Genomic DNA, 70,484 nt, shown 5'->3' with positions numbered 1-70,484 from the left:
CAGGCTGCCCAAGCACCTCCAGCCCTGGAGCACTGGGTGGGAGGGCATTGCGCGTCCCCCCACCCCCCAGTCCTGGAGCACTGGACGGATGGCGCCCCCGCCACAAGCCCAGAGCACCAGGTGGGCAGCACACAGCCTCCCCCGCCCACCCCCCAGCACTGGGCGATGCAGCTCCAGCACCCCCAGCCCCAGAGCACTGGCCACCACAGCCCCAGCACCGGGGCTCCCCCCAGTGCCGTGCAGCCCCAGCCACAAGTCACCCCAAGTCCCAGCCACCCTAGTCACAGCCCCGTCAAGCTCCCTGGAAAAGGAGCAGCCTGCCTGGGCTGAGATCAAGGAGGAAGGGCAAGCAGGAGGGGGCCTTGGGCTGGAGCATGAGTGGGGCCACAAGCGGGGCTGTTTGGGGAAGCACAGCCTTCCCCAGTCTATTATACCTGCCGCCTATGGTGTGGAGGAAAGTTCAGGGGGGCACGGCAGGGCCCGGACCAGCCCCTAGGGCTGTAGGGAGGGAGCACCACCCAGCCCTTCCCTGCCCCCAGCTCTGCTCTGGTCCCACTCATGGACCTGTACCTGGCCCCGTCCCCAGCCTCAGCATGGCTCCACTCCCAGCCTCGGCCCCTGGCCATGGCCCCACTCCCAGCCTCAGGCCCACCCCCAGCTGTGGCCCCAGTCTTGGCCCCCTTACCCCTGTCTGTGTCCCCCCGCCCCAAACCACAGCCCCACTCCTGGCCCCGGCTCCTGGGGGCAGACAGGGTAAGGGGAGTGTGCGACCCTCAATAGTTTGGGGACTGCTGGTATAGGCAAATGCAAGGTAATGCACATTGAAAGCAATCATCTGAACTCCAACAAATTATTAGGTTTTAAATGAACCATAACCACTTAGGGAAAAAGACCTAGACATTATTGTATAGTTGAAGATCTCTGCTCACCAGGTAGCAGTAGTTAAAAAGCCAACAAAATGTTAGCTATTCCCATGTCGCTATTCCCATGTCGCTATGTAAATTAGTGAGAAGACCTCATCTGGAACACTGTGTTCATCTCCGGTTACCCTCTCTATAAAAAGTCATAGTAAAACAGAGGGGATTCAGATATGAGTGATGAAAACGATGTGAGGCCTTGAAAGATTTCTGTGTGAAAAGAGACAGTGTTTGTTTTGTTCAGAGACAAGAGAAATAAGAAGGGACATACTAGAGGTAAACAAAATTCTAACTGGGTGAGAAAGTCAGTCAGGATGAATTTATCATAGCACAGAACAAAGAGATGATCAGTAAAATTGAAAGCCTGCAATTTCAAAATGGATAAAAGGGAACAGTTTTTACACCTTGCATAATGAGCCCCTGGAACTCACTGCCCCAGGATAATGTGGAGGCCAAGAGCTTAGCAAGATTCAAAAAGGTATTGGGCATTTACATACACTGGAACAATTTACTAAGGGTCGTGGTGGATTCTCCATCACTGGCAATTTTTAAATCAAGATTGGATGTTTTTCTAAAAGATCTGCTTCAGGAAGTATCTTGGGAAGTTCTATGGCCTGCGTTATACAGGAGGTCAGACTAGATGATCACAGTGGTCCCTTCTGGCCTTGGAATCTATGAATCTATTTGGGAATTGAGAACATCCACAATTACATTAGGTCAGATTATGAAAAAGAAAAAGTACAACCACAATAGTTTGGAAGGGACATAAACCCTCATCCTTTAAGGCACAAGAGGACCTCAGACTGACAGGAGTTAAGAGAAAACTTCCTCCGTGGGCAGGTTATTCTATAATTGTCCACTAGAGGATATTTTGCCCCTTCCTCTGAGGTATCTGGCACTTGGCCACTGTCAGAGACAGGGCACTTGGCTAGCAGGTCCACTGGGCTGATCCAGCCTGGCAGTTCCTATATTCCCAGTACATACTGCATACGACCAGGGCAGAGCTGGCAGGCTACCCAATGTAGCCTCTTTGCCCTGCACACACAGCCCCAACCCAAAGCAGGGCTGTCAGGCTTAGATGAGAGAAGACAGATGGACATAGACAGAGCAATGGACTGACTCACCCTTTGGTTCCGCAGGACCAAAGCCAGGATGGAGGCCACAAGCAGGAGGAAGAGGACAAGGATAAGGCCAAAAGAGACCTGCCCATCCAGAATGGTATGAGGACCAGAGAGCTGGGCACCTGTAAGGGGAAATCACAGTTAGAAAGGAGGGTGAAACGGGGGATGGGGGGGGTGGGACTGGTTCGGGGTGTGGATAAGGTTTGAAAAATGTTGGCTGGTCAAGTGGGTCAAGTGGAGCAAAAGTCTTGGGGCACAGGGAGATGGAAGTGGGGTGGGGTGGGGTGGAGGAAATGGGGCACAGGGGAGACGGTACCTGTAATATACAGCTCATATTCCACAGCTCCCAGCCTCCCTTCTGAGCTATGGACACTGCACTCCCAGGTGCCAATATCCTCCTGGGACACACGGGTCAGTTCCAGGGTGGAACCCAGATAGTAGCGCTGGACCCCTGGGCTCCTGAGAGTGGCCTCAAATGAGCTCCTATTGCTGAGGCCTGAGTTCAGCTGCCTCCACTGAAAGTGCTCGTGCCCCCTGGGGTGGGTGAGGCTGCAGATAAGCAGCAGACGAGAGCCTTCAGCGACTGGCCCTTTGATGCTTGGGGTGACTGTGGGGGAGGGAAACAGAAATACCCTCAGCAAAAAAAGGAGAGCCTCTTCCTGCCTCACCCCTTCAGCACCTCCTTTCTCTCTGTCACGTTCCTCCTTTTTCACTCTCTCTCTCTCTCTCTCACACCTTCTCTCATTGACTCCCTGGCTTCCCCCTTCTCTCTCTCTCTCTTTCATTTTGCTACTTTAAGGCAGATTTCTAAAAGAAAAATACTGGAACCACCATGAGAAACCTCCCTATGGCACAGCATCCTGTGGAAAGAGAGACTCCACTCCTGTGCAGCTAAATGCCTGAGCTGAGACACAGGGTCTTCCCGCATAGGGAGGCTGGACAGGCTGAGAACATCCCAAACTCACCACATTGGTGTACAAGGAGATTTTCTCCAAGCCAGTGAAAGCCACTGGAGGGAAAGAGTCCCCTTGGCATCCTCTGGGCTTCCCTTGCTCACCTGTCATCACTGCCAAGGTCACATCCCTAGTGATGGTCGTGCCATGGATAGAGACAGCACAGCAGTATTGCCCTGCATCCCCTGGTCCCACCTCAGGGAGATGGAGGGTGAAGCTCCCATTGCTCCCATTCCTGGAGATGCCCCGTATTTCCAGATCCCCTCCTGCAAGACGGCTCCAGTGGGCTGACACCCCTAGAATGCCGGAGGCACTAGGGTCTCGGTTCAGGAGGCAGGGAAGGTTGGTGGCAGATCCTACTGCAGCATAGACTACAGGAGAGGCTGGGCCAGCAAAACCTGGAGGAAACAAAGAGTGTAGGGCAACATTAGATTGTATGAGGTCCACAGAACTGCAACAGAAAGGGAGGTTACCACCCCCTGTGGGGAGGGGATGCTGGGACAGAGGGAAACCATGACTGGGAAAGCAGGGAGGGAAGCAAAGAGATCCAAGGAGGCTACTCATGATAGGGCAGGAGTTGGAGAGGAGGAGGCTATTGTGAGAGGCCAGAGATCTCTGGGAGCTGAGAGGGTGAGTTGGAAGCCAGAGTTACCTAGAATTTGAAGGTTGAGTGTGGCAGAAACTTTCTCATCATTTGAGTATGTGAGTTCGCAGCGCCAGGGCCCTGAATCACTCACAGTTGGCCTAGAGATGGATAGAGCCCCATAGCGGGAACGGAACCTGCCGGAGACGGGGACCAGGCTGCCCTTATGGAACCAGCGCATCCCCACAAGCTTAGCCGGATGACTGGAGTTACAGAGTAGCAAGAGAGGCTCCGTTTCCACCAGCAGACCTGGGGGATTGACAGTCACTGTGGAGAAGAAGGGAAAAGAGAAGTTAATGTCACAGGGGAGCCCTAAAACCATTCCCGCTTTGGAGCTCCCAGCCCCTCTCTGCAGGGCATTGAAGTGACAATCAACCTGTCCTTGATCTCCCCATTTTCCTTGTGTTTATTACCTAGAGATTTCCCTCTCTGCAGCTCTCATCCCATGGGATGAAGACAGGGGAGTTGACTAATCTCAAGAGGCTGCTTCTCATTTTCTAACCTGCTGTTCCAGTCCTGGGCTCCCCTGCCAGAACTTTTTGTCCTAACTGACAATACCCTGCTGTTCTAGGGATCCCTGTTGGGCTCCAACTTCTCGTACCTGTCACCATGCCCAGCTCCAGCTGGCAGCACCGAGTCTCCTTGCCATATCTCACCAGTGCCTCGTAATGGCCTGCATCATCATTCAGTAGTGGCTCAATCCAGAGGGAGAAGTCCCCCTGGCGGAAGCTGGTTTCCCTGACTGAGGCTCGGGGCATCATGGATCGGGCTGTCTTCAGGAGACCACTGTACTCCACCTCCAGCACCATGTGGGGCTCTTTGTGGGAGCTGGGGATATGGGCAGGGGGAATGAGTTAGTGCTAGGAGAGGGAGAGGATGGGGAAAGGAGCAGAGAAAGAGCAGGGAAGAAAGGCAGCGAGAGGGAGAAAGACCACATCAGGGGAGAGAGGATGGGAATCAAAGACTGTGGAAGAGGAGAAGAAAGAATGAGGGAAAGGTGAAGAAATAGGAAAGGAATCAAAAAGCACAGCACCACCACCCCCTCACAGCCTGAATTACCTTTCCCCATGCCGCTCCCAGCGGACGGCTGTCTTCTCATACAGCTGCTTCCAGCTGCTCTGCAGCTCCTGAGGACTCAGGTGACAGGGGAGCACAACCAGGTCCCCCACTTTGGCCCACACCCTCTGCTCCCCCCTCTGCTCCTTTGCTGCTCCAGGGGAAGTACTGCTGGCTGCAACAAGACAGAGAACTGAGCAGGGGGGAGGTTTAGAAATGGGGGTGGAGACATTTTTTTCCTGTCCTGAGAGGACCCTGCCAAGGAGGATGGAAGAGGCCTGGGGAGCAATATCGGGATAAGGGGAACACTGAAGGGTCAGGAAAGCAAGATCTGCCAAGAGTTCAGCTTTGAATTGCTAAAATCCTGTGGACCAAGTAAATCCCAAATGTCCCCAGTGCAACTACCCTCCACCACCAAAAATACTCAGCCCCCCTTACCATTGGTCACCAGCAGCATGAGGGCGAGAGACAGTGGCATGAATGCCAATGTCATGGTGGCATCAAGGAGACAAAGGGGATGTGTCTCCACACTCAGTTCACCACCAGAATGGATCCAAAGCTTCAAGGGACGAGTGAGAACAAGGCATGGACTGGACAAAGGAGGGGGCAGGTGACTGGGTCGTCAGGTTCTCTCGTTCACTTGCTCTCTCGCTCTCTATCTCTCTCGTTCTGATCAAAGCCTTTCCCTAGATGCCCTTATAATGCGGGTGGGCAGCTAATTTCCTCACAGCGCTGAGAAGATGCGTCACAGCCAAGAAACCAGCATCAGACTGAGGCACGTGCAGAAAGAGATGGAGACAGAGGAAGAAGGAGTCAGAGATCGTGTTCTAAGCATCTTTTAGTGGAAATTCTCTCTCTGGGTTTCTGTTGTTTTCTTCACAGTTTCGCTTCTACCCAGACAGCGGAAAATTTGTAGAAGACACTTCCCAGCAAGTGCCCTTCATGTTTTTCTTTCATCTCTTACCTTTTTTGGTTTGATCTTTCCGCCTCTCACTGTTTCTGTCAATTAATTGTTTTAGTCTTTTCAGAATGCCTTGTTCCTCTTTCCATTTTTTCTTTTACTTTCTCAAATATAGGCTCTCTTTTTCTGTATTTCCAATTCACAGGGGGACACTAAATGAGGAGCTGCAAACAACTGGAAGGACAGGAAAATAACCCAAAGGGACTAAGAAAGACTAGAGATGGCACAGGTGCTGGAACTAGGGGTGCTGGGGATGCTGCCACACCCCCTGGCTTGAAGTGGTTCCCATCATATACAGGGTTTACAGTTTGATTCAATGGCTACACGAATTGTTCCAGCTCCCGTGGGAGGTAGGGCCGGGAAATAAAGTGAGTTTCAGCCAGGACAAATGTAGTAGTAGATCCAAAACCCAGGACCACACTGGAGGGGAGATGGCCAGGAGGAGCTGAGGGAGGAGGCTGCATATTGGCTGCAGAAAAGATTGCTGTGCTTTTGCGGTTGCATGGCAAGACACTGCATCCTAGGGCGGGAATGATCTCTCTCTGTCTAGTTTTGGGGAGACCCAACTTCAGGTCCTGTGACATGGGGGCTTCTCCCAGCTCCCATGTAGGTGATGAGAAGTTCAGGGAGAACAGAACTGAACTTTGCATAGTGAGATTCATAGATTCCCATCCCTGTCACACGTGGGACCCCCTTGTCACCTCAGAGAATCCCTCCTTTTGTGGCTCACACTTTCCAGCACCCACTGGTTTTGGCTCTATCTGACTTAATCATGCATTTGTCCTCTCTGGTGACTTCTGACTGTGCTCCCTTCTGTGCACACATCCCCTACTAACCAGAGTGGGCGGGGCCTCTCCCTGGGGTCAGGGAGCACAGGGTGACTCAGGGGCACAATTCTCCTCTGGCTCTAGACTGTTCTCAATGGTAGCAGATGACAGAATGAGGAGTAATGGTCTCAAGTTGCAGTGGGGGAGGTTTAGATTGGATATTAGGAAAAACTTTTTCACTAAGAGGGTGGTGAAACACTGGAATGCGTTACCTAGGGAGGTGGTAGAATCTCCTTCCTTAGAGGTTTTTAAGGTCAGGCTTGACAAAGCCCTGGCTGGGATGATTTAACTGGGAATTGGTCCTGCTTCGAGCAGGGGGTTGGACTAGATGACCTTCTGGGGTCCCTTCCAACCCTGATATTCTATGATTTTATGATTCTATGATTCCTCTGCTGGAGGATCTCTTTCTCTCTCTGTTTTTTGTCAGCGGAGTGATCAGGAGGGAGGAATTGGGAAACAGAGAAGTGGGTAACAGAGAGAGGAAAGGAGAGGAGGAGAGGTTGGAGAATACATTACAGTTAAAGCGCAAGGTGTTTTTCCTCCTGTTCAGCAAAAACAGTGCCTGGTGTCCGGTCTTAGCAGAGGGTATAGACTTTCCATTCCACTGAGTCAGCATCAAAGGGATGGCATGAGCGCGTGGGTGAAGGAGAAACAGAGCAAGAGAATGAAAGAGAGAGGGGTCTGCGGCATAGCGAGGAGACATGTGGGGCTTCACTCTCAGTAGGGCTGCCTGAGGGAAAATGGCACCCTGAGCAAACTTGTATTTTGGCACATACACACACACACCCTTGTTCCCATGGGCACAGTGCCCCCGCACACTGCCCCTGGCCACTGTGGGCTTTTGAGGCTCCCCGCTCCCTCCTGCGCTCCTAACCCCTACACTGTACCCCCTCCTGTGCTCCTAACCATTGCATCCCCAATCCTGCACCCACGTGGGGAAACTGACCTGGATGCATGGAGCGCCTGGCATTGCCGCTCACTCACCCCTTCAAACACTGCTCCTCTGCGCACCCTTCGGGGGTTCTGGGGGGGGGGGCAAAGTCAGGGCTCCCTGCATCCAGGTCACTTTCCCCACCCGGGCTGCATAACAGGAGGGCAGGAAAGCAGCAGCTCCTGATGTTCTCCTCACAGCACAGCACAGCTGGGGAAAGTGACCTGGATGCAGGGAGTGCTTGGTGTTGCTCCGCTCTCGCTCCCTCCCCTCCCCACACACATACACACACACACACACACACATAGCCCCATTGCGGGGATGGTGACCGTGAGCAGTATCTGTACATCACCACTGTCCCTCCTTCCTCTGCAGGGAGGGAGCAGGGAGAAATCTGGGAGCCTCCCCACATGGGACACAGCACTTCTGTGCCAGCCGGGAGCAGTTTCTGACTCTAGATCGGCAGTGTGCCTCTCTGTGCTGCCATGCAGTGCCCCTTTAACCATGGCATCCCTGGGTGGTCGCCCAGATGGCCCACCCCTAAGACTGGTCCTGACTCTCAGGCCACATCTGCCCCACCCCTCTCCCTGGCCCCACTCCAGAGATACACACAGAACCCTGCTCTCCATCTCCATCCATCTGCTCCTCCTCAATCTCCTAACCTCACTCCCCCTGCATCATCCCCACTCAATCCTTAATATTGGCCCAAGTGTTAACCACACTCACAGCATTGGAACGGTTGTCTTCAAATGAAAAAGCTCATCTCCTAGTGTGACAGGTTCGGTCACAGAGCCCCCTTGGGAGTGTCACCTGATGTGCTAAAATGATCTCTGAGTTCATTTTCCCTGCCAGCTTGGGACTCCAGAACCCTGCCTTGTTGAGCCAGAGTCACAAGCCTGCTGCAACACAGATCCAGGGTCTGAACCACACCCTCAAAGCTGCAGGCTTTAACTGAAAACCACTCAGCAGGTACTCCTGTCTCCAGCACCCAGATACCCAGCTTCCAGTGGGATCCAAACCCCAAATAAATCTGTTTTATTCTGTATAAAGCTTATACAGGGTAAATTTATAAATTGTCCGCCCTCTATAACACTGATAGAGAGATATGCACAGCTGTTTGCTCCCCCAGGTATCAATTACTTACTCTAGGTTTACTAATAAACAAAAGTGATTTAATTAAAAATAAAAAGTAGGATTTAAGTGGTTTCAAGTAATAACAGACAGAAGAGAGTGGACTAGACTAGATGATACATCTGACGGAAGGGAACAGAAGGAGACTCTGCCGATTGGAAGGCATGAGATGCACTGTCCTAGGGATGGGGGTTCCACGACCACCGTTCCCAAGAAAAGGAGGCAGGTGGTGGTGGTCGGGGACTCCCACCTCAGAGGGACTGAGTCATCTATCTGCCGCCCCGACTGGGAAAACCGAGAAGTCTGCTGCTTGCCAGGAGCTAGGATTCATGATGTGACGGAGAGACTGCTGAGACTCATCAAGCCCTCAGATCACTACTCCTTCCTGCTTCTCCACGTGGGCACCCATGATACTGGCAAGAATGACCTTGAGCAGATCACTGCAGACTACGTGTTTCTGGGAAGAAGGATAGAGGAGTTTGAGGTGCAAGTGGTGTTCTTGTCCATCCTCTCTGTGGAAGGAAAAGGCCCAGGTAGAGACCGTTGAATTGTGGAAGTCAACGAATGGCTACGCAGGTGATGTCGGAGAGAAGGCTTTGGATTCTTTGACCATGGGATGGTGTTCCAAGAAGGAGGAGTGCTAGACAGAGACGGGCTCCACCTAACGAAGAGCGGGAAGAGCATCTTGGCAAGCAGGCTGGCTAACCTAGTGAGGAGGCCTTTAAACTAGGTTCACCGGGAGGAAGGAGACCAAAACGCTGAAGTAAGTGGGGAAGTGGGATACTGGGAAGAAGCACAAGCAGGAGAGCATGAGAGGGGCGGGCTTTTGCCTCATACTGAGAAAGAGGGACCATCAGTGAGTTATCTTAAGTGCCTATACACAAATGCAAGAAGCCTGGGAAACAAGCAGGGAGAACTGGAAGTCCTGGCACAGTCAAGGAATTATGATGTGATTGGAACAACAGAGACTTGGTGGGGTAACTCACATGACTGGAGTACTATCATGGATAGATATAAACTGTTCAGGAAGGACAGGCAGGGCAGAAAAGGTGGGGGAGTTGCATTGTATGTAAAAGAGCAGTGTGACTGCTCAGAGCTCCGGTATGAAACTGCAGAAAATCCTGAAAGTCTCTGGATTAAGTTTGGAAGTGTGAGAAAAAAGGGTGATGTCTTGGTGGGAGTCTGCTATAGACCACCAGATCAGGGGGATGGGGTGGACGAGGCTTTCTTCCGGCAACTTGCAGAAGTTACTAGATCACACACCCCGGTTCTCATGGGAGACTTCAATCACCCTGATATCTGCTGGGAGAGCAATACAGTGGTGCACAGACAATCCAGGAAGGTTTTGGAAAGTGTAGGGGACAACTTCCTGGTGCAAGTGCTGGAAGAAACCAATGAGGGGCAGAGCTCTTCTTGACCTGCTGCTCACAAACTGGGAAGAATTAATAGGGGAAGCAAAGGTGGATGGGAACCTGGGAGGCAGTGACCAGGAGATGATCAAGTTCAGGATCCTGACACAAGGAAGAAAGGAGAGCAGCAGAATATGGACCCTGGACTTCAGAAAAGGAGACTTGGACTCCCTCAGGGAACTGATGGGCAGGATCCCCTGAGAGAATAACATGAGGGGGAAAGGAGTCCAGGAGAGCTGGCTGTATTTTAAAGAATCCTTATTGAGGTTACAGGGACAAACCATCCTGATGTGTAGAAAGAATAGTAAATATGGCAGGCGACCAGCTTGGCTTCACAGTGAAATCCTTGCTGATCTTAAACACAAAAAAGAAGCTTACAAGAAGTGGAAGATTGGACAAATGACCAGGGAGGAGTACAAAAATATTGCTCAGGCATGCAGGAGTGAAATCAGGAAGGCCAAACCACACCTGGAGTTACAGTTAGCAATAGATGTTAAGAGTAACAAGAAGGGTTTCTTCAGGTACGTTAGCAACAAGAAGAAGTTCAAGGAAAGTGTGGGCCCCTCACTGAATGAGGGAGGCAACCTAGTGACAGAGGATGTGGAAAAAGCTAATGTACTCAATGCTTTTTTTGCCTCTGTCTTCACGAACAAGGTCAGCTCCCAGACTACTGCACTGGGCAGCACAGCATGGGGAGGAGGTAACCAGCCCGCTGTGGAGAAAGAAGTGGTTCAGGACTATTTAGAAAAGCGGGATGAGCACAAGTCCATGGGGCTGGATGTGCTGCATCCGAGACTGCTAAAGGAGTTGACGGATGTGATTGCAGAGCCATTGGCCATTGTCTTTGAAACCTCATGGCGATTGAGGGAGGTCCTGGATGACTGGAAAAAGGCTAATGTAGTGCCCATCTTTAAAAAAGGGAAGGAGGAGGATCCAGGGAACTACAGGCCAGTCAGCCTCACCTCAGTCCCTGGAAAAATCATAGAGCAGGTCCTCAAGGAATCAATTCTAAAGCACTTAGAGGAAAGGAAAGTGATCAGGAACAGTCAGCATGGATTCACCAAGGGCAAGTCATACCTGGCTAATCTAATTGCCTTCTATGACAAGATAACTGGCTCTGTGGATGAGGGGAAAGCAGTGGACATGTTATTCCTTGACTTTAGCAAAGCTTTTGACATGGTCTCTCTTGCCAGCAAATTAAAGAAGTATGGGCTGGATGAATGGACTATAAGGTGGACAGAAAGCTGGCTAGATCATCGGGCTCAAAGGGTAGTGATCAATGGCTCCATGTCTAGTTGGTAGCTGGTATCAAGCAGAGTGCCCCAAGGGTTGGTCCTGGGGCTGGTTTTGTTCAATATCTTCATTAATGATCTGGAGGATGGCATGGACTGCACCCTCAGCAAGTTTTCAGATGACACTAAACTGGGAGGAGTGGTAGATACGCTGGAGGATAAGGATAGGATACAGAGGGCCCTAGACAAATTAGAGGATTGGGCCAAAAGAAATCTGATGAGGTTCAACAAGGACAAGTGTAGAGTCCTGCACTTAGGACAGAAGAATCCCATGCACCACTACAGACTAGGAATCGAATGGCTAGGCAGCAGTTCTTCAGAAAAGGACCTAGGGGTTACAGTGGACGAGATGCTGGATATGAGTCAACAGTGTGCCCTTGTTGCTAAGAAGGCCAATGGCATTTTGGGCTGTATAAGCAAGAGAATTGCCAGCAGATCGAGGGACGTGATCATTCCACTCTATTCGACATTGGTGAGGCCTCATCTGGAGTACTGTGTCCAGTTTTGGGCCCCACACTACAAGAAGGATGTGAAAAAATTGGAAAGCATCCAGCGGAGGACAACAAAAATGTTTAGGGGACTGGAACACATGACTTATGAGGAGAGGCAGAGGGAACTGGGATTGTTTAGTCTGCGGAAGAGAAGAATGAGGGGGGATTGGATAGCTGCTTTGAACTACCTGAAAGGGGGTTCCAAAGAGGATGGATCTTGACTGTTCTCAGTGGTAGCAGATGACAGAACGAGGAGTAATGGTCTCAAGTTGCAGTGGGGAAGGTTCAGGTTGGATATTAGGAAAAACTTTTTCACTCGGAGGGTGGTGAAGCACTGGAATACGTTACCTAGGGAAGTGGTGGAATCTCCTTCCTTTGAAGTTTTTAAGGTCAGGCTTGACAAAGCCCTGGCAGGGATGATTTAATTGGGGATTGGTCCTGCTTTGAGCAGGGGGTTGGACTAGATGACCTCCTGAGGTCCTTTCCAACCCTGATATTCTATGATTCTATGAGAACAAAGTAAGTTACCAAGCAAAATAAAACAAAACACGCAAGTCTAAGCCTAATACATTTAAGAAACTGAATACAGGTAAATCTCACCCTCAGAGATGTTCCAATGAGCTTCTTTCACAGACTAGATCCTTCCTAGTCTGTGCCCAATCCTTTCCCTTGTTCCAGCTCAGGTGGTAACTCAGGGATTTCTCATGACTGGCAGCCCCCTTTGTTCTGTTCCACCTCCTTTTATAGGTTTGGCACAAGGCAGGAATCTTTTGCCTCTCTATTTCTAAATGGAAAAGCACCAGGTTTAAGATGGATTCCAGTTCAGGTGACATGATTACATGTCACTGTAAGACCTCCTTCTTCATAGCCTAGTAGCTGGAAGACATGTACATAGGAAGACTTGCAGGTAAACAAACCCATTCACAGTTCATTGATTCTGAAGCACCCTTAATGGCTTCCACTTGACATGTTTACATCAGTAAAACAAGTTTATATCTTATTCTCCTAACTCCAGACATAGAAATAATACATGCAAACAAATAGGATGAACACACTCAGTAGATCCTAAGCTTTGTAATGATACCTTATAAGAGACCTTTTGTATAAAGCATATTCCAGTTACATTATGTTTACACTCATAAGCATATTTCCATAAACATATGGAGTGCAATGTCACATCTAACTCTTAAAAACGGATACAGCTAAATTCTGGCCTATCTGCCACTGCCTGGGAAAGTAACCTAAAGCTCAAGCTTGGAGAGCTGAGGGGCTGAGGACAATGCCTCTCATGCACAAGGGGATGTTGATGGTAGAGGGGTTATTGTGGTGAGAGGGCATGTTCTGAAATGATAGCTTTTAAGGCACTGTTTTACTCAGCGTGAGGCTCTATCTTTAGAAGTGAAGTCTCTGACGTTTCTCTGTAATGACCCATTTTAAATGCTGACTCCATTGAATGGCATCTTCGTCATCTCCCAGCACAAAACCCCACCAGCACAAATAGCAGTGACTGGAGTGAGGTCACCACTGAGACACATTGGTGGAGCTGCATGTGTGGCTAGGCTAGGGCAGCAATAGCAGAAGGGGCTGAAGGTGAGGACTGAGGGGCATTGGCAGAGCTGGGGAAGGCAGTGGAAACTAGGATTAGAATACAGGAGGGGCTGAAGTTCGGAAGCTCAATATTGATACATTTGGCTTGGGCATTAGCTGCCTTTGATCAGGTTCTAGGCTTTACTGACCATTTCAGTGAATTCCCTTTATTGCCTTTTTGGGTTTGTTTTTGTTTCTTTTTAATTATGTAGTATATATGCAAGTTCAGTTCCTGGCACTCCCCATCTCTGCTCTTACTAGTGCCACAATGAAGTCTGGACCTTTGCAGAATGCCTCTTGTGAGGGTCACCCCTTTCTTTCTACCTTGCAGCGGGGGGCAATGCCCTGTATTGTAAAACCTGCAGCCCGTTTCCCAAAGAATTGTCAGCAACCCGCTTTCTTAGGCTTCAAAGGTAATTTCTGACCCAACTAGACAAGTCTAATTAGAATTAAACAATAGAACTTTGGTTAAGGCAGTCTTAAAATTTACAGTTAAAAATCAGGAAAAAAGTGACTTTAAATAGTTTCTTTTAAATATAAACTGGAAAATTAAATGCAGAAAACTTTGAAAATTAAAAAAAAACCATTAACTATGCGATCCTCTCTAGATTCTTAAGGCCAATAGGAACCATTAGATTATCTAGTCTGACCTACTGTATATCACAGGACATAGAATTTAACCCAGCTTCTCCTGTATTGTGCTCAACAACCTTACAAAATCCCTTTGAGATACTGCAGGTAGATGATTCTCAAAGAACCATCGTTACTGCACAAGCTAACTTCTTTTCTGAAGTCCAGGGTCCATATTTTGCTACTCTCCTTTCTTCATTTTGTGAGGATCCTGAATTCGACCATCTCATGGTCACTGCTGCCCAAGTTGCCACTCACTTCTACTTCCCCTACCAATTCTTCCCTCTTTGTAAGCAGCAGGTCAAGAGGAGAATGGCCCCTGGTTGGTTCCTCCAGTAGTTGCACCAGGAATTTGTCCCCAGCACTCTCCAAAAACTTCCTGGATTGTCTGTGCATTGCTCTATTGCTCTCCCAGCAGATATCAGGGTGATTGAAGTCCCCCATTAGAACCAGGGCCTGTGTTCTGGAAGGTTCAGTTAATTGTCTGAAGAAAACCTGGTCTACCTCATCCTCCTGGTCTGGTGATCTATAACACACGCCCACCATGACACCACCCTTGTTGCTCTTGCTTCTAAACTTAACCCAAAGACTCTCAACAGGCTTTTCTCCAGTTTCATACTGGAGCTCTGAGCAATAATACCACTCTCTTACATACAGTGTAACTCATCCATCTTTCCTCCCCTGCCTGTCCTTCCTGATCAGTTTATATCCATCCATGACAGTGCTCCAGTCATGTGAGCTACCCCACCAAGTCTCTGTTATTCAATCACATCATAGTTCTTTGACAGTGCCAGGACTTCCAATTCTTCCTGCTTGTTTCCCAGGCTTCTTACATTCGTGTACATGCACCTAAGATAACTAGCCGATTGCCCTACTTTCTCAGTATGAATCAGGAGCCCCCCCCCCCCTTTTTTCACCATCCTCCTTGTTTTTCCTCCCAGTATCCCACTTCCCCACTTACCTCAGGGCTTAGGTTACCCTCCCCCAGTGAACCTAGTTTAAAGTTGAAGTGAAGTGTGCAGCTGCTGTTACTCAAAACTGGGCCAGCTAGTAAGCTTAGGGAGGACTAATGACCCACCAGAGTTTGGCAGAAAGCAGCATGTTTATTATTCTGATAGCTAAGCTCAAAAGAAAAGGCGGGGTCACACTCACACTTGCATACTCACGCTCCCAGGACAGGCACGGCACTGGAGATGTCAGGATCCTTCAAGGTAAGTGTCTCACAGTGCAGCAATGGATGGTGCAATGAAGGTAAGTCTTCCTGAGGTACTATGGAATGCAATGTGGGGAACCACTGACCAGACAGTCCAGGCAAAGGGCCTTCATGGGAGGTACAAGCTTGTGAGTGCGCTCCTGAGCACATGGCCCCTTCCCCTTTTATGGACCTGCTCCTCATGGCCTGCAACTAGAGATGACTTGGCCGCGTCTGGTTGGTCACACTCCACGTCTGGTTGGTCACACTCCACCTCCAGCAGTGTCCATGCATTGGGTGTGTGATCGCTGCCTAATTAGAGTTCCAGACACCTTGTCTACCTGGGAGCTCTTCTGATCCTCCAGTTGTTTAAGCAGCCCATTCATCCCACAAGTATTCCAGGAGGGAGTGGGAGAGGGAAAGCCACTTCACAGGTATTCAAAGAGGGAGAGGAGACAAAAGGCGGGGGGGAGAGGGGGAGGGAATGTAACAGACCTTTTGAGTATACAGGTTATACATAGCATACAAATCACTGCTGCTCCTACAACACTCCACCCCTTGATCTATGATCTCTGATCATTACAGTAGTTGTTGTCATTGTAGGGCACAGGTGATCTGTTGCAAAGAAACCAAATAATCATAACCAGGTGAATATAACTAAACCATTAAACTGACTAAACACCAGATATAACATAAACACAAATGCAAACAATCATAATAATAATAATTGGGAATACAATGAAACCATCACCATTACAATAATTGGGTACATTGACAAACAAGTTTGATGCTGCAATAGCCATCAAACAATAAAAGTCACTGAGGTCAAGATTTGTAGGTGTACCATAGCTGTCATGCAAGGTTAAACTGATTTGGACTTAAACTAACATTTAGTTGCTAAAATGTTGCAGAATCCCCTATTACTAACAGTTGGGGTTCGGGGGTAAGGGGGAGAGGAACAAATCCAACACCTGAAAGATGGGGCCCTACAATCACGGGCCAAGATCTTACAGGTTATGGGGGCCCATGAACTACCCTTCAGGGCTTGGGGAAGTAGAACCAGGGTGCATAGAGGAAAGTGTGGAATTAACAATACAAGAAAATGTAACTAACAATATAAACGTATCAATAACAAAAATCAACAACAAAATGATTAGAGAACCTAACAAAAAATAAACCTGGTGCACTGGGGACAAAAGTCTTTTGGACAGAGGTATATGTGATTGGTAATTTGGTTGGAGAGGGGAGAAATAGAGAGAGGAAAAGGCATTTACTCTGTCTAGTGTAGTATCCCCTTTCTTTCTGGACCCAGCGCTAGCACAGGACACCCACCAGAGACAGAAACAGAACATGCAACACAGACTTTCTCGCGACACTATAACCATGGTATTTCTACAACTCTTCAGCTGGTACGAGCTCTCCAGATGTTCTGGTTCAGAGGCTGAAAGACAGAAGCTTAGAAACAAATTAGCACAGTGCTCCCACCACGGCAGACCCTGCTTGTTTGAGTTGTCCGCTGTGTACCCATTTTCCGTCCAGGGTTTTTGCTAACTCTATTGCGTGCGCAAGAGCCAAGTTGGTCTCTGCCACAGTGTGTCCAGTACTTGGGGCTGCCCCGCCCCCTGCAGGCACAGGCCCATAGTTTCAGACCACCCTTCAGACCGCTGCAACACGGTGTCTGGGGTCCGGCCATCCGGAATCCAGATCCGGGGGATCTGGATCATACCAGATATCCCCATCCCAATCATCATATGGTCCCGCACCGCCCTGGGCTTTCACCCCAAAGGTGGTGACCTGGGCTGAATAAGCCTCCCGGATGCTGTTCTCCTGGGCAGATGCCTCCAGGCCCATATCTTTCAGGCAGGTAACTGCCTGGCTCGGAGTGGCATTCTCTACTTCCACCTGCTCCCAGTACTCCTCTGCTGCTGCCACCTGTACTGCGGCTACAGAGAGGGAAGACGGCTGGGTGCTAGCAGTCAGAGCCTGCACCTTCCACATATCTTGTTCCTTCTCCAACTCATGAATTGTACTCCCAGGTGGAACCGCTCCTGGCATCCCAGGGTCTGCCCCTTTCTTTTGGAGCCATTCTAACAACACCCCGGGTGGTGGTGCTGCTCCCCAAGGCGGGGTGTCTTCTTGCTTGGGCTGCTTTGCCTGTTCCTTCCCCTTGCCCCACAATGGCATACTTAGCGGCAGCATCCTTTTCTCCCTGCAGTGGGTTGCTAGCCTACCACCTTTTCCACAGGCTCGAGGTGGACCCGCGCAAGAAGCTATTAGGGGGCACCAGGGGATTTACACCCAATTTTCTCCCTTGCCCTATACCAGCACTCAACAGTGGCATCCTTTTCGCCCTGCAGTGGGTTGTTAGCCTACCACTTTTTCACGCAGGCTCAAGCAGGACCCACCCAAGAGACCACCGGGGGGGCACCAGGGGACCCCTACTCTTGGGTCAAATCCTCCACCAAGCTGCCGACATTATCCACCATTAATGTAACCCAAAACTGGGCCAACTAGTAAGCTTAGGGAGGACTAATGACCCACCAGAGTTTGGCAGAAAGCAGCACATTTATTATTTTGATAGCTAAGTTCAAAAGAAAAGGTGGAGTCACACTCGCATACTCACGCTCCCAGGACAGGCACGGCACTGGAGATGTCAGGATCCTTCAAGGTAAGTGTCCCACAGCACAGCAATGGATGGTGTGATGAAGGTAAGTCTTCCCGAGGCACGATGGAATGCCACACAGCGAACCACTGGCCAGACAGTCCGGGCCAAGGGCCTTCATGGGAGTTACAAGCTTGTGAGTGCACTCCTGAGCACATGGCCCCTTCCCCTTTTAAGGACCTGCTCCTCATGGCCTGTGACTAGAGATGAATTGGCCGCCTCTGGTTGGTCACACTCCACCTCCGGCACTCCATGCAGTGTCCATGCATTGGGTGTGTGATCACTGCCTAATTAGAGTCCCAGACACCTTGTCTACCTTGGAGCTCTTCTGATCTTTCAGCTGTTTAAGCAGTCCATTTACCCCACAAGCATTCCAGGAAGGAGGGGAGTGGGAAAGCCACTTCACAGGTATTCAAAGAGGGAGAGGAGACAAAAAGGGTTGGGGGGGAATGTAACAGACCTTTTGAGTATACAGGTTTTACATAGCATAGAGATCACTGCTGCTCCTACAACAGCTGCCACTGCATATCTCCAGGGGATTCTGAGCAAGGCAGAGAGTTAGAGTTAGGGCTAAGAAATCCCTTTTCTGGGTGGAAGGGAAGCCCTGAACTCCTTCCCCACTCACTTCTCCCTGACCTGAGGAAGGGGCTCAGGGATTCCCCTTCACCCACTCCTGGGTACAAGGTTGTGCAGAGCTCTTTCCACATGCACTGGGGTGCTGGGGGGAGGGGCACGGGCAGCAGGGGCCAGGGGTGATGGGGATGGAGGCGGGGATGGGAGAAGCAGTGGGAATCAGGGGGGAAGGCTGGGCAACTGGGTTAGGCGGCAGGAGGCTTGAGGTGGATGGGTGGGGGGAGGAGGTAGTTGGAGCTAGGGCAGATGGGGGGATTCCAGAGAGGATGGGGGGCCACAGGGGCAATGGGGGGCAGCAGCAGGGGCAAGGGGGGATGGGGAGAGGTGGAGTCCAGGGGAGGCATCAGGGGCCAGGGGCAATGGACGGGGAGCTGTGGGAGGCAGTGGCGGGGCACAGGGGCAATGGGTGAGGACATGTGGGAGGCAGTGGGAGCCAGGGGAGATGGGGAGAGTGGGAAATCCAGGGGAGGCATCAGGGGCCAGGGCAATGGGTGGGGGGCTGTGGGAGGCAGTGGGGGCCAGGGCGCCAAAATACAAGTTTACCCAGGGTGCCATTTTCCCTATGGCCAACCCTGGCAGGGCTGGCCTTAAGGGTGGGTGACTGCCCAGTGTGCCGTAATCAGCCTTGACAGTCACCAGAAAGCTGACTGTGGCTGTAATGGCAAGGGGAGGCCCTGCCATTTTGCCGCCTCCACTATCACTAGGGGGAGGGATAGCTCAGTGGTTTGAGCATTGGCCTGCTAAACTCAGGGTTATGAGTTCAATCCTTGAGGGGGCCATTTAGGGATCTGGGGCAAAAATTGGGCATTGGTCCTGCTTTGAGCAGGGGGTTGGACTAGATGACCTCCTGAGGTCCCTTCCAACCCTGATATTCTATGATCAGCAGTTGCCTGTGTGGCAGCCAATACAGAACTGCTTTCCATGCCCTCCTCAAACTCCTTCAACACATTCCTTGCAACTTCCTGGCCTGTTCTGGTACCCCATTCAGTCTAAACCTTCAGACAGCTTCTAAAATGATAGCTGAACTTATACACCGCTATGAGAGCCTACACTGCCCTGCACTCTTATCTCCCTTCCCACCAATTCTTTTGTGTGTGTTGTTAATTCGTATTTAATAAAAACATGCTCTCTGAAAGATAACCAATCTTTATTTGTTTCTTACATATGGTGGTTGCTGCTGGAATTAATACACAGTGGCTATTTGATCATTTCTTGAGTACAAATCACAGTCAGAAATCATTAAAATTTTCATGCAAGGTGGCAAGTTAACAAAACATGGCAAGTGCTGTATAGAAAGACACATTCCTGGATCTCATTGTCAAAATGGTGCCTCAAAGCCTCTCTAATTCAAATAGCCCCCTGTCGTGCCCCTCTGATAGCCCTAGTATCTGGCTGCTTAAAATCAGTGACCAGGTGATGCACCTCCGCACTCCACCCTGGGTGAAACTTTTCACCCTTAGCCTCACAAATATTATGTGCACAGCAGGCTGCTATGACCAGAATATTTTCCTCATTTTGATCTAACCTGCCATAAAGGCAGCACTAGCGAGCTTTTAATCTGCCAAAAGGCACATTCCACAGTCATTCTGCACCTGCTGTGCCTATTGTTGAAGCACTTCTTGCTGCTGTCCAGATTTCCCATGTACAATGTCATGAGCCATGGAGTAAGGAGTACACTGGGTCTCCCAGGATCACTATGGGCATTTCAACATCCCCAATTTGTATCTTCTGGCCTGGAAAGAAAGTCCCTGCTTGCAGCTTTCTATATAGGCCAGTATTCCTGAAGATGAGTGCATCATGAACCTGCCCGGACCACTCCATGTTGATATCAGTGAAATGGCCACGGTGAGCCACAAGCACCTGCAATACCATAGAGAAGTAGCCCTTTCTATTGATGTACTCTGTCACAAGATGGTTCAGGGCCAAAACCAGGATATGCATATCATCTATCGCCTTGCTGCAGTTAGGGAATCCCATTGCTGCTAAACCATCCACTATTTCACACACACTGCCAAGAGTCACAGACCTTCATAACAAGATGTGATTAATGGCCCTGCACACGTGAGTTAATGCAGCCCCAACAGTGGACTTTCCAACCCCAAACTGATTCGTGACTGACCACTAGCAGTCTGGAGTCGCCAGGTTCCACACAGCGATCGCCATGTGCTTCTCCACTGAGAGGGTAGCTCTCAGTTTGGCGTCCTTGCTGGGACAAGCTTTGCACACAGTTCTAGGAAGGTGGCTTTCCACATCCGAAAGTTCTGCAGCCACTGCTCATCATCCCAGACCTGCATAACAATGCGATCCCACCAGTCAGTGCTTGTTTCCCAAGCCCAAAAGTGATGGTCCATCGTGTACAGCTGCACCGTGAATGAGAAAAGTAATCTGGTGCAGTTTCTTTCCATGGCACACTGCAGGTCAGGCACCTCTGATTCCTCTTCAGATTGGGAGTTCATGATATACTGTATGACCCTCCGCAATGTGTTCATAACAGTGACAACAACAGTAGAGAGCAGTGCAGGATCCATCCTTTCAGACAGAGATGGTGGGTGCACAGTAAACAGGGGCCATTGAAAAGTGCAGTGAAATGCAGTCAGAAGCCCATGGAATGATGGAATTGAAAAAACTGCATCATGGGATGTTGAGCCTCCACCTATGATGCACTGCAATCCACTCCACTTTCCCACAACTCCTAGTTACAGAAGGTGGTGAGTAGCACAGTGGGATAGCTAACCACAGTGCATAGCTCTCACTGTCGATGTTAGAGCACCAACTGTGGATGCGCTCTGCCAGCAGAAGGAGCGTTGTGTGAGCAAGCACAAGCAATGTAATTATACTGGTTTTTGATCGTCAACGTAACTTGCATCAACAAAACTCCGTAATGTACACAAGGCCTTAATGTGAGGGGTAAGTAATGCAATCTCCCCGAGAGACTCCTGAGAGCAGGGATCAGAGGGTTTACAACACTTAAGACTTCTTTAGTTTCCCCAAAATTCTTCTTCACTCTTCCTGCCACCCTCCAAGTGCCTAATGAGGTATACAGCACTGAGATCTGCCTGAAGGACTCCTTAGGGTGGTGATCAAAGAGGGGGCAGAGTTAAGGCTGAGTCTGGAAAGTATGACTTTAACTGTGCATTGCCTGGTTTTATAAGGTGCGTGTGTGACTATTTTTCTCAGTTCTCGGAGGTTTCAGTTTCCAGCTACCAACTTCTATGTGCTGGAAGGATAGGTACAAGGCACTGCTAAGCAGCCTTAATTCACCTTTAGCAAAGATTTTTGTGAGTGGGTTTGTGTTTTTTTTTTTTCCCTTTTCTTTCTTAGGACAGGAAAGATTGAAGAGCCACTCCCCACATCCTATCTTAAGTACATAAGAAACTCAAGCTCTTGGCCTTAAGGATTTAGCACAACTGCTGACAAAGTGAAAATACTGCATGTGCCCCATACATCTCTCTAGAAGTTCAGACACTGCAAAACTATCAGTCTGTGCATGCCCGATGCAACATTTCATTAATTTCCAATCTGTTGCTCTGATGCATTTGGCTGCATTAAAACATAAGGTCATATATCTAGAAAAAAAGAACATAGGGCACACTTACAGGATGTGGAACTGTATCCTGGAAAACAGCAACTATGGAAAGGATTTGGGGATAATGGTCGATAACCACCTGAACAGGAGCTCCCGATGTGACACTGTAGCTAAGAGTGCTAATGCGACCCTTGGATGAGCATGGAGATATGACTTCTATATACAGACCACTGCTGGAATACTGTGTCCAGTTCTGATGCCCACACTTCAAAAAGGAAGTTGACAAATTGGAAAGAAATCAGAAGAGAGTTGCAAAATTGATTAGATTTCTGAAAAATATGCCTTACACTAAAAGAAAAGGAGTACTTGTGGCACCTTAGAGACTAACCAATTTATTTGAGCATAAGCTTTCGTGAGCTACAGCTCACTTCATCCGATGAAGTGAGCTGTAGCTCACGAAAGCTTATGCTCAAATAAATTGGTTAGTCTCTAAGGTGCCACAAGTACTTCTTTTCTTTTTGTGACAACAGTCTAACACAGCTGTTACTCTGAAACATGCCTTACACTGAAAGACTTAAGATGCTCTAGCCTATCCAAGAGAAGGTTAAGAGGTGGTCACAGTCTATAAGTACCTATAGAGGGAGAAGATTACTGATAGCAGAGAGTTCATTCACTGAGCAGACAGAAGCATAAGTGCCAATTAGAGGAATCTGAAACTAGACAAATTCAGACTAGAAAAAAGGCATACATTTAAAGCAATGAGCGTATTTAACCACTGGAACAACTTACCTAGGGACGTGGTAGATTCTCCATCACTAGAAGTCTTTAAAATCAAGACTGGCTATCTTTTTAAAAGATAAGCTTTGGCTCAGTCAGAAGTTATGGGCTTAATGCAGGAATCACAGGGTTACATTCTATGGCCTGTGTTATACTGGAGGTCAGATGAGATGTTATAAAGATCCCTTCACAACTCAAAGTCTATGAATACGCCTTCCAGTCATTTTCTTCACTCAGAGCTTTTTACCAGCTGGGTTCAGGGTTCAAAGTTCAGCTGTTTCTGAAGACTCAACTTCAAAATGGCCAAAGAAATTTCCTCAAACTGGCTTAAAACACACACACGTAGGAGAGCCAGCAGGAAAGTTTAATCCAAATAAATCAAATTTATCATGAAGTTATGGATGCACAAAAATCAACCCTGTCCATCCTTCACCCCAACATTCTTCAACGCCACCTCTCTGCCTGCTGTCTCCTCTTCTCAAAGTAAAATACTGCATTTAGGGCCCCATCCAGTAAAGTGCTGAGCATATTAGGCAAGCTGTGTAAAATGTGAACAGCCATCCCTTCCCCTTCTCTGATGTAATAGTTGTCCCTAGAGTCCACAGATACTGTTCCTTGCCTTGTGAAAGAGGAATTAACCATTTGTAACCCTGGCCCATCTCAGATAACTGGGACCTGGAAATGAAGATTACTGTCTTACCAGCACTCCTGTGTGTGGCATCTTTGTTACCTGGTATCAGAAAACTGAACTGTTGTATACATGCAGCAAAGGAAGCCACATTAAATCCTCAGCCTGGAAAGAGGTGAAAACAGAAGGAGGTGGCTATGCCTCTTCCACATTTTTCTAAAAGAGAGGCAATGCAGAGAAACTGGAGATGGTGAAATCAACCACACTGCTACATGTGGCAGGCCCTGAGTCATGTGAGATCTGCAATACATTACAGTGGGAGCACAAAGAGGACTGCAAACCACCTGACAGAGTCATTCAGAAATTTCAAGAATACTGAAATCCTCACAAGAACGTCACTTGGGCAAGGCACTTATTTTTTTTAAACAAGAAACGAGCTACCAGGTAAGCCCACTGAGCATGCTGTTGCAGACTTACTGAAAGCTAAGGACTCCTAGAATCCTAGAATATCAGGGTTGGAAGGGACCTCAGGAGGTCATCTAGTCCAACCCCCTGCTCAAAGCAGGACCAATCCCCAATTTTTGACCCAAATGGCCCCCTCAAGGATTGAACCCACAACCCTGGGTTTAGCAGGCCAATGCTCAAACCACTGAGCTATCCCTCCCCCCTAAAGTTAGACTCGTCGCTAATCAAAGTTGCATCAATTTAACTAAAGGTTTGATTTCAAACCAACTTAGCTAAACCAGTGCCAGCCCCGGGTAGATGTTTTTTCAGGTTAAACCTGGTTTATATTGCTTTAGCTTAACTCTATTCCTTATGGCAAAAACAAATGGTATTGATTAATTTAGCAACTGAGTGGGTTAACAGTATGGTCACAGAAATAAAACCAAACACGCTAAGAGTTAGTATAGATCCAAGAGACTGGAATTGTCCTTCAAATGGGAGAACCATAAGAACAGTTGGGGAGGATGGGCCTAATTATCCTCTCACTTACACCAGTTTTACACAGGTGTAACTCCATTGACTTCAGTGGAGTTCTCATTTATATTGAAGTGAGAAGAGAATCAGGCCCAGCATACCTCAACTTCAAGATTTAAGAGTATTTTTAATTGTGGATGCAAACCAAATGTTTTGGCAGATCTGACTCAGTAAAGTGAAAAACCCTGCACTTTTAACTCTCCTTGTGGAACATAAGAATGGCCTTATTGCGTCAGATCAATGCTCCACCTAGTCCAGTATCCTGTCTTCTGACAGTGGCCAATGCCATGTGCCCCAGAGGGAATGAACAGAACAGGTAATCATCAAGTGATTCATCCCCATCACCCATTCCCACCTTTTGGTAAACAGAGGCTAGGGACACTTCAGAGCATGGTTTTATATTCCTCCGCATCCTGGCTAATAGCTAAAGCTATGTTTAAGAGACCTCCCTGACATTCTCTGCTTCAGCCCCTGCGGGCCCCCTGCAAGATTCCAACGAAAGGTGACCGACTCCTGAGGTGGCCCTCCTCAGGATTCCAGCGAGGGGCGACAGCCTCGTGCTGAGGGGGAGGAGGGGAAGAGGGAGACGCCTCGGGCAAGCGGCGGGGGTGTCCCATTTTCTCTTTGGGAAATATGGTCACCCTGCATCTTCCAGCTGACGTGGGCAGAGGGGGAACCCCACAGCTTCCCGCCATCACGGTGGCAGGGGAAACCATAGAGTTCAAAAAAGAATTAGCTAAGTTCATGGAGGATAGGGCCATCAGTAGACTAAAATTTTGTCATGGTTATTTTTAGTAAAAGTCACAGAGAGGTCACAACTTCCATGAATTTTTGTTTATTGCCCGTGATATGTCCGTGACTTTTACTAAAAATAATCATGACAAAATTTTAGCCTACCAATAACCATTGATGGCCCTATCCTCCATGAACGTAGCTAGTTCTTTTTTGAACCCTGATATAGTCTTGGCCTTCACAAAATCCTTGGCAAAGAGTTCCACAGGTTGACTGTACATTTTGTGAAGAAATACTTCCTTTTGTTTGTTTTAAACCTGCTGACTATTAATTTTATTTCATGACCCCTACTTCTTGTGTTATGAGAAGGAGTAAATAACACTTCCTTGTTTACTTTCTCCACACCAATCATGATTTTATAGACCTCTATCAGATCCCCCTTAAATGTCTCTTTTCCAAGCTGAAAAGTCCCAGTCTTATTAATCTCGCCTTATATGGAAGCTGTTCCAAACCCCTAATAATTTTTGTTGCCCCTTTCTGTACCTTTTCCAATTCCTGTATATAGTTTTTAAGATGGGGCAACCACATCTGCACACAGTATTTAAGATGTGGGCATACCATGGATTTCTATAGAGGCATTATGATATTTTCTGTCTTATTATCTATCCCTTTCCTAATGATTTCCAACATTCTGTTACCTTTTTTAACTGCCACATTTTTGACAGCAACTTCTCTTCATGATTGGCTCAGCACCCAAATATCACAACACAGATCTTTGAAGACCTGCATGAGATGGAAGAAATTGTTGATGATCTCCTGATTTGGGGCAAAAATAACAAGCATGAGAGAAATGTTTTGCAGTGAACCAAAAAAACAAAAACCAAACCCCCAAAACCCCCACAAAAAATAAAAACCTTAAATTGAACAGTAACAAATGCCAGACCAGACTGAATGAGATTAGTCATGTAGGATCAGTTACAAAGGAGTTGAACAGGCCCAGGAAAGATGGAAGCACTTGCACAAACGAAAATAATCTAAAACAAGAAGAGCTAACAGCGATTCATGGGCCTGTTAACACACCTAAACAAATTCATCTTTAATTTGTTAGACTAAGTGTTCCACTCAGCATCTACTTGAGGATGATGACCACAGAATGACACTGGGATTATTGGCAAAAGGAAAATTTTGGGAAATTAGTAAGAGTTGTCACAGAAGCAGCAGCGCTGAAATATTTTGAGATGAATAAAGAGCCTAAAATCTCACTCAATGTAAACTGACATGCATAGGGGCCTGTCCTTTTACAAGATGAACAGCGAGAAGCATGTGCTTTCAAACTACTAAATCACCACAGCCCGATGCTCAGACAAAGAAGAAATGTTGGGAATCGCTTTGGTTTGTGAGTGGTTTCATGAATCTGTTCAAGGTAGAAACAGACTGTGAAGAGTTGGAAGCCACATTACAGCAACCACTGAAGCGTAGCCTGGACTTCAGAACAGGAGCATGAAATTGCCACAGCACTGATTAAATGTGAAAGAGGAGGTGAGGAGCTTATTGTCATGTCAAACGTGCCTGGGAACAGTGGCCTCAGGAAGAGGATTTGAAGTAAATAGGATTCATTTACCAACTGCTTCTGAAAGAAAATTTGACAAATTCAAATAAGAAAACAAAAAACAACCCCAGCTCACAACAGCTGAGGAAGTCCTTCTATCTGAATGGTTGGGACGAGCAGTCCAGGGATCTCCAATCTGACAGGGACAATCAAGAGGAAATTGCTGATGATGGGACCCTGTACAAAGGAGGTTGTTTTGTATGATAACATAGCATGAGATCACCACAGCCTCCAGCTGGGTATTATGAATGCAAAAGAGAGCTGGAGGTGGTCTAGTCCCGCCAGGTGTGAACACTGCCACAAAGGTAATAATATTTAAATACAATACCACTGTCAATAGAGGAAGCCAAATGCAAAGGGATGGCTGACATCATGAGATACGTGATCACCTTTTGTCTAGGGTAGAGCTAGATCTACTAGAACTAAATAGGAACCTCTTATTAGTGAACAAGTACTCAGCTTCTTAGAAGATTGAGCTGTTGCAGACCATTCTGAGTAGAAGGGAATAACCATTATGAAGCACTGAGCACACCAGGGGATTCCAGACATGTTAGTAGCAGAGAATGACCCACAATTCACAAGTGGCTCATTTCTGCTCTCCGCATTAATGTATCAGTTCCGCACCACATGCCATGCCCTTATGTGCACTCAAATGCAGTCATTTAGCAAAAGTGTTGGTACAAACAGCAAAGAACTTGAGAATCAAAATAAACAAGGGTCTTGGCAGATTTATGGGATCCCTATTTAGCTTTGTGAGCCTATCACAACTCACCTCACAGGCTTCCTTAGAGTCATCGTGTAGTGAGGCAGAGTGGCCTTCCTCCGAGTAGGAAAGTGAGGAACCACTACACTCCCCCTGGTGGGCGGAGCTAAATCCACCCTGCCCACCTCACCAGAAGTCCCGGGGCTGGACAAGAACTATAAAAGGAGAGCCCCACTGCTCAGTTGGGCTGGGAGCACTAGAGGGAGCAGGCAGCTCTTCCAGGGAGCTGGGATCTCAACAGGATCCCAAACTAGGCCCCGAGTGGAGCTGCGCCCTGTGGCTGGAGGAGACAGACAAGTGCGCCAAGGAGCTGCCAGGACCGCTGTCAAACGACTGCCCTGAGGAGCTGCAGGGACTGCCAGCAATCAAATACCCTGAGGTAGGGTGACCAGATGTCTTGTTTTGAAAGGGACAGTCCTGTATTTAAGCCCTCCTGCAAGTGTCCCGACTTTTTCTTAAAAACGGGCAAATTGTCCCATATTTTCTGTCTCCCCCCATCAGTACTGGCGGGTTCTGCTGCTGGCCAGATCCCTATTCGCCAACTGCCTGCCCACCAGCGGTGTGTGGAAGGGTCCAGTGGCTGACAATGGAGGTGGGTGTGCAAGGCTGGTGGCAGAGCAAAGATGCAGCGTGCGGGGCTGGCCGCTCCCCCTGCTGGTCCGTCAGTGCAGTCACTGCTGCGTGTCAGCTCTCAGCAGGGCCCTGCCCCCTCGTCCTGCTGTCCCTGTGGCTGGAAGCAGCTTCCATCCCTTCTCTTCCACACAGTGTCTGCTGCTGGCCACATTCTGGTGTGAACCCTGGCAGAAATCTGGGGAGGAGGGGCATATGACCCTGTGTGCCCTCCCCAATGTGTTGCCTCAGGAAGTCGCAGCACCGGATACCAGGAGAGGCAGGTCAGTCCCGAGGCCCAGCCAGGCATGGAGAGCAGAGAGTGCCAAGCAGGGAGGGGAAGATCAGTCCGTCAACCCCTGTGTGAGAGAGGTGTACAGGAGTGTGTGTGTATTACTTCTCCCAGTGTTTGGGTTGGGGGGTGGGGTAGGGGTGTATGTGTCATCCCTCCCCATGTGAACCCTAAAGCCTTAAAGAAAAGAAGGTAAATATAAAGAATCCAACTACTCAGTATTTCTTTTTAACGGGGGATTGGTCAACTTGATGTTAATTTGAACGTTTGTACTGCATAGATCTGATTGATTGCCGTCAAACTTGCCTGAATACGAGTAATTTTACCAGGTGCCCCATATTCAGCATAGGGAAATATGGTCACCCTACCCTAAGAAGACAGAGGACCTATGGACTGCAGAGCCCTACACCCAGTCTGCGGTAGGAAGTAGTCCAGGGGAACCAGACTCTGGTTTGGTTCTGCTGCCAGAGGGTGAGTCAGCGTGTTGCAAGTGGGATTCCCTGCTGACCCAGTGATAGAACACTCCGCCACTGTTAGGACCCTGGGCTGGGATACGGTGGAGTTGGGTGGGCCTGCATCCCCCTGCCACCCCACCTGAGGCCCAAGAGGCCTGCGTTCATCTGCTGTCCACCCCTGAGCCAGGATGCTAGACCCCAGAATGCTTTGTCTGCTGCATTTGCTCTGCCCCAGCCAGGTGCTGGGCTATAGACTGTTTGTGTTGTGCCCTGCCTGGGGAGCCAGCGCTCCTTTATAGATTGCTAAGTACAATTGGCCCCAGCCAGAAGGTGCTGGGCTATAGACTGTTTGTGGCTCTGTCCCGCCCAGAGCATCTGAGTTTCCCCTATAAACTGTGACTTGCAATCTGCCTGTAGTGAGGCAGAGCGGCCTCCCTCCTCATTTGAGAGTGAGAGACCACTACACATTGGTTCAGAGACCCATGGGCAGCAGGACACAAACCTTAGTGCCAGCAGCTAATAGACTTCTTCAACCGGAGGCCATTGACCCTGGAGTGATTATAAAAGAGCAAGAAACTGCAACAGAAGAAACTTGACAAGAATGCTGGAGTCACCCCATTTGCAAGTGGGAGAGAATGTTAATTCAAAATAGGAAGGGGCTGGAAACCTTGTCAACAGCTGCACCACTCACCGAGAGGTTGTGTCATAGCATCTCCTGAGGGTCAGTCTTACAGGAGGAACAGAAGACATCTAGACAAAACCAAGAAGTTTCCATTGGCACTCTGTATTTAGAGGACACCCAGAATGCTACTGAGTGTTCTTGTGCTGAGAAAATTAAGTAAATGACAATGAAAACACCAGGAACAGGAAACACACAGGCTCCAGGTGGCAGATCCATCTCTGCAGTTGAACAGCCAGTTGCAGAAGGAACTGTTCTGAGAACAAAAGTGGCTGAGTGAGCGGAAAGCCAATGAGGTTCAGATGGGTTAATATTACTCTGCGGCTGTTGTGTTTTGGTTGGTATACAGCTTTTTTTCCATCTGATTTTAAAAATAAAACAAAAAGGAAAGATGTAAAGGTAACCACTTGAGTCTGTGGCTCCTGGTCTCTACCACTTGGCAGGGTTATTGGCCTACATGGACAGCGGTTACAAACAACTGATCAAAAACAGGAAAAGGTTCTCATGAAGCTTTGTCAAGAAGTGTTCCACTATTTTTTCCATTGTAAATCAAAATCTAAACGAAAATTATAAAAAATCAGAAATATGTACAATTTTAACCAACGCTGTACTCAGGTCATGTGTCTGAGCCAGGAACTAAAGACCAATCTCTTTCCAGCACTCCTGTGCACCCTTATATGTATGACTGGGGATCGGTCCTGCTTTGAGCAGGGGGTTGGACTAGATGACCTCCTGAGGTCCCTTCCAACCCTGAGATTCTATGATTGCTCAATCCAGGGATCAGTGATGACTTTGCACAGGGTGCCTTGGTCAGTATGAAAGCTATAAAATACCACAGAACCTGAATCCAGCAGCCTCAGCATAGAATCCTGGTCTTTCTGGGCATTGTTCTAAACCTGGGCACACTGGGCATTGCTGCTTCTGGGGCAGAGACCTGTGCTTTCAGAACGTCACCCGTAAAATAGGCCTGTTGCATTTTCTGTGATTCCTGGCATGCCAGTGAAGCAGTGCAAGGGAGGAAGAAGTAGGCACAACAGACGGCTTTTCAAGAGTCTCCCGGTCAATGCCAGGGGGCACCACCCTTGGCTGCTCCCTGCAGCAACTGCTGCTCAAGTTAACCCAGGTGCTATTTTTCTTTAACAAACTAACCTGTTAGTTGGTTCAGAATTTGAATTGGGATCCATAGGCACCACCTGACAAATGCACACTTCAACATCTTTTTAAATGAGTTTATTTACAGTGCTACTTGAAAACAATATATATATTTATATCTATCACCCTTATGACGGTTTGTGCCATAGAAAATGCCGTAACTGGATTGGCTTTAATTTACAAAAACAGCAACAAGGTAATCTGGAAGGGGAATGGAAATCAAAATTTGGTCCCTAATTATTTCTCTTTTTCTTCTTCTTCTTCTTTTTTTTTTTTTTTTTTTTTTTTAAAAAGCCCCAAAATGAGAAACTGCAACACACATTAATTTATACATAAAAACAACCTTTATCTTCTGGAAAAAAAATCATGGGGCCAGCTTACCTGTTGTGTAAACCTTTTTTTTTTAATATTAAGCTAAATTTCTGCCTGTGTGTGCGCTTTAATAAAAAAAAAGTTATTTGCATGTAACATTCCTTTTCTTTCTCTCAGAGGGATCAGATAGAAGGCAGTTAAGGGAAGACTTAGGATAGGTATCATGAGATCCCTGTCCTCAACCTTCTCTATCCCAAGGAGGATGTTGGAGGGCAGATCTCAGAAGCAGAGGGGTGAGAATCTTGATCAAATTAGTGGAGAGAGGTGGCAAGTGAAAAGGGATTAGAGGCGCTTGTTGTGGGATGAGTCTGGAATTTGGAATATGTCAGGTTGCTTGTTGGGAAAAGGAGGGGTCATCATTTTGAGGACTATTGGGATTATTTGGGAGTGGGGTGCAGGAATAGTAATTAGCAGTGGAGATGTGCTGGGCGAGTGGGCAACCTCAGATTTGGGAGCATCATAGGAAGGCTAGAACTTGGGGTGGAAGGGAAACTCTTAGTCCCATGCCCTCTTCCCTGTCTGAGAGCATTTCTAATCCTTCCTCATCTGAGATTGTGTGAAGCCAGAGGCTAAATGACAGTGCAAGCACAGGCTGGGATGGAGGCAGGAGACACAAATGGAGCAAGAAAGGATGGGATGAGAGAACTCAAGCCGAAGACCCATTTTCTGTCTTCTGTCTCTTTGGATCAACTTCATCCTATACAGGATTAGGGAGAGGGGAGAGAGTGTGATTAGCACAGTCATAACTCCCCCACCCCCCAAAATGTTTCATAGGATTCAGCCCAATATGTGATCCTACACATTGAAGCACACTCTCTGCCTGTGATTCACATTGCTGCATGGCTTCCCACACTCCAAATTCTGTTTGTTTGTCCCCCCCAGGAGTCCCCTCTTCTGTACAGACCCTACAGGTGACTGGCGCTCAGATACGCCAGTGATAGGCATGGGATAAGAACCCTGGACAGATCAATCCACATGTTATCCACACTATTATTTCCAGCACATAAACTCCACATGGATCCACCCTGTCTTAGTCAGACCCCTAGAATCCACCCTCAAAACTGGATCCCCGTGACCTAATTAAAAATCTCAATTTCACATTGGATCCAGTTTCCCACATAAGCCACAGAAATAAGTGATGTATGTGAGATCCAGGGTCCCACACGATCTCAAGCACCCTACATGTAATAAGGAAGGTGGAGGATCTGGATCAATTGTACACAGCATCCACTGGGATTCCTTATCCTTCACTACATGAAATGTATGTATCCTATAGTCACACAAGATCCACGGTGGTGATGTGACTGCTCACTGATAGAATCCACATGGATTTCACCAACTCCCAGACAGGCAGGACAGCCCCCTCTTGCCCCGCTGCTCCCAGTGCCATCACCCACCTCCTCTTCTTCCTCTGCAGATCGTTTTGCTGCATGTCCATCCTGCTCCTGCCCATTCTCATCTCCATCTAAACACAAGCAAAACAGCAAGTCACACGTTAATACCGGCAATGCTCAAGGAAACCTGCCCCTGCTGGGGATGCCCAGAGGGGAGATTCAGTCTCTGTGGCAATGCAACCCTGGCTACCCCAACCCCTCTCCCCACACTCATATTAGCAGCTCCCACCGTCATCCTCTTCTCCTGCCTCTTCTTCATCCACATCCTCAGGATTCTCTTCCTCCTCTGCACCATTTTCCTCATCCTGAGTAAAACAAAGCCACAGAAGAAATCAGCTTTGGCCTACTCTTTCCAGGCCACGCATCACTCCTGCTGCCCCCATCCCAGCCAGCCTGTGCAGCCAAAGCCACCTACCCTCCCAACTTTGTCTCCCCACACAACCCACCTCCCCACAACCCACACTCCACCCACTCCCCTAGCCTGCAGTCCCATGCTACCTGCCTCCTCTTCCACAAGAAACCCTCCCAGATTCTCCTTGGGACTCTGCTCCCCATATCACCTACATCACCTTCTAGGCTGTGCTCTTCATGATGTTTGCCTCCCCTAGTGCCTGAAGCCCTCCCCAAACCTCCCTAGTCTGTGCCTCCCTCACATCACCTGCCACCCTAATCCCATCCCTTCCTCACGGGACTTGGCACATCCCCAGGCATCCACCTCTTCAATCCCCCCCCCACCCCACGCTACCCACCTCCTCAGTATTCCCACCCAGCCCATGCCTATCACTTTACCCTATGCCACACGCCTCCGTGATCCACCACCTCTCACCACGGACCATGCATCCCAATCCTACCTCCTCTGGTCTACAATTTTAATTTCCAGCTACCTTCTCATTGCTCCTTGGCCCATACTCCCCATGCTGTCTGCCTCCCAGGTGGCCCACTCCCCTCTGACTTGTGCTTCCCATCCCCATCCCTCTCACCCCATCCCACTCCCCTAACTCACATTCTGCCACCTGCCTCCCTGATAAGCTCCACTGGGCTGCACTCCTCATCCGTCTCACCTCCCAGATTCCATTCCCCTGTCCCAATTTGCACTCCTCAGGCCAATTGCTTCTCTCACTGCCAAAAATCCCCTCCAAACGTATGTTCTGAGGGGTGAATATATTTGGCCTCACCTCTATTATCTCCTTCTTCTTTTCTTTGCAGACAGTCTTCTCCTCCAGTTTTTCCTTCTTTTCTTTCAATTCCTAGATATGGGATGAGAAAAATAATTCTGAGATTTAGCATCAGAGAGAATGACAAAACCGGGGTTGTTTAAATTTGAAGTGAAGAGGGATAAAAGAGGACATGATAAAATGATGAGTGGGATAGAAAAGGTAATTACACAAAGGGACATTCAATTAAATGGAAATGTAGTCAAATTAAACATTGTCAATGGAAACATTTTTCACATAACACACAACTGGCATGTAGAACTCATTGCCACATGATATAATAGAGGCCAAGAGCTTAGCATATTTCAAAATGGGATTACATATTTATGTGGAAAATGAAAAAATCCAGAGTTACAACAGACAGGAGGAACATTTTTTTAAGTAAGGGATATAAACCCTTGTGCTCGAGGCGTAAAACAACCACTAACTGAGATTGGTTAGAACGAAACTTCTCCTGTGTGCAGTTTATTGTATAATTATCCACTAGGGGGATTCCTGAGTCTTCCTCTGAGGCATCTGGTGCAGGCCACCGTCAGAGACAGGATATGGGATTAGCTGAACCCTGGGTCAGATCTAGTACGACAATTCTTACAGCAGGATTATCTGGCTATTTGGACTCTCTCCTCAGACCCTATGCTACCAGCACTCCTAGCTATATTCGAGACACCACCGACTTCCTGAGGAAACTACAACGCATTGGTGATCTTCCTGAAAACACCATCCTGGCCACCATGGATATAGAAGCTCTTTACACCAATATTCCACACACGGATGGACTATAAGCTGTCAGGAACAGTATCCCTGATGAGGCCACGGCACACCTGGTGGCTGAACTTTGTGACTTGTCTTCACCCATAACCATTTCAGATTTGGGGACGACTTATACCTTCAAGTCAGTGGCACTGCCATGGCCCCACAGCATGCCAACACTTTTATGGCTGACTTAGAACAATGCTTCCTCAGCTCTCGGCCCCTAGCACTCCTCCTCTACTTATGCTACATTGATGACATCTTCACAATATGGACCCATGGGAAGGAGGCCCTTGAAGAATTCCACCTGTATGTCAACAATTTCCACCCCACCAGCAACCTCAGGCTGGACCAGTCCACACAAGAAATCCACTTCCTGGACACTACAGTGCAAATAAGTGACTGTCACATAACCACCACCCTATACTGGAAACCTACTGACCGCTATACTTACCTACATGCCTCCAGCTTCCATCCAGGACACATCACATTACACAGTGTCTACAGCCAAGCCCTAAGATACAACCGCATTTGCTCCAATCCCTCCGACAGAGACAAAACACCTACAAGATCTCTATCAAGCATTCTTAAAACTACAGTACCCACCTGGGGAAGTGAGGAAACAGATTGACAGAGCAAGATGGGTACCCAGAAGTCACCTACTACAAGACAGGCCCAACAAGGAAAATAGAACACCACTGGCCATCACATACAGCCCCCAGCTAAAACCTCTCCAGCGCATCATCAACGATCTACAACCTGTCCTGGAAAACAATCCCCCACTCTCACAGGCCTTGGAGGCAGGCCAATCCTCGCTTACCGACAGCCCCCCAACCTGAAGCACATACTCATCAGCAACTATACACCACACCACAAAAACACTAACCCAGGAACCAATTCCTGTAACAAATCCTGTTGCCTTCTCTGTCCCCATATCTACTCTAGCGACACCATCATAGGACCCAACCACACCATCAGAGGCTCCTTCACCTGCACATCTACTAATGTGATATATGCCATCATGTGCCAGCAATGCCCCTCTGCCATGTACACTGGCCAAACCAGATAGTCTCTATGTAAAAGGATAAATGGACACAGATCAGACATTAGGAATGGTAACATACAAAAGCCAGTAAGAGAACACTTCTTTCTCCCTGGACACTCAATAACAGATTTAAAAGTAGCCTTCTTCAACAAAAAAACTTCAAAAACAGACTTCAAAGAGAAACGGCAGAGCTACAATTCATTTGCAAACTTTAACACCATCAATTTGGGCTTGAATAGGGACTGGGAGTGGCTGGCTCACTACAAAAGCAATTCTCCCTCTCTTGGTATTGACACCTCCTCATCAATTATTGGGAGTGGACCACATCCACCCTGACTAAATTGGCCTTCAACATTGGTTCTCCTCTTGTAAGGTAACTCCCTTCTCTTCATGTGCCAATATATATTTATGCCTGTATCTGTAATTTTCACTCCATGCATCTGAAGAAGGGGTTTTTTTTAACCACAAAAGCTTATGCCCAAATAAATCTGTTAGTCTTTAAGGTGCCACCGGACTCCTTGTTGTTTTTGTGGATACAGACTAACATGGCTACCCCTCTAACACTTGACAGTTCCTATGTCATCCCAGTGTATATCATAGAATCATAGAATATCAGGGTTGGAAGGGACCCCAGGAGGTCATCTAGTCCAACCCCCTGCTCAAAGCAGGACCAATCCCCAATTTTTGCCCCAGATCCCTAAATGGCACCCTCAAGGATTGAACTCACAGCCCTGGGTTTAGCAGGCCAATGCTCAAACCACTGAGCTATCCCTCCCCCCCTAGAAGTTGGGATTTATAGAATATCAGAGCTGGAAGGGACCTAAGGAGGTCATCTAGTCCAACCCCTGTTCAAAGCAGGACCAATCCCCAATTTTGGCCCAGAACCCTAAATGGCCCCCTCAAGGATTGAACTCACAACCCTGGGCTTAGCAGGCCAATGCTCAAAGCACTGAGCTATGAGCCTGGCTAAAAAGGCTTGTTACTGTGAAGCTTCTAGACACCAGTCATATAATCATAGAATATCAGGCGTTGGAAGGGACCTCAGGAGGTCATCTAGTCCAACCCCCTGCTCAAAGGGGGACTAATCCCCAATTTTTTTTTGCCTCAGATCCCTAAATGGCCCCCTCAAGGACTGAACTCACAAGCCTGGGTTTAGCAGGCCAATGCTCAAACCACTGAGCTACCCCTCCCATTGTCAGAATAACTATCCTCCTCCCCACCTCCAACCCTAGGAACAAAATCTCACTTCAGTTACAAATTTGCAGAAGTCTCCTTCTCACAGGAGAGGCTGGGACTCTAGTAATCCTACTTAATATAGGATTCGGAGGGGGCGTGGAGAGTGTCCCTTCTCCCCATGATCAGAGACAGGAAAAGCTCTCTCAGGCTATGTCTACACTACATCTTATGTCGGCATAATCTATATCACCTGGGGGTGTGAATAAACCACCCCCCGAGTGACATAAGTTACACCAACATAAGCCCCAGTGTAGATAGCGCTATGCTGGCAGAAGAGCTTCAGTCACCCTCCCTGAACCAAGAGCTGGATCACTCCCTCAAAACCATATCCTGGTCTCCTCGTTCCCAGTGTCTTGAGCAATGGGATTCTAGGCCCTTCAGTTAGTAAAACAATTCCCCAGACTCACAGACCCCTCAGCACTGTGCAGTGGTTTCTAAACTCTAGTCAGAAGGGGTTGAGATTTAAAGACCTGACTTCCGGCTATGACTAATGGGAGACTGACAAAATCCTCTGCTAGTGTCTGAAGGGTGTGAACCCCGGAGGGGGATTGTTTAGGGTACGGGGAAACTGTTGGAAAAGGACTGAAACTGAGCCATGGAAAAGGAGTTCAGTGACCATCCTTCAACACTTTGGGATCTAGGAACCTGGGGAGCCATCTCCCCAAAGGAGTGGTCTAGAACCCCATCACTCAGGACACTAGGAACTACAACTCTGAGTAGAACTATTCACATGCCTAAATACCCTGCTGAATTGAAGCCTAAGCACCCTGGGAATGGAGCGAGGGGGAAAATCCTTCCCTCCCTACCTAGTGCAGGAGGTGATGTGGGTTTTCCCAGCTCTGATTTCTACCTTTTAAAATATATTTTCCACGTTCTTATTCTATATAATGAAAAGAAGCCACAGGAGAGAAGACTGGGTAGTATTAACCTTTACCTCAATGCCCCCAGCTGCCCCTGGGAATTTGGGAGGCAGTCGGAAGAACGCAGTATTTAGTTTGCTCGGCTACTAAAAAAACATTGGGCAAGTTCCAGTGCCATAAGGCACATGTTAGGGTCTTTCCTATTTACCCCCACAAACCCCGTTTTAGCAGATGACTTTCTGTCTAGGTTTGCAATGAGCACAGGCAGCTGAATGTGCTCCCCAGTCCCTACAACACAGCAGTGGAAAGGCTAGTTCAGGGGCATTTTATTCTTTTACCACCTCGGACTTGTCTTTGTCCAAACTGATAATGAGAGCTTATATTTGCGCAAGGACTAATAAGTCATAGTGATGCCATCTGTTCCCTACACTCTCTTCCTCACTCTTCACCCTCCCTCCTTCTTTCTCTCTCTTTTCCTCATTCGTTTTCTTGCCTAACTCTACTAACCTTTAGCTAGCCAAAAGAGCAAAAACATTTCTAAAGCAGCAGCTTCAGCCCCTGCAGCCTTTAAAAGAGATCCACTATGGCACTGCATATAGTACTGGGGGGACGGGACATACACGCCCACATTTTTGGATGAATAGCTTGTGACGCCCCCCCGCCCGACCTCTGTGCCCCACATAATGCAAAAATTCAAATCCTCATCACACAACCAACCCTCACAACAGTCCAACCCACAGCAGCTGCAGTACAAAGAGCTCCTTTCCACAGCACTCACAGCATATCCAATGCTCACAGCACAGAAACACAACTCAGGCAAACATCATTCACAGCACACAATGCTCAGTACCACAGCACTCAAGAGACGAAAAATAAACGTTCAGAGATACCCAATCTATGCGCTAGCATAACTCGCACCCACTCCTGCACCGAGCAATCTCACCAGGCACAGGCACTAAGGTGCCCCACTCCCTCCTGTTTTATTACTTTTCCTTTGTTAATCTAACAAAGCCCCTAACCACCACCCACCCTTGCTGGTTGGATACATCGGATCTTTCCCCCCTTCCGCAGCTATGACCCCGGGGACCCCGACCAGCCAGCCAGACTGGCACAGCCACAGATCACTTGACCAGGTCGGCACCGGATCCAGGGGCAGCAAAAACATCAACAGACTTTTAAAGAAAACAATCAGGGACCAGCCCGCGCTTCGTGCAGGGTTAATGGCCAGGGAGGTGAGCAGCGAAGTGAAGGGAGATTGGAGCGCAGGCAAGGCGAGGGCGAGATAAAGCAAGCCAAGACGGGGAAAGAGAGCGAGCTTTGTGATCGCACAAACACTTCTGTCTCTCTCACGTGCGCGTTGCACTGAGCACTCGGGGACCCACCGCTCCACGCAAATGCTAATTCAGAGCAAAGGACAGGAGAAACGCCAGGGGCGAGGAAAGAGCCCCTGAGAGGAGACAAGAGCAATGGAAAGGGGTGGGGAAAGGGAGTCGACAACACTGCCCTGCCCCTGCTTTCCCCGCGCCGCCGCTGTCGTGCGAAGATCTCCGAGCACTTTACAGCCATCCCCGAACTGACAGACTGAGGGGGCGAGGAGGACCGGGGGGAGGGGGCAAACAAGCTGGCGGAGGGTCAGGCTGGATGCTCACCGTGGCACCCACTTCTGCAGTCGCCTCCTCCGCGCGTTTCTCCGACATCCTGGTGCAGCAGCGGGAGCAGAGGAATCACCCACCAAGAAATGCCCGGGAGCCCCCTACGGAAACGAGCTAGTGGGGATTGGGCAGCGGAGCCGAGGAGTTCAAAGTCCGAACAACCCAAAGGCCAGTGGCTGCAGCTTGTGCCCCGGGGACCGAAGTGCCAGGGTCTCCCGTCCCGCCGTGCTGGGGGATATGCCAGAGAAGGGGATTTATACACCACTCGGTGACGACGGAAGGAGGGACCTGGGGAAGGGAGGGGAGTCGGACTGGGAGGGAGAAAAGAGGGAGGCACGATGTAGAGAAAGCCAGGTTGGTGGAAAGAACCCTGGAACAATGTGTACTCACATTTGCCAAACGATCACTAACAATTAGGGGAAGCAGCATGGTAAGCGGAAGGGGTGCTAGGAGCCCTGGGTTCAGTTCCAGGCTCCAGCACCCACCTGTTGTGTGACCTTGGGCAAATCTCTGCCTCGGTTTCCCCACGCCTTCCCTATCAGATTGTGAGCTCAGGGCAGGGACCCTGACTCACTGTGTATTTGTAGTGTACCTAGTGCAAACGGGGCTCAGATCTTGGTTTGGGGCCTCTAGGTGCCACTGCAATACAAATAATAACTAACACATTGATAAAAGGAGTACTTGCAGCACCTTAGAGACTAATACATTTGTTTGAGCATAAGCTTACTGAGCTTTTTGCCAATACAGACTAACAGGGCTGCTACTCTGAAACCTTACACATTAATCTTCACCCTCTTGTGCAGAGGAGAAGCTGAGAGAGGGAAAGTCACACAAGTCACATAGAGCCAGAAGTCCTGTCTCTACGGTTCTCTAACCCACTGGACCCACATCCTCCCAAAGCTAGAAGGGAGTCCAGAAGTCCTGCCCCCAACTCTATCCCATTAGACCTAACTGTGTCCTACAGCTAGAACTAGGGGGTGGAGAAAATAATGGGTGTGTGTTGGTGATGTGGTGTTTCCTTAGGTCGCCGTCTGAAAATCCTAGACATGAAAAATGCTATTAGCAACCATCTTGTCCAATGTGCCGCTCCTGCCCCTGCCCCTACCGCCTCGCCGCACTTCCCTTTTCTCTCCCCCCACCCCCATCTTCGGAGGACAGATGGGAACACTTCGTTCTATCGTCCGGCCCAGCCACTCTAGCTGCTGCTGCTGCGGCTTCAGCTATTGGTCGCTCACTGATCCCGCTTGTCTAGGCTCCCCGCTGCGTTCAAGCTGGACCTGACCCAGCTGCGGGCTGGAGGACGGCTGGCGGGGACGGCTGGGGCGTAAGATGGTGCTTGGCATATAAAGAAGAGGCTGAATTCGGTCTCCCTCTTGTTCAACGTTTCCCTCCTTTTGTCTCGCTCTACATCTGCCTCTTGAGCTGGCGCCTTTTCGGGCTGGCTCCTGCGCAGAAATCCCTCTTCACCCCAGCCCGACATACACCAAAGGAGCCCAATGCGGTCCAGGAAAGAACTGAAACACATCAATGGATGTCCAAAATCACCAACCCTCCCCGACCCATTGCTTCGTATAACCCCGCGTACAAGGCGCTCTACCCCGTAGGGCTTGGGTCTGGAGCCCTGGCTATGGAGGGAGCCCCTCCACTCCTACCCATTCCCAAAAGGAGGCGCTGTAGGGAACAGGGCAGGGCCCCTGATTGTGGGGACAGCTCCTCCAGTCCCACCAAGAGTCACTGGAGAGCGTGCAGCGGGGGGCGCGGTTCCCAGCTGCTCCAAGCAGGCCAGCAGGAGGCGCTGCCTGGGCATGGGGGAGGTGGGTACGACGTGCCTGGCAGGGCTGTGTGGGGCAGAAGCGTCGGTACGCTTACGTCGCCCGCGGTTCCTCCTGCCTGGAATTTTCCACTCCAGCAGCCCGCGCTCCCAGCACGCCCCGCCCCCGCCTGGCACTGTTCCCAGGCTTTCCAACCCCTTCCCCGCTCGCTCCTCCCCTTCCCCTCGCCGCCCAAGTCCCGCCAGGGAGGAGCCGGGCCGGGGACACAGCACTCCTGCGCGGGAACCAGGCAGGGCGAGGGGTGTTTTTCCCGCGCTCAGAGGGTGGGGTGTGGGGCAGCTGGGGGAGGGGAGAAGCGGCTTCCAAAACCCCATATAAGGAGGGACCAATGGGCGGGCATGTGATTGGATAATTCAAATGAGCTCTTCTCTTGGTAACAGGCTTCTCATTGGCTGCTGGAAACAATTCTCTGCAATGGGGAAAAGGCGTAAAGCAGAAGAGAACGGAAAGAGGCCATCGGGTCCGGACGGGGAGGGCAGTTACTGTGACAACCGGGGCGGGGTTTGGGTTTCCTGCCTCTGGGGTGGGAGGGGGGCCCTGGGTAGCTGGGTTCTGTCCCTGGTTGTGGACGGGGAGTGAGTGCTAAGGGGCTACAACAGGGGGGTCTGTGTAGAACAGCACTCCTAGGGTCTCTCCTACCTGCAGGGGGGAAGCAGGGCCGCTAATTAAAGTAACAGCTTGAGCTCAAAGCTAACCGCAGGCATGAAACAGAATACAGTGTCAGCAAGAGTCTCTGGATACCGTGTGCAGCATTGACACCTGCTGTCTCGCAGAGTGTTACACTTGCTGGCGGTCTTTAACCCAGACTCCCAAGAACTGTTTGCCTCTAGGATGTCAGTTCTATTCTGGTCCCAGCTCAGGGGTAGTGATATCAGGGAGTAACATACAGAATCTTTCACCTTGAGGGCCCTGGTATCTCAGGCAAGGAGACTGCCTGTTTCAGGGAGATCAGTAGATCCCTGAAAATCTGCAGGTACCTCTGGACCATGTTTGCAGATCGGATGCGGTTACAAATTTTGTGTCATGCAGGGCTCCAGAGATCAGGTTAGAAGATACAGAGCCTTTCGCTGGTAGGGCTCTGGTTCTAACCCTCTTCCGTGGAAGTTGTTTCCAGATGATAGTTTTGTGGCCCCTGCATGAGAGGTTTGTGAGTCTTGTTCCTAATGAAAATACATATCCCTTTTGCCACACTTGGCACTTCTCATCAAGCAACACAAACACTGCACTCTTTTTTCCCTGGCTGAATGCTCATGCACATTGCCAAACACTCAAAAACATATACACACATACCCCAAACACATGCATATACCAACAAACACACACATATACAAATTCATGTATACTCACAAACGTGCATTCCATGCACATGCACACACATTCATAGATTCCAAGGCCAGAAGAAACCACTCTGATCATCTAGCCATAGAGTTTCCCCAGAGTAATCCCAAGAGCAGATCTTTTTGGAAAAACATCCAGTCTTGATTCTAAAATGGTCAATAATGAAGAATCCACCAAGAACACCAAGTAAAGTGTTCAAATGGTTAATTAATCTCACTGTTAAAAAATTATGCCTTATTTCCTGTCTCAAGAAGTGTTGCACCCAACATGGGGGAATTCTAAATTAGACCTTACCAACTAATCACAGAACTAAAAATTAATGGTAACTTGGGTTATCATGACTTGATAATGTGCAAACAGATAGAAGTCCAGACTAGTGATATAGATACTTGGTGCTTTAAAAAGGTAAATTTCACAAAGTTTAAAACAATTATGAGCCAGATCAGCTGGGAGAAAGTATTTAATCAGAAAAGATGTGAATTATAATTGGGAATTCTTGAAGAATATTTTACTAAATGCCCCAAAAGCCACACTCCCATGATCAAGGAAGAAGGCTGTATTAGTTAAAAAACTCACCTGGTTTAGAGAAGTGAATGCAGCTATAAAAAATAATATATAACAATTGGAAGAAAGGGGAAGGTAATGAATATAAATCAGATGCTAGGAAATGTAGAAAATTGACAAAGGAAGCAAAGGGACAAATGGAGAAATCTATGGCCAGCAAGTTCAGAATAAAACAGAGAGTTTTAAGTATATTAAGAACAAGAAGAATCCTAACAAAGGTACTGGTCCATTACTAGATGGAAATGGTAGAATTATCAATAGTAATGGACACAGGTGCCGGCTTCTAATTTTCCTTGGAGGTGCTCAACCCTTGCTCAGCCCGAGGCCCTGCCCCAACTCCACCCTTTCCCCCAAGCCTCCACCCTTGCCCCACATCTTCCCGTCCCTGCCCTGCCCCTTTCCACCCCTCCCCCAAGCACACCCCATCACCTCTCCTCCTCCCTCCCAGCGCCTCCTGCATGCTGCGGCGGGCAGGAGGGGGGAGGGAGGGACGCTTGGCTACCCATGGATGCTAAGCACACAGTATTTTTTTTTCGTGGGTGCTCCAGCCCTGGAGCACCCAGGGAGTCAGCACCTAATGTAATGGGGAAAAGGCCGGTGTGTTCAATAAATATTTCTGTTCTGCATTTAGGGAAAAAACTGATGATGTAGTCATATGATATAACACTCTTTCTATTCCACTAGTATCTAAAGAGCAGCTACTAAAATTTCGCATTTTAAAATCAGCAGTTCCAGAGCAACTTTCATTCAAGTGTTTGAAGAGAGCTGGCTGAGGAGCTCACTGAACCATTAATATTGATTTTGAATAAGTCTTGGAACACTGAAGAATGGAAGAAAGCTAATATGCCAATTTTTAAAAAGGGTAAACAGAATGACCTGGGTAATTATAACTAAGGCTATGATTTAATCATGGGTATTTTTAGTAAAAGTCATGGACAGGTCACGGGCAATGAACAAAAATTCACAGCCAGTGACCTGTCCGTGATTTATATTAAAAATACCTCTGATTAAATCAGGGATGGGGACACTGCTGGGGGAGCCTCTCAGGAGAAGGCTGCTGGGAGGGAGGCACCTGGGGCTATCAGCTGGCCAGGGACTGCTGCCCGGGGCCACTCTGGCCGGGGGCCGCTGTAGCAGGGTCACGAAAAGTCATGGAATCCGTGACTTCCGTGACGGACACAGAGCCCTAATTATAACCATGTTAGTCTGATATTGATCCCAGAGAAGATAATGGAGCAACTGATATGGGACTCAATTAATAAAGAATTAAAAGAGGGTTATATAATTAATGCCAATCAATATGGGATTATGGAAAATAGACCTTCTCAAACTAACTTGATATATTTTTTGATGAGATTACAAGTTTGGTAGATAAAAGGAGCAGTGTTGATGTAATATACTTAAACTTCTGTAAGGCATTTGACTTGGTACTGAATGACATTTTAATTAAAAAATTAGAATGATATTAACTGTATTAAAAACTGGCTAGCTGATCAGTCTCAAAAAGTAATTGTAAATGGGGAACCATCATCAAGTGTGTGTGTTTCTAGTGGGGTCCCACAAGGATTAGTTCTTGGCTCTCCACTATTTAACATTTTTATTAATAACCTAGAAGCAAACATAAAATTATCACTAATAAAGTTTGCAAATGACACAGAAATTGAGAGAAGTGATAAATAATGAAGAGGACAGATCACTCAAACAGTGATCTGGATCACTTTGTAAACTGGGTGCAAGCAAACAACGTGTGTTTTAACATGGCTAAATGTAAATGTATACCTTTAGGAACAAACAATATAGGCCATACTTAGACAACGCAGGATTCTATCCTGGGAAGCAGTGACTCTGAACAAGATTTGGAAGCTGAACATGAGCTTCCAGAGTGAGGCTAAGGCCAAAAAGGCTAATGCAATGGTTGGATGCATAAATGGGAATGTCAAGTAGGAAAAGAGAGGTTATTTTACCCCTGTATTTGACACTGGTGCGACTGCTGCTGCAATAGGGTGTCCACTTCTGCTGTCCACGATTCAAAAAGGATGTTGATAAATCGGAGAGGGTTCAGAGAAGAGCCATGAGAATGATGAAAGGATTAGAAAACCTGCCTTCTAGTGACAGACTGAAGGAGTTAAATCTATTTAGCTTAACAAAGAGAAGGTTAAGGAGTGATTTGATTAAAGCCTATAAGTATCTACATGGGGAATAAATATTTAATGATGGGCTCTTCAGTCTAGCAAAGAAAGATATAACATGATCCAGTAACTGGAAGTTAAAGCTAGACAAATTCAAACAGAAAATAAAGCATACATTTTTAACAGTGAAGATAATTAATCATTGGAACAGTTTACCAAGGGTTGTGGGGGATTCTCCATCACTGACAATTTAAAAATTAAGATTGGATGTTTTTTTAAAAGATATGCTCTAGGAATTACTTTGGGAAAGTTCTATGGTCTGTGTAATACAGGAGGTCAGACCAGATGATCACAATGGTCCCTTCTGACCTTGGAATCCATGAAAAATCCACAGTGCTGAGTACAGATATCACTCACTTTCCCATGGATTTTAAGGCTCTGTATTGCATGGGAACTCCAGTCTCTTCTTCAGGCTGGCTTTGTAAATGCAGCAGAATATTTCTCTCCCTTTTAGGGTCTTATGTCCTTGGCACACAAGCAAAGCTGAGGATATATGAGCTAGCTGTCTCTGGGAATAAAATATGGGGTGTGTGCATACATGTAGAGTATATGTGGATTTTCTCTGTATGTTGTGTATGTGTGCATGTTCTTGAGCTGCACACTTGTTTGTTTCAGAGTAACAGCCGTGTTAGTCTGTATTCGCAAAAAGAAAAGGAGGACTTGTGGCACCTTAGAGACTAACCAATTTATTAGAGCATAAGCTTTCGTGAGCTACAGCTCACTTCTTCAGATGCATATCGTGGAAACTGCAGCAGGCTTGTCAAGCATGTGTTGAGTGAATATTGCATGTGTGTATTTTTGTGTGCACGTTAAATTGTATGTCATTTGTTTTATGTGTTGGTATGTGTGGGAGAGTGGTATATTTGCATTCATTTATATTTGTATACATGTATATGTGTGTGCTTGGAGGTGGGCAAGTGTATTGCATGTGTGCAGTCTCTTCATGTGTTTTGTGTGTGCATGTATATCAGGGTGTAAGTATTCGTATGTGTGTCATGTATGCACACATCTGTATCATGTGTGCATACATGAAACGTGTGCATGTGTAGACATATGTGTCATGAGTATGGTCGGGGACAAACACATTTGTACATTTCCTTTTGAGTCCTCTCCTGTTCTTGATGTCTTTCCCTCCCAAGGTGATTTGATGTGTTTGTTACTGATGTTTTGCAGATTTTGAACTAACTCAAGGTTTTTTCTGAGTGAAAAGAAAACACAATGTTGAGTAGTTTAAGACTTTTTTTTTTTTTTAAAAAAGACATGTCTTTCTCAGCAACAACTCAAAAATGGCTCAATAAAAACTTCCATACTATGCATGGAACAACAAAAAAGGAGAGTTTAATATTTGCATAACTTTCCATATATTTGCATAGATCTAGGCACAAACCATTGGTAGCAGCTGACATCCCATTTTAAAGTGAGATTGTAGCAAACCCACAATGTGGGGAGAAAACTTATGGGGTCAAGAACATTTGAGAGGCACTGTTCATCCATCTATCTGTCTGTAATAATAGTTCAGGGCAGATTTCTGGTCTTGTTCCTATTTTCATGGAGGCTGCATTCTGCTAGCATGAACAAAGAGAAGGTGTTGAAACTACCCACCACTGCATGCAGTTTTGAATGGGGAAATGGTCTCTTTGGGTTTGGCACTGGGAAGTCACTGAGCCAAATGATGCATTTCAACCCCCCTGCCCCATCCCCTCCTTTATTGTGCTGCCAAAGAGTTTGTTGTCTGTACCTCCCAAAGCCACATAGGGTGACCAGATTTTCAAATGAAAAGGTATGGGGATGTGTAGCATGTATGAGTGTGTCACATTCAGAAAAGTATGGAGAGAGAGAGCTCTGAGAAGTGGGGGGAGGAAGGGCAGGATTGTTGGGTGTCAGTCAGGGTGCATGCCAGCCAGGTATGGAGAACAGAGTGGTGGGGCAGATGACACAAATGGGAATTTCAGGTTGAAGCAAAGAGGTTATTTTACCTCTATATTTGGTAAATATATTTATTTGGCACTGGTGCAACCATTGCTGCAACAGCGTGTCCAGTTCTGGTGTTCACCATTCAAAAAGAAGGCTAGATGTGTGGCAAGGAAGGTAGACAGCAGCAATGATGAGACAGGGCATGTGGCTTGCAGGTCTCCACGGATGAGAGGCACTGGGAGGGGGAACAGGCTAAATTAACGCGATTGTGCATCCCCCTCCTTCAGCAGATGCAGGAAGTGGTAAGAGGCGGAAGCAAAAGTCAGTACTTGAGACTCTGGGTTCCCGGGCAGCAAAGTCTTCGAAAGGTGGTAAACAGGTGGCAGAGCAGAGAGGTGCGGGAATTACAGAGCAGCGCCGGCTGGACCCAGCTCAGCCTGCTCTGCTGGAGCGGACATGGGCCAAAATGGTCACCACGCCTAGAAAACTAGAACCGGGTGGATCCCAAAGGAGCCCCCAAGAGCCATCCGAGCCATCCTCCCACGGGAGCAAGAAAGGCCGTGTACGTTCGGGCCGGGCTGGCAAGCAAGGCTACAGCCGCAGCTCGGGGAGCCCGCCGAGCGCAGAAGACGGAAAGCAGCAGCTGCAGCCTTCAATCACTCTCTCGCCTCCGCAGGCCCCCAACGCGCAGCTCTGAATGTGTGGCGCGAGGGAGACCCCTGCTGCTCCCCCGTGTGCACTGCACCATGCGCGGGCCCGGCCCAATGCAGGCGGCTCCTCCCCGTTCAGGTGACGGGAGCTGAAGCCAGGCTGCTGGCAGCCATTTCCTTAGCAGCCTCACAACAAAAGGAGCCCACGGGCCATTAAGGGTATCACGCCCCGCCTCAGACCTTCTATTGTTATACCCCCCCTCCCCCGGGACGGGTTCCCGGGGCCCCCTGGCGCTGTGCAGGGCGATGGTTATAACCATCCCCTCCCCACCACTGTGCCCCTCGCTTCTGCTCCCACCCCCCGCCGCCCCTCGCCCGCCCTCTGGCCCAGCGGAGCTCTTCCAGCGCCGGCCGGGCTGCGCTGCGCTTTGCGGCCGCGGGGAGGCGCTGGCGCGCCGGGCCGACCTCACTTCCTGGCCAGGCCCTGGTGCGGGCTGGCAGCGCCCGGCGGCGGAGGGCAGCGCGCTCCCAGCTCCCCTTCCCCCAGCGCACCCTCCGCGAAGGCCGCGCGGGGAGCAGGCGGGCTCCGGGGCTAGATGGGAGCGGACGCTTGAGCGGGCGCTGCGCTGCCAGGTGCCCGTGGCGGAGGAAGGCCTGCGGGAGCGAGCGGCGGACACCCCGCCAGGCAGGGGAGCGTGAGGTGGGCGGGTGGCAGGCGGGATGCGGGGCCGGGGGGTTGCAGTCTACAGGAGGAGCGGTGGGAGAGGAGGCTGCCTAGGCTGGGGGCCCGGCTCGTGCTCGCCTTTGGGGGTGGGGGCTGCCTGCAGGGCGAGGAGCGCTTGTATCTGCGCTGGGGTAAGTAGTGACGCTCCGGGCCGGCCTGGTGCCTCCGCACCTTTGGGCGTCCTCGTGTGAACGGGGGGCGCCTGTCCCTGCCCTGGGGGCCAGGGGTGAAGTGTCTGTGCGGGGCAGGTAAGCGATAAGGAGGCTGGCGGGGGGCTGTGGAGACGGCAATTTGGTTATATTCCCTGTCGGGGGAGGGGTAGTTTGGGAAAGGGCTCCTATTGGTTGAGCTGACCTGCCAGAGGCATCTGTAGAGATTGCTCTGCTACCCACAGGACCTGGTGCAAGAGGGAGGGTTGCATGAGCTGGTGAATACATATTGGTATGAAAAGAGAAGGGGTCATGCCCTGTGGCCCCAGCTTGCTTATGTTCACTCAGGCTCCCTGTTTGCAGAGCCCTCCCCGGATCTGAAGGAAGTATGTTCCGGTTCATGAGGGATGGAGAACCAGAGGACCCCATGTTTACGATGTGCGTATGACCCCCAAATTTATCGGGGGGGGGGGAAGTGGGTTCAAATAGATTAGGGAAGACTATATGACAGGACTCACAGGTTGTATTTCTCACTCTCAGAGGGAAGTTGGGTCAGGGTTAGATCAGGGGACGGAGTCAGGGCTGGTGGGTTATCTGGGACTCTGCCTCCTAAGGTCTCCTCTCCCTGTTGATCCCCTCCAGGGACCCTTTTGCTATTCACCGTCAGCACATGAACCGCATGCTTTCTGGAGGCTTTGCATACAGCCCCTTCCTCAGCATAACTGATGGGACCATGCCTGGGGCACGTCAGGCCAGTCGCAGGATGCAGGTAAAGGGGATGCTGAGTATAGTTGTAGAGTCTCTTTGCCCTCTGACTTCCCTCACCTTCCCACGTGGTTAGGATGGGGCAGTTCTCTTCTTTGCAGGAAGTGGGGGAAGGAAAATTAGTTCCCTAGAACACGGGTGTTATATCCCTTTACTTCACATGCTTCCCTCCAATCTACTCTATGCCAGGGCATCAGTGTCTTGGGGTGATGGAAGATAAGTGTCATTTTGCAGAGCCTAAATTAATATCACCAGAATAGGTTTGAAAATGTCACTTCTTTCCCCACCTGCACCTTGTGGGCAGGGGGGGACATGCAGGAGTTTATGGAGCAATGTCTGTTAAACCCTTTGGCCACTTGGTAGGCCTGGGTCTTTTGTTTCCTTCTATTTCTTGTGAAAGGGAAAGGGTCCTGGGTTTGGACAATGAGTGGATCCCTCCTAATTTTTTTGTGTTTCTCTGTTGCCCCCTGCAGGCAGGAGCCATCTCACCCTTTGGAATGTTGGGAATGGTAAGGCTTCAGTTTCTCTGTGCAGCTCTGGGGCCTTCCCCAAAGTGTAACATCCAGATTTACAGCTCCCCAATAGGTCACTTTATCCCCAAGTTCTTCATGTGCTCCACATATTCAGCAGCGCTACAATGCAGCCACCTCTAGGTGAGCATGTCAACAAACACAGTACAGGGAATGGGGAAGGAACATGGATACCAGGGCAAACCCCAGCTCATAGGAAAATACCTTAATAGGGTGTGGGCCAGTGGGTAGGAGGCCTAGATTCAACTCATGGCTTTCAATGACCCTCAGTGTGACTTTAGTGAGGTCACTTTACCTCTCTGTGCTTATGTGTCCCCCTCCAGCACTTTGTCTGTTTGGAGTAGAGTCTGTCTCTTATTAAATGGTTGCACAGGGTCTTGCACAGAGGAACTCTGAGCTCAGTTGGGGCCTCAAGGTGCTACTGTAATACAACAAATAATAGAAATGGGATGGTTGATTACCAGGAAGAGCAGGCAGAACTGTGGCTCTTTCAGGTATGACCCTGAAACCCCCATACAAGCAATCTGCATGGAGTTCACAGAGAGAGAGAGAGGGCTGAGATTTGGATTCCAAGGCTAGGTGATAAATCTGAGTCGGGGACTATAACAAATCAGGAAGAAGATCTGGGCACCATTAAGGAGGCTTAATGAAAGCCTCTGCTCAATGGGTAGAGGCTGTCAAAAAAGCCAACAAAACATTAGGATGCCCAGGAATAGGATGGAAAATAATACTGCAGCTATTCCAATGTCATTACATAAATCAGTGGGATGCCCTTACCTGGAACACTGTGTTCTTCTGGTCACCCTCTCTCTGAAAGGACATAGCAGAAATAGAGAGTTCAGTCATGGGTGGCAAAAGTCATCAGAAACCTAAAGATTTCCATATGAAGAAAGACTGAAAAGATTGGGACTGTTTCTGTTAGAGAAGAGATGAAAAATAGATGAGAGAGGATAAATAAGAGCACATAATTTACCTTTCTCCTACTACAAGAATGAGAGACTATTCAATTACATTGAAAGGCAGCACATCTGAAACTGACAAAAGACAAACTTCTTTTGTATATTTCATGATTAATTTGTGGAACTCGGCCCTAGGATATCAAAAATGACTAGACATTTTTATAGAAAATGAGAACATCCATAGTTACGTTAGATCAAGAAAAGTAATAGAAGACAGAAGTCCCACACTGAGTGGCATAAATGAGGAAGTAGCTTCCCATAGGGACAGGCTGTTTCACAATTTCCACTAAGGGGTTTCTTTTACCTTCAGTTGGTAGCCAGGACCAGATACTACATCAGAAACAAGATACTGGGCTGATCTAGTGTTGTGACCCTATCTTTCTGTGAGCCAAATCAAAGCTGGGGGATTCAGGCCAAGAGTGAGATAACCCATCCCATCCCAAGCTTCTGGGAGTTGAAGAGCTTAGAATGAGATCTTGGGGACAAAGGGTCGATGTTACGGGTGAGCACTGTGCAGTTCTATTACCATAGCCTGGCCTTCTGATAGGGTGAGGGGTCGGGAACTCTCGTTTATTCTCCTAGAGCAGCTTCCATGTGTCTTTGTGAGTGCATTCACTTGTCTCCTCTCCCTCTGTTCTCTTCCCACCTGACTCTGTTCCTCCCCTCCTCCCAGGCAGGTGGCTTCATGGACATGTTTGGGATGATGAACGATATGATTGGAAATGTGGTAAGAACCTTCCTCAACACTTTGCATTGACAGGCATGCACTGATATCACCGCTGCCATCCTGGGTAATCAGTTGCCACCTAGAGCCTCCTGTTTTTCACCTCCTCCACAAGGGCTACTGCTGCTCCCATGACATTGTTCCTTCCCGAGCAGTAAAGATGGCATTGCCTATACGTTTGGAGCAACATGGAACATGAGGGAGCAGCCCCTCCATGCAGAGAAGATGAGGCAGTGGGAAGGGTGTGCAGGGATTGTCCCCCTCACTTACGGAGCAGAAGGAATGGGGTGGGGAGTAATGGAAAGGAGAGAGGTGGGTGTGAAAGGGAAGAGGATGCCCCCCCTTTTATCAAAAAGAAACCAAGATGAATGGTGGGGGGAGGAGCTCATAGGAGCAGCTGACTTTTTTCTTTCTTTCTTTTTTTTTTTCCTTACTTTCCCTCACCAGGAGCACATGACAAGTGGTGCCAACTGCCAAACGTTTTCTTCTTCAACTGTCATCTCCTATTCCAACTTGGGTGATGGCCCCAAAGTCTATCATGAGACCTCGGAGACGCGCTCTGCACCTGGCGGGGTGAGAAGGAAGCTGCTGCTCCTGCACCCAGTGAGGGGCAGGACATCACAGGCAGCTGCTTTTTCTGGGGATCTGCTACATTTAGTTGTATGGCACTGACTACCCAGAGCATTTTATTATTTGTGTTACCATAGCACCTAGGAGACCTAGTCATGGACCAGGACCTTATTGTGCTAGGTGCAGTTGAGACACAGGACAAGAGACAGTCCCTGCCCCAAAAATCTATACAATCTAAGTATAACACAAGAGATGGATGCATTTTGGATGAGGGAGGGGTATAAGTAGACAAAGACAAATTTGATTAGCATGGTAGGCTGTGATCTCTACGCACCAGCAGTTTAACCGTTGTCAAGTTTTTTGTAGGCATCATGGCAGAGGATGAATTTGAAAGTGGATAATGAGGTAGTTTTGCAGATGTTTATGGGGAGCACCTCCCAAGTGTGAGGGCAGCATAGGAGAAAGCACAAAGTTGCTTGTTTGAAAATTTAACAAGTGGGTGATGGAGGCTGGCATCATGGGCCCACTGAAGGTGAGCATTGACAGCTTGGTAGTGAATGAGAGAGAAGTTTTGTGGGGATTGACTGTGAAGGGCATTCAAACTGAAGACAAGCAGCTTATGTTTGATGCATTTTTGCATAGGGGTGAATCAAAGATCTGGGGAAATTATGTGACTCAGTGAGGGACTAGTGGGGTCGTGCCCAGGGCTACATGAAGGATTTGTTTTTCCCTTGTTGATGATGTTTCACTTTGGAAGTAGTGGAGAGAAAAACAGTGATTCTGTTGGAAGGCTAGGGAGGGGAACAATATTGCAGGGAGGAAATGAGGGGTGCTAAATAGGGTTGTGGGGGACAGGTGAGGGACTGACACTGCACTACACTCTGCACCCAGATCCGTGAAACAAGACGGACTGTGCGGGACTCAAACAGTGGCCTGGAGCAGATGTCAATTGGGCACCACATCCGGGAGAGAGCCCACATCATGCAGCGCTCACGGAACCATCGCACAGGTGACCAGGAGGAGAGGCAGGAGTACATCAACCTGGATGAGAGTGAGTGCTCCTTGCTGCCTGGGGCTCCCAAATCCTGGACTGCCTTCCCATTGAGCCTACTGTTCTCTTTCCTTATGTAGGTGATGCAGCTGCATTTGATGATGAATGGAGGCGAGAAACATCCCGGTTCCGGCCACAGCGAGGATTGGGTTATCGGCGTCACGAGAGCAGCAGTGGCCGCCGGTCTGAGGGGACACATCTTGCTATCCAGGGCCCTGAGGATTCCCCATCCAGACAGGCCCGCCGATACGACTGGTGAATCTGGAGCAGACTTTGGGGGGGGTGCAGCATGGTCACCCCCAAATCCACCTACTCTCTCTTGTAAGTCTAATTGTCCTCTCCACTCCCCCCATTGTATGGCTGCCTCACTCCTTTTGAACCTCACTTTCACTACCCTCAGCATGGGGTGCAGGGCCTCCATGTGAGCCACTTGGGGGTGTCAGTTGGAGAAGGGGAACATGCTCTAGGGTCTAGCAGGAAGCTTCCTCTTTGGCAGCTCATCTTTGCCAACATCCAAAACAGGGTGAGTGGCTCCAGCCTGAGTCACTTCAGATACTGGTTTGGGGCTGATAGTGTGGGAGTATCAGAACATGGTTCCCCTCATTTTTCTGTCTATCTTGTGGACACAGTTTGGGAAGTCTGTGCCTCTTGCACCCTGGATTGTGTGGGAGTAGCTGTCTTCCCTCACTATCAGGCAAACAGATGTGGGTTTAAATGTGCAAGGAAATGGGGAAGCAGCATCTGGGGAGCCAAGGAGATAGTGGTCAAAAATGTCACTAAATTGAAGTTGAAGCCTGTCTGCAGGAACTGTCTATTTACAAGTGAAACCAAACTCTCATGAGATCAACTCAAGTCTAGATTCAGTAGAGAAGTGCTGGGTTTTTCCTTCCTCCCAGCATTCTGAATTGAGTTTACTGGGTTAAATCCAAAATTTAGTGCTAAGGATTTATTAATTTATCTGATCAGTTTCTCTTGCTGAATTTTAAATTACAGTGCTTGGTTTTACCTTCTGTACCACCCCTTTATTTATACCTCTGTAACTTGCATTCTCTCTCTTTCTCTTCTCCCTCTCTCCATCTCCTCTCAGGTACAGACAGTGAAACTCTGATGACAAAGCACTGCTTGGAATCTTCTCAAATTTAATATTAACCCCCACCCTCTAAGAATTGAATAAAGTGATTAACCCTCCACACTGCTCTCCTTCTCACCCAGTGCGGGGGCTACAGGGTGGTTTGGGGACCTCATGGGTGTACGAAGGACACATTTATTATCCTGCCTCAATTCTCCCTCCCCCTCCCCGCCCTCCAACTCTTCCTCTTTTTCCAGTCACCCTTGGCTCAGTTCCCTTTGCCAGTATTTGTGCACACAAGGGTCATCACCATGTCCTTCCTGTCCCTTCCAGCTTTCCTGCGCCTGGTTGGGCTGGTTCTGGAGTGGTATTTGGTCCCTTCTGAAATGATCATGTTGAAGAATTTCTTGCCCCATTCTTAATCCCCCTCACTGGGTCAAAAGCCCCCACTTCCTCTCCTGCTTCCTGGTATGGTGAGATGGAAGGAAGTGTGTTTGGGAGGGGGAGAGGAACAAGAACTGAACCAGCCTGTATCTCCCTGCCCATGTAACCCCATTTGCAGTCAACTCTCCCCTTTTTTAATTTGATTTGTGAAACTTGTAACTAGGTGTTTACTGAATAAAGGAACAAGAACTGTAAAGAAAATGGAGTTGGGTCGTTTCTGCCTTCTCTCTTCTAAGGGAGCTGAATTGCCTGCTGCAGAACTATTGCCCTAACATTTCCTTTCAACCTAGCACCGCTTATGTGGCTGTCCTGTCCTTCCCCTCACTTCCTTGTTGATTCAATCTGACAACCATGTTTTTTCACACACACACCCCCCACCTTCTTACTAACTTGGGAGACGATGATTTATAAGATGGAAATTGTAAAAAAGCAACAGCAAGAAACCTCTAATTTGTTTTAAATGCTATTATTTCACTTAACACGCACAAGTGAATGAGATTGGCTGGTTGCTCTTTCAGGTCTTCTGTGCTCACATGAAAAGACTCTTGGGGTCCATGCACAGTTAATTTCAGTTAATTCAGAGATTATTTCAGTTAATCTCTTTCTATCTGAGGCTGAAGCTGTTTGAGGCTATTGCTAATCTATTTATCTCCCTGCCCTTAAGATGGGGGGATAAGGTGAAATTACAAGGCGGCACATCTATCAAAGAAATAATACTTCACTTAGCGTCAAACTTGTTACAACAGGATCTTATTGGTAAAAATAGTTCAGGAAGAATCCCTACCTCTTTGTTGCACAAATATCAGCCCTGGGCGCTGGCAGGGACTCAGCAAACATTATTAATTGGAGCAGCCAGTGGATCAGGCCACAGTTAATCGGGCTCATGGAGTCCCTTTACGCTGAGTTTCTCAATACATATCAGCTGTGGAAATGTCTCAGTCAGAACCAGGTAAAACCAATGTAAGATGCAGTTTGGCAAACTCAGTGCCATGTACAGCTGCAGAAATGGGCAGTTTGCAAGAGACTCATTTTCTGTGCATCACCTGTGCATTGGAAATAAGGTGCAGAAGCAGGTCCCTCAGAACTAGGTGCGGGGTGTTCACACTATCCCACATTACAGCTGTGCGTCTGTTGGATCCTTGCTCCATAGGGCAGCGCCACTCATGGTCTCACATTCTGTTCTGGTCTACTATCTGGTTCTGATAGGCACCAGGGTCTGGTTCCCTTAAGGTGGGGCTCACCAGGGTCTCCACATCTGAGGTATAACTGGCAGCATTGGATGAGTCCAGGAGAGTGAAGGAGGGAGGTGCAGCTGTGGCCATGAGGAAGGAGGTGAGACAAGTGCCCCCCAGGGAGGGTGTGGGAATTTAGATCTGGTGAGATCAGGGCAGGTCCTGGAGGCAGCAAGGAAGGGGGAGCTACCCAAAGAAGGGTGGGAGTGGCTTATTGGAGAGCAAGAAAGCCCCTTGGGGCTGCTGGACTTTGGGAGGGGATTCCAAAGCAGTGGTGGCCCTGGCCTCAATGGTATGTTGCAGCCTGTGGGGGATCTGGGACTTCAAGTCGTGATCCACCAAAGAACCAGCTGAGCTCAGGAAGGCACTGACAGCATTAGGGCAGTGGTGGTAACCAGCAGCAAACTCCTGGCCATCCTCTGAGAAGGCAGCAGTGCCTGAGGAGAGAAGGCGGAGAGTGAGGGAGTCAGGCTTTGAAGCTTCTTAATATTAGGCCTCCATTGCTCCCCCTCCCCCCCATTCTATCTAGCTGTTCAAAATTTGATATCTTCCTCCTGGTCAAGGATTCAAACCTCAGCCTGAAAGGGAATGGAGGGAAGGACAATAACAAGACGGCAGCTTCCTGCTGCATCACTCTCCAGCTTTACACTGGAGTAACTTGTTTCAGCACAGTTCCTGGCATAAAATGAGGAATACAGTGGGGAGTTGGGCCCTTTGTGTGTATGTCTGTTTCTAGTAGGGAATCAAGTTTTGTCTGGATTCAACCTGTGTACCTGGCCAATTATGGAACACAAACTTTTATCTACTCCTCTCCCCACCTGCGTGCCCCCGCCCCCCCCCCCCCACACACACACACTGAGGTGAGAGGGACTGGAGCCTATTAAAGGAGTTACCTGGTTTCTTGAGCCTCTCTAGTTTCTGCACTGTCATCTCCAGGATCTCTGCCTTCTTTAGGCATGACAGAGCTCTGGCATTCTGGAGAAAAGGAACTGGGGTCAGCTTGAAAAATGTGCTATGTTGTAGGAAAAGAAGGAGCCAGAGAGGGAATTTTACTTACGTTTTTTAACCAGGTTTCAGAGTAATAGCCGTGTTAGTCTGTATTTGCAAAAAGAAAAGGAGTACTTGTGGCACCTTAGATACTAACCAATTTATTTGAGCATAAGCTTTCGTGAGCTACAGCTCACTTCATCGGATGCATACTGTGGAAAGTGTAGAAGATCTTTTTATACACACAAAGCATGAAAAAATACCTCCTCCCACCCCACTCTCCTGCTGGTAATAGCTTATCTAAAGTGATCACTCTCCTTACAATGTGTATGATAATCAAGTTGGGCCATTTCCAGCACAAATCCAGGTTTTCTCACCCCCGCCCCACACACAAACCCACTCTCCTGCTGGTAATAGCCAGTGAATGAATTTCAGGAAGTACATTTTAAGCTTCTGGCTCTTGGTAGTTTTGAAGTTCCCCCCACCCCTTTGTATGAGCCTCTGAACTCTCATCAGTGTAAGATTGTGTTTTATAAGGGAGTGTGGGAACATGACAACTTTTCAGATCCCCCAACCCTAGTGCCTGATTCTTTACCTGTTGCTCTGGGCTCTGCTGAAGGAGCCTCCTCAGCTGCTCCAGGCTGGCATTGTTCCAGGCTTGGCAACATTTCTCAGTCAGGGGCTTGATGGACTATGGGGAAATGAAAAGAATATGAAACATCATGGAGAGACAGACAAAGCTCCACGAGAAAGCTGCAGCAGGTTGATTTAAGTCAGGTTTTAAAGGAGTTTAGGTGACTGGTGCAAACCCCTGGGTGAATGCTCTTAATTTTGGTTGAATAAGCTTACTGCAGTTTAGTTTAGACTGATTCCTAAATTAATTTAAGCTAAAACACAATGTCTGTTTTAAGATGAAATAAGAATATTCATGTTGGAGTTGGTGCTGGTCTAATTATATTGTTTTGAATTCACATTTCTAGTTAAGTCACTGCTGCTGTGCCATACAGAGAAGGCCAGGAAAAGAGAGGGTTTGTCTATATCCAAATGGGAACCAAAAGAATGAAATCTGCTGTAATTCACATCTTTTACTAGGTGAGTAACAGGGAAGGTGGGGAAACTCATTTCAGAATACAATTATTATAATTTTATTATATTAAATTTACCAGTTTAAGTTACGTAATTGAAATAGGACATCCTTAATCAAATGAAGAGCATCCACTCAGACTTCTACAGAAATAACTGAAGGTGTGAATTACAACCAATATGCTTATTTTTGTTCCACTTTCTGTGTAGACAAGCCCAGATAGACTCAGGCTAAACTGTCATAAGTAAACTGAGTTTGCACTAGTTTAAAAACCGAGTTTTAGTTAGACCAGTACAACTTTTGTGCCTATACCAGCTCTGACACTTTTGATTTTTGTTCATGTCTGTTTAACCTGAATGTGCACTTGGCAGAAAAGTTCTCTGTTAAAGATCTCATACTCGGACCCTTCAGTGAAGGGCTGCAAAAGTGCCTGATCCACATTTCTGAGACATCCAACAAATTCAGTAAAGATGAGATTTGACATTTGTGAGATTTCTAAAATCAAGCAAATAAATAAAAATAATAAAAAAACTCCACTTTGGTTATTGGGTCAAGAGACCCCTTCCAGGCCATCATTATTCACCGGAAAGAAGTAAAAACGGGAGTGACTCCCCTTTCCCTCCACCTTGGCTGACCCTTTTAAAGTGGGTTGGGGATGGTATTACAGTGATGCAGGCTAGTGGCGTTTCTTGGCCTCACAGAAGAAACGGATTTGCAAGAGGGACTGGAATGAGGAGAAGGCAGGGGTCTGGCATAGAGAAATTAGGAAATCCTTGCAGGCAGTATGGAAGAAGGTATAGCGAGTGAGTTGGAAACACTGGCAGAACGAGAGGGGCAAAGTAATACAAGCTCAGAGCACATTTGCTATATGCAAATAGAATATAGTCCTGTCCAGTAATATATATACTCAGGTCTGGTCTACACTGGGGTGTGTGGGGGGGAATTGATCTAAATTATGCAACTTCAGCTACGTGAATAACGTAGCTGAAGTCGATGTACTTAGATCTACTCACCGCGGTGTCTTCACTGCAGTGAGTCGACTGCTGAGGCTCCCCCATTGACTCCGCCTGCGCCTCTCTCTCCAGTGGAGTACCAGAATCGATGGAGAGGTCGATTTAGCATGTCTAGACTAGACGCGATAAATCAACCCCCGCTGGATCAATCGCTGCCCATTGATCCAGCGGGTAATGTAGACAAGCCCTCAGTGCTTTAAAAAGGCCAGTTTCCCAAAGCTAAGAACAATCATGAGCAAAACTGAGCATAAGGAAATATTTAACATAAAAATTTGAATGATCATTGGAATTAAAAGCTTTATTAGATGTCTCCCCCACCAAACAAACCCCCTACAGTTCTGCAATCCTGAAAGGATTCTTTGATTTAAAAAAACTCTCACTGGTTAAAAAGGGAGGTGAAAGAAGCAATTAAAAAGGCATTTATATTAAAAATGGCAAAATGGGAAAGCTGAAAGTAATGAGTAAAAATCAGCAATTAGAAAATGTTGACAATAAGGGACGCTAAAGGTATCAGGGGGGATGGGGGGAATCTGGGTCCAGTTCCATTAATGACAATAAAAAGGAATGCTTTAAATATGTCAGGAACAAACAAATTCCTAGTCTATATGGATGGGAAAATTATCCATCATGATGCAGAAAAGGCAGAATTGGTCAAATATTTTTCCGGGAAGAAGCTAAATGATGTATTCATATCTCACAGTGATAATGGAATACTCTTTACCAGTAACTAGTGAGGATGTTAAACAGCAACCGCGAAAGTTAAATATATTTATATCCGTGGGCCAGGGTAACTTGCACCCAAGAGCATTCAAAGAATTGTCCAAGGAGCTCTTTGAACCATTATTGTTGATTTTTAACATATCTTGGAACACTGGGGAAATTCCAGTGAACTGAAAAAACTAATGTGGACATATTTATAAAGGGTAAATAAGATGAACCAGGTAATTATGAGCCATGCCAACACTGATCCCAGGGAAAATAATGGAAAGACTGACAGGGCATGTAATCAGTAAAGAACTAGAGGATGGCAATGTCAGTTGACATGGTTTTGTGGAAAACAGGCTTGTCAAATAAACCGAAGATTGGTTTTTGATGCGATCACAAGTTTGGTTGACAACATACTAAGAGGTGTTCGTATCCCACAGACCTGATGGGAAGGTGCCAGACTGAATTTGTGACCCAAACTCTCTTAAAAAAAACTGTTTTCTGAAAGTAGCAAAAAACAAACCAACCCTCATACCCCTTATCAAAGCACTTGACTAGATTAGAAGGTTGCACTGGTTTAACTCAAATAGATCTTGTGAAACTAGTGCAAACTGCTCATGTAAACACACTTGTATTGGTCAGCCTTGTGTATATAAATTTAGCTTAATTTGATCATTAGTTTTTAAATCAATCCAGTTAAGTCAGTACGGTTTTCTAGCATAGATGAAACCTCTCTCTGTACAAAATGTAGGAGAAATTGGCAGTAGAAAAGAAATTTTGGAGGAAGTTACAGGAGAGTCAAAACTGCGTTGATAATGAAAAGCAAATTGGAACCCTGAAGACAGGGTCAGCTGAAGTGACATCTTCAAAGATACTTTACAGGCACTAATTAATGAACCTTACAACCTCCCAGCAGGGAGGGAACTTGCATGATCCATAAAATGAGGCAGGGATGCTGGAACAATTTGTATAGTGGGGGTGCTGAGAGCCATTGAACCAAATTGTAAACCCTGTATATGATGGAAACCACTTCAAGTCAGGGCATGCAGGAGCACCCCCAGCACCCATGAAATGTAGGGTTGCCAACTTTCTAATTACAGAAAACCAAACACCCTTTTCCTACCCCCTGCCCCACCCCTTCCCCAAGGCCCCACCTCTGCCCTGTCCCTTTTCTGAGGCCCCGCCCCCACTCCATCCCCCCTCCCTCTGTAACTCGCTTTTCCCCCACCCTCACTTGCTCATTTTCACCAGGCTCGGGCAGGGGTTGGGTTGTGGGAAGGGGTGTGGGCTCTGGGGTGGGGCTGGGGATGAGGGGTTTGGAGTGCGGGAGGGGGCTCTGAGCTGGGGCAGGGGTTGGGTTACAGGAGGGAGTGAGGGCTTTGGCTGGGGTGGGGTTGAGGATGAGGGGTTTGGGATACAGGAGGGGGCAGGGGATTGGGATGCAGGAGAGGATATGGGTTGGGGGTGTGAGCTCTGGGGTGGAGCCAGAAATGAGCAGTACAGGGTGCAGGAGGGGGTTCGGACTGGGGCAGGGGGTTGGGGCACAGGAGGGGGTAAGGGCTCCAGCTGGGGGTGTGAGCTCTGGGATGGGGCCGGGGACGAGGGGTTTGGGGTGAAGGACGGGGCTCCCAGCTGGGGCTGAGGGGTTTGGAGTGCGGGAGGGGGCTCTGATCTGGGGCAGGGGTTGGGGTATGGGAGGGAGATGAGGGCTTCTGCTAGGGGTGTGGGCTCTGGGATGGGGCCGGGGATGAGGGGTTTGGGATGCAAGAGGGGGGCCCTGGCTGGGGCCGAGGGGTTCAGACTGCAGGAGGGGGCTCAAAGCTGGGGCAGGGGGTTGGAGTGTGGGAGGGGGTGTGGGGTGCAGGCTCCAGGAGGAAGTTTGGGTGCATAAGGGGGTTCTGAGCTGGGACAGGGGTTTGGGGTGTGGAAGGGGCCTCGGGGTGCAGCCTCCAGGCAGCGCTGACCTCAGGCGGCTCCTGGGAAGCAGCGACATGTCTTTCCAGCTCCTAGGCGGAGGGGTGGCCAGGGGGCTCCCCACACTGCCCCCATCCGCAGGCGCCATCCCCGCAGCTCCCATTGGCCATGGTTCCCAGGCAATGGGAGCAGCACCTGTGGGTCAGGATAGCATGTGGAGCCCCCCGGTCACCTGTTTGTCTAGGAGCCAGCCCTGCTGCAGCCAACCGGAATTTTAATGGCCCAGATAATGGTGCTGACCGAAGCCACCAGAGTCCCTTTTTGACCAGTTGTACTGGTCGAAAACTGGACACCTAGCAACCCTAATGAAATGAGGCATAGAGACAGGATTCTGAAGGTTGCCCAGCAATTGAGCCAAAAATTGAACCCAGGAATCCTGACTCCCTGTCTCATCCCCACAAGCATGCTAGCCAGCCCACACACATGCTCCAACACCCTAGATTACCCACTGCCAGAGCCAGTAGCAACAACAAAGACAGAGAAATAATCCAAGGGAATCTAGATAGATTAGTAACAGCCGTGTTAGTCTGTATTCGCAAAAAGAAAAGGAGTACTTGTGGCACCTTAGAGACTAACCAATTTATTTGAGCATGAGCTTCGTGAGCTACAGCTCACTTCATCGGATGCATGCCGTGGAAACTGTAGCTGTAGCTCACGAAAGCTCATGCTCAAATAAATTGGTTAGTCTCTAAGGTGCCACAAGTACTCCTTTTCTTTTTTCTAGATAGATTAAAATCATAAGCAGAAATAGAATGAGATTTCTCTAGTCCAGGCAGGGAAAATAATACAAACCTCAGCTGTGCAATGGAGGGAGATGCCTAGGATGGCAGGGAGAGGGCAGCAAATCTAGACATTTCCAATGGGATAGTGCAGACAGCAATCCTGGAGGCGCCTCCATAAAGGAAGATGGGACCTATCTGTGGTGTCTTGGCTCTGGGCATCTCAAGCCCCAAAAGACAGAGGAACTCAGAGAAGAGCCAGGGGACCATAGAAACACTCAGGGGCTGGAGGGGTCGAGTTCTGCAATGAGGCTCCACGAGCTAAATCCAGCGTGCTCGGCAAAGCCAAGATGACAGGAGGCTGTTGAGAAACAAGCTGCAGGGGTCAGAGATGTGAGCTGCAAGGGAAGGGGACAGTCTGGGGCAACAAAGTGCCACTGAGCCAAGGGAAAGGTGCTCAGAAGCTGTCCCCTGGCACGGAGGGGTCTGTGAGCCTGGGGAGCCATCTCCCTGAGGGAAGGGCCTTCAGCCCCAGCACATGGGAAAGTAGGAGCTAAGGAGCCCTAGGAATGGAATAATCCTGCCCTGGATCCAGGGTGATTTGCTCCCCCGTCCCGGCCCCCTATCTCTGGGCCACTCCCCTTGGACAGACATCTTTTCCACTCAGGCTGGGGTGATTCTACCAGGCAGCCAGCTGCCCCCAACCCCCAGGTAAAGATAAAACATCAGCCCTGAACTGTCCTGAGGGGAACTGCCTCCTGGGCCAGCCAGGGAGGGACAGCTGTTTCCTCAGCTCTGTCTGCCCCTTACCTTTTGGTAGAGATTTTGAGGGCCCCCTGGAGAAAGTAGCATCTCCAAATATGGGGAGGTTGGGCTGGTGAATGCATGGATCCCTAGGGTCCAGCATCCAGAGTAGGACCATCCCACATTGGGTGTGACTGATAACTCCAAGATAACTCCAGGTACTGGAATGCCAAAGCTCACAGGCACCAACTCTGTGGGTGTTCCGGGGCTGGAGCACCCAAGGGAAAAAATTAGTGGGTGGTCTGCACCCACCAGCAGCCAATTTCCCCTTACCCCCTGCCCCATCTCCTCCCGCTCCGAGCATGCCGCGTCCCTGCTCCTCTGCCTACCTCCCAGCGCTTCCCACCGCCAAATAGCTGTTTGGCGTGCTTAGGACTTTCCAGGAGGGAGGGGGGAGGAGCGGGTATACAGCATGCTCAGGGGAGGAGGCGGGGCAGGGGTGGGGAATTGGGGGAAGGGGGTGGAATGGAGGCGGGAAGGGGGTGGGGACTTTGGGGAAGAGTTGGAATGGGGGTGGGGTGAGGGCGGTACAGGGGTAGGGGTGGGGTCAAGCACCCACCGGGAACAGTGGAAGTCAGCGCCTATGCCAAAGCTGGCTATGAATTCCTTGGGCTTACTGCTGGGCTTGAGAGATATTCCAGAAGATAGCTGCTTCTTAACCTTTTTCTCCTGTGTTACCCCAGATGTGAAGGGCCTGTCTATAATAGACAAAATGGGGTACAATAAACCAATGTTCAAGAAGCTTTGAACTTGTAATGCTGGTACAGCCCTTCTGTCCCCTGAGGTAGGACTAGAAACCAGGAGTCCTGTCTTCCAGTCCCCTTCTGGAGATCTTCCAACTTCTCTTCCAGAGCAGGGAATAGAGCCAAGAAGTCCTCCTAGTCCCTGATAATCTGTCCAGGGCCCCTTTTTTGAATCTGCCTTTCTATGGGAGAGAACAGGGTTAAAAAAACAAAGAAATTTAAAATGAAAACTTATAAGAGTGCTCAGCACTTATCTAGCTTTTGCCATCTATACAGTGACTTACAAACATTAACTAATTAATTAATCTTCACATCCTCCCTGACTGTAAAATTCTACGTCACAGTGACTGAGCAGGAAAAAAAAAGCCTGGCGTTTGGGTGAAGCGTGGAGGAAGACCCTGATCTTGTCTGTTAATTACAGACAGGCGATAAAGTTCCCAGCAACATTTTAATTCTGTACTGAACAGTTCATTTTTATTTTTAATTTTCATTAAAATGTTCATTTTTAATTTTAAGTGATACAAGGAATCGATGATAATTTTTTCTACCAGTTGTTTTTTGGGAAATATTTTTTAAACAGGGTCTTAAAATTTGCTCCCTTTGAAAATAAATAAAATGGAAAAAAGTTCTGAGAGGTTGTAATTTTCCCCTATAAAATCTTTTCCCCTAAAATCTTCTCAAGCTCAGAGTGAAGCCCCTGGGGAGGAGTGGATCAGAACAACAATGGGAGAGGGCCAAGGAGACCAGGGCCATCACTGACACTTAGGTCTGGTCTACACTTAAAATTTAGGTCGACGGAGCTGTGGCACTAAGGGAAGTGAAAAGTCTACACTCTTTAATACTGTAGCTATGCTGACCTATCACCTGGTGTAGACATAGCTAGATCTATGGAAGAATGCTTCCATCAACCTAGCTACTGCTGCTCAAGGAAGTGGTGGTCCTACAGCAAAGGAAAAACTCCTTCCATAGCTGTAGGCTGTGTCCAGGCTATGGGGTTATGCTGGCATAGCTACAGCACGAGGTTATGAGGTTGCTCCAGGCTGGACCGAGGGGTTAGGAGGGCAGGAGGGAGATCAGGGCTGGGGGAGGGGGTTGGGGCATGGGAGGAGTTCAGGGGGACAGGCTCCAGGCGGCGCGTACCTCAAGCAGCTCCCAGAAACAGCAGCATATCCCCCTCTGGCTCCCATGTGGAGGTGCGGCCAGGCAGCTCTGCATGCTGCCCTGTCCACAGGCACCACCCCTGCAGCTCCCATTGTTTGCAGTTCCCAGCCAATGGGAGCTGCAGGGGCAGTGCTTGGGGTGGGGGCAGCATGTGAAGCCCTCTGACTGCCCCTGCACGTAGGAGCCAGAGGTGGGAAATGCTGCTGCCTCTGGGAGCCATGTGGAGTGGGGCAAGACCCTGACCCCGCTCCCTGACTGGAGCACCAAAGAAGGGCAAGTCCCGGACCCCACTTCCCGGCGGGAGCTCGAGGGCCGGATTAAAACGTCTGGAGGGTCGGATGTGGCCCCCAGACCATACTTTGCCCACCACTGGCATAGAGAATAACCTGCATGGTGTTCAGTTAATAAACTGGAGGAGCTAGAAGGAACATCCAGCCCAAGTGTGGGATCTGGAAGCCAAAATGTGAATTTCTGGATCCAAGTCTTTTACACCTGATGCTTGGAATATAACCTGGTTAAGGAGTCTAATAGGGTAGAAGAGGGGTGGAGGGACTGGGAGTCAGAACTCCTAGGTTCTATGGGCAGCTCAGCCAATGAGTCACAATGGAATCCTGTGGTAAAGTCCTTTCACCTCTGTGCCTCAGTGTCTCCCTCTTCAGACTGGGGAGGGGATTGTACCCACCACATGAGGGCATGTGAGAGGTAATGTCTGATAGGACAAGTGCCCTGTTTCATTATCTGATGCCCTCAGATCTCCCTAGAAGTGCTGCAGTTCCCCCCATTACAGGGATACATATGAAAAGGCTAGACTGGCTGTGAAATGGCCTGATTCCTTTTCCCCACTGGATCCTCAAGAACATCTTAGCACTTGTTTTCTGTCTTGCGCTACTCTGCATGTCTTTGAGCTCCCATTTTCACTGTCTCTTGGGAATCAGCTCCAAAGGGCTTCACACAAGCTTCCCTTTCAAAGGCTGTGTGTCACAGCCATTTGGCTGGTGCTCACGGATTGTCAGGTATCATGCTGCCCATTATCAGCTCAGTTCTTTGTCACCTATTTCCTTGTCCCAGACCTGCCTCTCCCCAATCTGTTTGTCCAAGGGTGTAGGAGAATTTAACGTACAGACACACTATCATCTCAAAAAGAAAGGGAGTACTTGTGGTGCCTTAGAGACTAACAAATTTAGTCTCTAAGGTCCACAAGTACTCCTTTTCTTTTTGCGGATACAGACTAACACGGCTGCTACTCTGAAAACTATCATCTCAGTGCACCAGAAAACTGCCTCCTCCCACACAGATGATTCACAACAACTGAGACAGACCCAAGACAGACCCAAGACAAACTGTAGGGGGAGAAAGGACTCAAAGTAATCAGAACAAAGAAAGGAAGTATAATTAATACAATCAACATGTTTTATGGAAAATAGGCCTTATCCAAGGAACTCAATATTGAGATTAGAAATTTGGGAGATTGGCTGTAATATACTTTAACTTCTGTAAGGCTTAGTACCACATGACACTTGCTAAAAATTAGCATACTATAAAATCAATATGGCATATATTAAATGGATTGTACATTGGCTAATTGATAGATTTCAATAGAGCATTTTAAATGGGGAATAATAATTGAATGAGGCTATGTCTGGTGGGGTCTCACAGGGATCAATTCTTGGGTGAACTATATTTAATATTTCTATCAACAAATTGGAAGAAAATATAAAATCATTGCTGATAAAGTTTGCAGAGGATACAAACATGGGTGGTGCAAATTTGGGGTTATTTAGTCAAGGGGTCAACACCCCAGAAAAAAAGAAACCATTATTAATTTTGTTGTTGTTGTGGGTAGTGTTCTTATAACAGTTTTGCAGACAGCTGTGGCTCAAATTATGGCACTGATCTGCACCAAACTGAGATTATCTGACTGTATTTGACATCCCTGAACTCCAGAAAGGACAGCTAGTAAAGCTATGTTGACATGGTAAAAAATAGGTTTATTTCTACATCGAGACAACAAACTCAAGATCACTATCTCAATGTAAAGCCCTGGTGGAGAGAAGCCCTGTAATTTTTACCTCAGTGGAGCTAGCCCAGGTCACCCCAGGGGTGTGGGTGTATACACGGTTAGCCTCAACTAGCTCCATTGAGGTAAAGGTACAATGCCTTCTCTCCACTTGGATTTTATGTTGAGATAGCAATTTTGAGTTAGCTGTCTTGCTGTAAAAACAACTTTTTTTGCAGTGAAGACAAAGACTTAGAGAACAAGCACTAAATGACTCAGACAAGAGATGGAGGGCAGGAAGATCTGCGCAAAGAGTAGCACCCAGGTCATACATGGCAGAAATACAAGGACAATGCTACCACCACAACCATTGTTTCCTAAATGCAATCAGGTAGCAGGTGCTCTCAAGGGTAATCTGGGTGAGAACCCACCAGAAGGACATTAATGCAGGGGCAATTGGTGGTAACTGAGGGAAATTCCTCTACTGGTGACTCCTGTGAACTGGCAAAGATGATGCCAGAAATCTAATGGCACAGAAATCTCCTGAGAGAAAACAGCAGGTGAAGAAAGGAAATCAGGGGGAGCGATATGAAGTGGAAAAGCTATGGAGTTGCCTAGTCATTTGAAAGACTATATATCAGGGGTGCCAATTTCTGTTAGCTGACGGCCAAGGATATTTGGTGAGGTGCCAGCTATGCCCGTTTATACCATCCGTGACTTTAACCGCTAGGACGCACTGTCCCTTCGCGGCGGGCAGCCCGGGCTAGGCTGACGGATGCCCCAAGGTCCTAACCACCCGTGACTTTAACTGCTAGAGCTCAGAGCTCCTTCGCAGCGGGCAGTCAATACTGACTGACAGGTGCCCCAATGGCAGCACTAAGAGCCTCTCCACACCCGTGACTTTAACTGCTAGAGCTCAGAGCTCCTTCGCAGCGGGCAGCCAGGATTGACTGACAGGTGCCCCAAGAGTTTGCCCCGTGGAGGCGGCACAACTCAACGCTAAGGTTCTTAGTACTCTCACCTAATGGCCAGGCTTTAGAGCCAAAACGGCTGAGGTTCTTTAATTGTGTTGGCTGCTTTACAGTAAACCAGAGAAAACAAGTCAGGCTTATGCATAAATGGTTACCAAAATTTATTAAGCTAGATTCTAATCATGTGGTTACAAAATTGCTAGTGCCTACTTATTTAAATGTAGAGATGTTACACACACAAACAAGTTACAAAACTGAAGCCACAATCCCAAAGGAAGAAAACAAAGTATAGAGCTCTATTTCAAAATATGTGTACACTAAAGATAGGAGATCAGGTGTGGGTGCTTCTTACCCTCCTTGCATCTCTCGATTCCAGCGGTGCCAAGCCAGGATCGGTCACTCAATTCCGTGGAAAGACGAATAAGGGACAAGGCTTAGGGACCCTCTTAGCTGCAGAAGCCTTGGGAGGCTGTCACTTATCTGACCAGCAGATAGATAGTGAAAAGCACTCAAAAATCATGGTGCTGTAGGTCCCCTACTTATACCTCTGTACTCCTTTATTCTCTTTCTCCTTTCTAATGCCAAATTGAGGCTGGTCTGTCTGGGTGACGCCAGCTTTCGCAAGAGTAGTTTACACTTGCAAGGGAGAGAAAAAATAAGTGTCGACTACTGGACATTTCTTTTATCAGGGTAAATATTTTCCCACCTAGGATGTTGGTGTGTGTGCATCACGCTGTTTAGTAGGGGCTAAGAGCCATGTCTGTCACAGGGCCTGCCTGCTGTGAGCTTAATCGTTGTATCTGTTCCCAGAGGCACATTGTAGCAGCACACCTGTGCTTTTCACAGCTTCAAAGGCTGTGCTGGAATATATGTTAAGTGCCCTGTTCCGGCTTCCTCCTGTGTTTCCAGCAATGCTGGTCTGATGGGGGGGGGGGGGGGGGCTGGCTGGCTGTCTGGCTACATTCCACCCCCTGATGCACCACACTACATCCCAGATTGCAAGGTGGCGGTGATGCCAGCACCTCTTGCCCTCCTTGGGGAAATCTAGAAATACCCAACAACCAAATTAGAGGATGAGGGTTCGCGGAATTGGTTAGGATCCCTTTTTAGCTCTAGGTATCTGATTTGCGTGGAGGAAAGAGCAGTTTGAATCAAATGCTTCATAATACATAAAGTTACACAAAAAACAATTACAATAATTAAAATGGTTAAAACAGTATTCACAACCAAATGTAAAAACGGGGAGAGGGAAAATCCCAAGTGTTGAGCTAACCATTGCATCCATGAGGTTTGTCCATTCTCAGCCACTGCATGTAGTGGTACAAATTCAATTCCCAGTCCATTGGTTGAATCTAGCAAGGTGCACATCCAGCAATTTGTAGCACCAGCAGCTGAGGCGATGGTTTGGATTGCTCCCCGAAGAGGATGTTCTGGTATTGCCAAGGTGACTGGAGCCAACAGAAGGATCATGAGGGCTTGCAGGAACATATCTCTGGTGGGTCGTGTTCTAGCTAAAAACTTATTTTAAAACCAAAAGCAAAAATTACACCTGCTATTATAAGTAATGGCAAATATATCAACAGTCCATAGTAGTCTCTAGTGATCAAACAGGTCTGCTGCATGGTCCATTTTGCTGACAGGTTAGCTGGCAGGTTGCTCGGAACCATGGGACCATTCCTGCAATAAATCACATGGTCATCCGGTCTTGGATGCGATCCAAGCCTCTGTAATGGTTATTAGCCTTTTATCAGCATTTAAGGCACTCCATACACCTTTCTCTTTATAGGCGTGCAAAACGCAGGTAAAGGTTCCCAGGGCTGGGTGTTTAATCACAACAGTGTCTCCGGGAGCGTACTTGGAACTGTGCAGTGGTGTTCTGGCAGGGGAGATAGCTTTCCCTGTAGGGAAGAATCCCCTGCTGATTGGACTTCCTGTAGGAGTCTGTCTGTTGTTTAATCTCTGCACCACTTCGTCCAGTCTGTCTCCCCATGTGCCATCAGTAGGCTTCAAGTGATTCTTTAGCAACCCATTCCAGCACTCGACCATGCCATTAGATTGAGGTCGATATGGAAGGTGGAAGGTCCATTGGACTCCATGGTTAAGGGTCCATTCCCTTACAAGTTTATTCTTAAAATGCGAACCATTATCTGATTGGATTTCTTGAGGCATTGGGACAATTGCTGTTAAGCGGTTTAGTCCCATAACTGTGGACAACCCTGTTGCCAATCGGGTTGGATATGCAAAACCAATTCCTGAAACAATTTCTACCCCCAGTCAAGATGTATTTCCACCTCTGCCTTGTAGTGGGCAGTGGTCCGACATAGTCGACCTGCCAGGTTGCCCATAGCTTTTTTCCATCTCTTAGCCTGGCAAACCTTTGTCCTTCTGCTATATGTTTTCTAGTCTCAGCACAAATAGTGCAGGCTTGCACCAGGTCTCTAGCCTGTCTGTGGGTGATAGGCCA

General features: G+C 48.3%; 3 protein-coding genes across 8 annotated transcripts in view; 1 reads left to right on the top strand and 2 right to left on the bottom strand.

Moving 5' to 3' along the window:
• LAG3 (lymphocyte activating 3) overlaps positions 1-5,341 on the bottom strand; it is a 9,070-nt gene extending 3,729 nt beyond the window's left edge. Inside the window, exons 1-7 of one of the 2 annotated variants that reach the window (XM_073329109.1) lie at positions 5,129-5,341; positions 4,694-4,865; positions 4,236-4,462; positions 3,644-3,901; positions 3,096-3,389; positions 2,355-2,645; positions 2,042-2,160 (exon numbers count right to left, since the gene is read on the bottom strand). In XM_073329109.1, coding sequence (XP_073185210.1) covers positions 2,042-2,160; positions 2,355-2,645; positions 3,096-3,389; positions 3,644-3,901; positions 4,236-4,462; positions 4,694-4,865; positions 5,129-5,183 — 1,416 coding nt within the window. In that variant the 5' untranslated portion in view covers positions 5,184-5,341. The remainder of the gene's footprint in view (positions 1-2,041; positions 2,161-2,354; positions 2,646-3,095; positions 3,390-3,643; positions 3,902-4,235; positions 4,463-4,693; positions 4,866-5,128) is intronic. The other variant, XM_073329111.1, reaches the window with a different exon arrangement.
• A 26,181-nt stretch (positions 5,342-31,522) lies between these two features.
• PTMS (parathymosin) lies at positions 31,523-39,444 on the bottom strand. Its single transcript, XM_073311586.2, has 5 exons — positions 39,157-39,444; positions 33,578-33,649; positions 32,632-32,707; positions 32,406-32,473; positions 31,523-31,705 (listed from the first exon to the last, which is right to left on the bottom strand). Exons 1-5 carry the CDS (start codon positions 39,202-39,204, stop codon positions 31,655-31,657), a joined length of 315 nt encoding a protein of 104 aa, XP_073167687.1. The 5' UTR covers positions 39,205-39,444; the 3' UTR covers positions 31,523-31,654.
• An 8,650-nt stretch (positions 39,445-48,094) lies between these two features.
• Positions 48,095-58,471, top strand: MLF2 (myeloid leukemia factor 2). Of its 5 annotated transcripts, none has more exons than XM_073311580.2 (9): positions 48,095-48,346; positions 48,883-48,957; positions 49,162-49,288; positions 49,758-49,793; positions 51,447-51,500; positions 51,945-52,070; positions 52,959-53,076; positions 53,199-53,439; positions 54,206-54,832. In XM_073311580.2, exons 2-8 carry the CDS (start codon positions 48,908-48,910, stop codon positions 53,375-53,377), a joined length of 690 nt encoding a protein of 229 aa, XP_073167681.1. In that variant the 5' UTR covers positions 48,095-48,346; positions 48,883-48,907; the 3' UTR covers positions 53,378-53,439; positions 54,206-54,832. The 5 variants fall into 5 exon arrangements, with proteins under 5 accessions (XP_073167681.1, XP_073167663.1, XP_073167674.1 ...); XM_073311562.2 differs by lacking the exon at positions 54,206-54,832 and adding an exon at positions 57,831-58,471 and having other exon boundaries at positions 48,097-48,346; positions 52,959-53,118; XM_073311573.2 differs by having other exon boundaries at positions 48,097-48,279; positions 52,959-53,118.
• Positions 58,472-70,484: the final 12,013 nt, after the last annotated feature.

This window comes from Lepidochelys kempii, chromosome 1 (genome assembly GCF_965140285.1).
Source record: "Lepidochelys kempii isolate rLepKem1 chromosome 1, rLepKem1.hap1, whole genome shotgun sequence".
Classification (NCBI taxonomy): Eukaryota; Metazoa; Chordata; order Testudines; family Cheloniidae; genus Lepidochelys; species Lepidochelys kempii.
The sequence above is the reverse complement of the archived record's forward strand: the minus strand, read 5'-3'. Positions and strand labels throughout refer to the sequence as shown.

Excerpts from the sequence above, each read along its gene's own strand:
- PTMS (XM_073311586.2), bottom strand. The coding sequence starts at position 39,204 with ATGTCGGAGAAACGCGCGGAGGAGGCGACTGCAGAAGTGGGTGCCACG. Across the intron at positions 32,708-33,577 it reads AGAAGAAGGAGATAATAGAG|GATGAGGAAAATGGTGCAGA; the intron begins GTGAGGCCAAAT and ends TGTTTTACTCAG. Across the intron at positions 31,706-32,405 it reads CTGCAGAGGAAGAAGAGGAG|GATGAAGTTGATCCAAAGAG; the intron begins GTGGGTGATGGC and ends AATCCTGTATAG.
- MLF2 (XM_073311562.2), top strand. The coding sequence starts at position 48,908 with ATGTTCCGGTTCATGAGGGATGGAGAACCAGAGGACCCCATGTTTACG. Across the intron at positions 48,958-49,161 it reads GAGGACCCCATGTTTACGAT|GGACCCTTTTGCTATTCACC; the intron begins GTGCGTATGACC and ends GATCCCCTCCAG. Across the intron at positions 53,119-53,198 it reads GTACATCAACCTGGATGAGA|GTGATGCAGCTGCATTTGAT; the intron begins GTGAGTGCTCCT and ends TTCCTTATGTAG.